Here is a 72,089-nt window from a genome sequence, read left to right on the forward strand (position 1 = left end):
ACACCGGGGTGTTCGGCTTGGCGGCACGGATTTTGATGCTAGGCAATAGGGGCCGTGCCGCAGCGATTCTTGTTGGTTCGCTGATGGCGCTTCTCCTTTGCACCTTAACGAACCCCTCATCGTTAGCCCGATTCGGTCTATTTACGGGCACGGGCTTCTTTGTAGCATCAATTTTGCTACCGGTGACGCTAGCGGAGTCCCGATGTAGGTACATCTTGATGTTTCGTCGACACTGCAGAAACAAGCAGCTGATCGAGCAGTCGAGCGGCGGCGAGCGGAGGACGCGGTCTCCTTTAGCAGCTTGATGACATCCTGAATGCTCATCTTTGTCCCATCACGCCTATGGGACACCATCTGGTCGTTCTTGTTGAGCAACCGGTACAGCATCTGCTTTGCAGCAGCGACGTCTTCCTCGCTGCAGTTCTTCGCGCAGGTCTGGACAGCGGACACCTCGTCCATCACGTCCAGCTTCTGCTGAAGAAACGACAGCAGTTCATTCACCACAAGTTGTTGGCGATTAAAAATTAATTAAGCATGTTAGCATGTCGTGGTATGCGGCCGGCACTCCGGCTGCACGACAGGCCGTGATGACCGAGTCTGTTGACAGCTTCTCCGCAGCGGCAGCGATGAGGAGAGCAGCAAACGGCGAGTCTGAAGGTGGTGTAGGTACTTTTGATTGACTGAACCGATTTCGATGAATGAAACAAAGACAAGTACCTACCTACTCAAAATACGTAGGTAGGTATTTTTTTACGTGATGCGCGCACAAACAAAACTCAAAAATTCTATGCAAGAAAAAAGTTCTGTTGGTTGTCCTTCAATTTTTTTTTAATACCTAGGTAGGTACTTAGGTATATTCAATGTACAAAAATGAACTCTCTATAGATTTATATGGATACTTACCTACCTAGTGGCGCACCTCTCGCTTAACATTAAACATTTTGGGTAGGGTCGTTTTCATTAGGTAACATCGATAAGTATTTCGATGCGAGAACATAAATAACATACATAATTTAATTCCGACCTATTTAATCAAATTAAATCATTTAAGCTACTTAGGTAGGTATGTAAGCTGCGTCAGAGCCGCATCGACCGATCGATTTATGAGGTAGAGCAATGCTTGGCGCGGTCGGTCCATGGATGGGTGACCATCTTGTCAATGACAAGACAAGTTCTTTCTTGTTTTGGAAGGCACGTGAAATTGTAGGGTTCCAGCTGGCATTTGAACAGCTTTGGCAGTTGTTACAGGTAGTCAGAAACCAGAAAGTCTTAAAGTCAAAGTCAAATCATTTAGGCCTTTAAAGCACTTATGAACGTCAAAAATATACTTAACTAAGTTTGATTCTAGTTGTCTGACAAACAGTCTCATCAAGGGGTTACTAGGTTGAGGAGGTCACAACACTGCTGCTTAAGCAGGCATTTGTCTACTTAACTGCATACAATAGGACTGGAAGACGACCCATAATACTTAGACAGTTGAGAAATGGATAAATAAGCAAGGGTATAATTTAGACGGTCAATTTAGCTGAGGCACCAAATAAAATAAACAACTCCAAAAAAAATTAATTGACTTTATTAAAAGGGCACTAAAGTATATAATATTATGATCCAAAAAAATAAAATAACATCAGAAAAATCGCAAATCTCGCACAAATATTATTTTTGGTTCCCAAAATGGATTAATGGTCACCAAATTCTATCCAACTCAAAGATTAATATTAATACCAAAAATCAAAGTTAGTGACGAAAACGAATCGCTGCAAAACCGACTCCACGTAATCTTGTCTGCCCTACCCCTAGAGTGCAATTTAAAACCGCGTAGGCGCGGAGGGGCGAGGCAGCCTGCGAGCTAAGGCGCAGGTAGTTTTAACGCTCGCCGACGAGGCTGAGGCTGGCCGGCTGAGCCGGCCAGCAAGCCGAAGCTGCGGTGGTGAGCGTGAAAACCATCTGCGAGGATAAGCTCGCATGGGACCGCCGGAGCCCCGCAGCGCCGGAGCCGTGACAGAAGCCATGTTGCTGCATGTTGCGTGCTTACATTTTAAACGTACTGAGTTACACCCAAATTCATATTACAATAAATAAGCGACGTACGTTTGGGAACCCCAGTATATTAATTGGTATTTGGGAAATATTCTAGCGATCGTTAGCTTTTTTAGTCTAACAAAAATGACCAAATTAGAAGTCATGGTATTACATAATTGGTAACATCTAAGTAGTGACGATATATAATATTTGGTCTAAAGTGTATCTTAAAGGCGTCCATATATTTTTTTAGTAGTGAATAATACGAAAAAATGGTTTTATTTAATAATATTTCTGGAAACGTTATTTGGTGACCATTTATCCATTTTGGTAACCGTTTAGAATTTTTTTGGTAGTAAAATAGGTACTTTTTTGGGTGGTGTTTAAACACGAGCCAATAAGCAATAAGTACATAGGTACATGAGTACTTACCTAGGTACCTACACATAGGCAAGAAAGAGGTAAGTACAGGGTACCCGCCAAAATTCAAATTCAAATTGACCAATCACGTGTGCACAGTGTCGAGAAAAAAATAAAAAAACATATATTTTTTTTAATTGCTTGTCCTATTTCTTTCTGGTTTGACTGTGGTTTAGTTAATAATCTGATGAGGTGTTGCTGTGATTTACGCCTAAACTAACCTATTATAAGGTTGCATTGTGTTTTCTCAAAACTGTTGGTCACTTTTTTTTTTATTTTTTTAGGCTCTGCAGGCAAGACGGGGTAACTAAGTATCCCATATTTTGGCGACGTATATTCCATTGCCTTTGAAGGATGGATAAATATCGTGCTTATTATGTGGAAGATGGGCTCATATAATTAGCTGCGCAGGAATAGATGATGATGATGATGACGAAGCTTCTTACTCATATATGTGCGAGTTCTGTTAGCCTAATTACTTAGGTACATCTTTCTCATTTATTTATCATCACCCTATCTCACCTCAGGGGGGTACTTACCCCATCTTACCATCACATGGGTAGGTAGGTAAGACGGGGCGAACTACACCTTTTCTGTTTTTATTGATTGTGTAACTAAAAGTTGATAATGACACCAAATACTACAATTATAATAAGTAATTAGTTGTTAATAAAAAATAAATATGATTTTTTACTTAGGGTTTTTCTATTGTTTTGACCTGCAAAGCTTAAGTATCCCATCTTGCCACCCTCTTTTTTATGACTTACTTATTCAAATAATAAATACGTATAAATGGGTAGGTAAAAAAATAATAAAAACTTAAGAGGCTGAATGTACCCAAAACACTTCGAAGCGCCGTTGACGCGACGTTCGTAACGTTCGTAACATACTTACTTACCTATAAATTAATAGCTTTAAAATGAGTTAACCGTGTAGCGACGGCTTAACCGTGTAGCGACGGCTTAACCGTGTAGCGACGGCTTAAGAATACAATGTCGCTACCCCTTCTTCCAGTGGGTGTCGTAGAAGTCGACTAATGGAGTCAAAAATGCACCGAACACCAGTGCGAGAGAAGGAAAACTCGAAAAAAAACCCTCTATCAACCCGTCTGGCCAGCGTGATAGCAGTAGGCTAAATACCTCTATGAGCAGCACAAAAAAGCCACGGCCCCTAGTTCCCGGCAGTCCCGCTATTCCCGGTCACTGTGGCGACCGTGGTTACGGCAGGACAGGGGGTGCGAAGAATCTCCGGGTTACGGGAGGCCACCAAACACAACTGACTCTTGCGACGTAACTCGAGGTGGAACTTGGGAAGATTAGGTGGCACATATTAGGGTTATGTGAAGTTCGAAGAGAGGGGGAGGACACCATAACCCTCGAATCAGGTCACCTAATGTCAAGGTGGCGTTGGGTTTCTGGTTAATAAGTCCCTAGCTGATAACGTTGTGGAGGTGTCTAGTGTGTCGAACAGGGTAGCATACCTTATCATAAAGCTCACCGACAGGTATAGTCTCAAGGTCGTGCAAGTGTACGCACCGTCCTCGACATATTCAGACGATGAAGTGGAGGATATGTTTGATGATATATCAAGAGCCCTCCACTTCACTACAAAGACCCATTACACCGTTGTCATGGGGGACTTTAACGCTAAAGTGGGAGTACAGATTTGCGGCAGTAGGATCCCATGGATTTGGAAGCAGGAATCATAGGGGGCAAATGCTCGTCAACTTCTTCGAACGCGAGGGGCTCTTTTTGATGAACTCCTTTTTCAAAAAGCAGCCCCAAAGGAAGTGGACGTGGCAAAGCCCCGACACTATGACTAAAAATAAGATTGACTTCATCATGACGAACAAGAAGCACATATTCAGAGACGTCTCCGTGATCAATAGGTTTAATACCGGGAGCGATCACCGACTTGTCCGAGGCTCTCTGAATATCAACTTCAAGGCCGAACGTTTCCGTCTGATGAAGACCAGGCTCCGACCAACACTGCTCCAAACCATGACAGGATCTGAAACGTTCCAGTCAAATCTGGAGAACCGATTTGCCGCCGTGGAAACCACAACAGATGTTAACCAGTACCATGAATATGTGGTTCGGATCCTCAGGGAGGAAGGTTTGAGATTCTGTAACATGCAGCGTAAGGGCAAGAAATCAAAGAAAGAAAGAAAGAAGAAAGAAAGAAAAGATATTTATTGACACAAGCCATACATACACAAAGAAATAAAAAAAATAGAATAATAATTAAAAAAAAAAAAAGTAATAAAAGGTTGTGCCAAATAGGTCCAGTTCAGCATTATGCCAGACAGCTAGTGTCTGACGCTGGTTTTCAACTGGACCTATGAGGAGTTGCGGGTGTCGATCGGTATGAAATCATTTATGCTCTAAAGACAAAAAATAATAAAACTACTAAACTACTCAAAATAACTAAAAAAAAATAAATAAAAAAAGGAACCATAATCATAATCAGAAGGATTAGTCACAAAAATAAAATAGAAAGTGGAGGTAAAACGTAAATAAATTCATACCGTGACTAATCGCAATCCTGACTAAGCATCACTCAGCGACGACTTTTTTCACACAGATGAAATGTGGTGTTAAACACATTCACAAAGCCGTAACTGGTTGCAACATCTGTTTTCATTGTGCCACCGATCATTGCCGACATATATTAGTGCAAAATAAGCAATTATAAGTTGTGCAAACTCGTAAAATACAATTTTTACATAGCTGTTAGTTGCCAGCAGTCCACATTGAGTGAGTATATTTTACAGTAATTTTTTTTTCCCGTATACGTGCATACAATATGTTTTATTATATATTAATTTTACATTTCAGTTACCTACCCTATGTTCTTGAGAAGAAAAAAAAAATGCATATTAAGTAATCATATCATTCAGGCGAAGGTACATAAGACGTTTGCAAGTGCAAAGTTCACTTCCCTGTACAAAAATGATCACCGTGCACCATGTACACGCCGTAGGGTGCACCTATTGCCAGAAGGCCATACCCACAAGGTAAGTACCGCTGCTATACGCATAAAGCACATGTGCTGCAATTTGCAATATTATGACGGGTATTTGTTACTTTCAGGCCTCCAGACATGGCGCACCCATAACGCATCATGGCCGGTGACCCAAGAGAGACCAGGAATACTCAATTTAAGCTGTGAGAATACACTACACACATTACATACACATTAGCCTCACGCATTGTCATAAAACTACAGTAGTATGCTAAGTGGGCGATATAAATAAGATTTATATCCGTTTCTTATTGATATAATTTAAAATTTAGATAATAGAAATATTTGCCTTCGTCATATCGAGCTTCCGTTGCGCATCTACCATGTACTGCCGTAAACGTCTCTTAAAACTATCGACTGTGTTCATAACTCTAATAGGTGGTGGAATATTGTTCCACACTTTCGCGGCTGCATATCGGAAACTCCCTCTAAACGCCGTGGTTCTATGTGGCTGGATGCAAAGTTGTTTCGAGCATTGTCTTCTAGCGCATGTGCGGCTGTCATTAATCCAATTCAGCTTGCCATATAAGTAAGCTGGCTGTTGGTATTTAATGACTCCAAAGAGAAGACATGCTAAATGCAGCTTACGTCTTGACTTCATTTTTAGCATGGCGTTTTTGTTGAGGAATGGCGTGACGTGACCTCGTCGGGGAATCGAGTAACAGAAACGCGCACAGGCATTTTGCACTCTCTGTATGAGTCGGTCGGTGCGAGCTAATAGACGTGGCCCGTAGACTGTGTCGACGTAGTTTAATTTAGACAGAACAAGTGATTCAACGAGTTGTTCACGAATTGTCTCTGATAGAAAAGGTCTGATTTTGTACAGTATTTTCAGACGATAGAAACAGTTCTGTACCGAAGAAGCCACGTGTTTTTCGAATCTTAAATTATTGTCCATATTTAAACCCAGATTACGCGCCTCGTCTACTCGCTCAATGGGTTCACCCATTAGTTGAAGATTGAGTGTTGGCGGAAGTCTTTTCAATTGCTGCTTAGTGCCAAACACCATATATTTTGTTTTGGCCGGATTAAGAGCCAAACAATTTTCTTTTGACCAGACGGCTATTCTGTGAAGGTCTTCATTAAGGTCAGTTATGGATGTTTTATAGTCATCTGGTTCAAAAGACAAGTACAACTGAACATCATCGGCATATATATGATATTTACATTTTCGGAGGCAATTTACAATATCGGCACAGTATAGAATGAAAAGAACAGGGCCCAATATTGATCCCTGAGGCACCCCTCTATCGACCGAAGTAAGGGCAGACGTCAAGATGGTTCCATCGCTTTGGCTAAGCCGTACTTGCTGCCTTCTGTTAGTGAGGTAGCTTTCGAACCATTTTGTGGCAGCGTCATCGAACCCATAGAATTTTAATTTTGAGAGAAGTAGCGAAATGTTTATTGAATCAAATGCCCGGGAGAAGTCCAATAGAACCAATACTGTACACATTCCTTTATCTTGAGCGGCTAGAATATTGTCTGTTACATCTAATAAAGCTGTAGCTGTACCGCGCTGTTTACGAAAACCGGACTGTAAATCAGGTAAAATGTGATTGGCTTCCAAAAAATTTGTTAGTTGCCGACAAACTACTTTTTCCAGGACTTTAGACAGACAGGGCAATATACTGATGGGCCGTAAATCTTTAACGTCAGCTGGGTTTGTATTCTTGGGTAGGGGCTTAACGAGGGCAATTTTCCATGCATCAGGGAAGGTGGAAGATGAGATAGAAGAATTTAAGATGTTAGTTATCGCTGATAAGGTTTCTGGAAGGGTTAAATTCAACATCGTTAAAGTTATATTATCATGACCTTGAGCGTTCGATTTTAATTTCCGTATTATATGTGAGATTTCCAGCTCTGAAACCGGACACAGGGTGAAAATTGCTTCGCTATACCTATTAGCCCTATAAAACGCAAGTTTTAGATTGCTAGCCACCGGATCTCCAGGAACATTCAAAAAATGACGATTAATACTATCCGGGTTATTGAAATGAGACGGAAGGTCTTGTCTCTCTTTAGCCGTTGTAACTGTAGATTTTAAATTCTTCCACAATAGAGTTGGATTTTTAATTTTATTATTAATATTATATTTAAAATATGCCACCTTTTCGCTCCACAAAGAACTTACTACCAAAGACTTAAGCTGTTTGTAGTAATCCTTTTTTGTTTGTGACTTAGTGGTTCTATAGTTGGCTAAAGCTTGGTCCCGCAGTCTCATCATTAATTTAATATTATCGGTGATCCAGGGGTATGTGACCTCCTTAATTGTACATGTCTTGACCGGTGCATGTTTATCAAATAGCGTAAGAATACGTTGATTAAAAGTATAAACCATTTCATTAACGCTGGCTAATGTGGATATACTATCGCTGTTCAAGTCTGTAATGTCAGCATTGAAAGTATCCATGCATATGCTCTGAAACGGTCGATATGTACAAACATACGGCTTAGGTTTGGTGCTCCTAATATTAAACTCGCTAACGATGATGGAGTGGCCGTTAAACGAACCGAATGCTTCCACAGATGTACGAGTGGCCTTTAAGTCAGTACACAACAAGTCTATGAGCGTTTCGCTGTTACCTGTAAAGTGAGTAGGGGAGGTGACCAACTGAGTGAGACCATGGCATTTTAGAAACTCGGCAATTTTTTTTGATCTGGTTTCACTTGGGACTAACATATTTACATTAAAATCGCCGAGCAAAATAAAATTATCACAACCCCCCAACGTACTTAAAGTATCTGTAACGGCATCTATAAAGAGGTCAAGGTCGAGCCAAGGTGGCCGGTATGCCGTACCTATGGCGATCTTCTTACCGTTAATAGACAGTGTCAGCCACATCTGTTCGACTGATTCGAACCTGGGATCGACAGCGCCAGTCCACGTTCGCGCGCTCAGTCCCTGGCGTAAATAAAAGCCAACACCCCCACCACGGCCCGAACGCACGCTCGCTGGTCGCGGCGCGTGACGCAGACGATAGCCCGGCACTCGCGGAGCGCGCCCTTCCTCGCCCGCACGCAACCACGTCTCATTAATGGCCATGATATCAAACTGGTAGTTCTCGAGAGCTGCAATTAAGTCATCATGACCGGTACCTAGCGAACCCGCGTTGAGGAATCCTAACTTTAGACATTTATTTTTCCTAGGCATCACAACAGATCATTTCAGTTTCCAAAAATAAAATAAAAACAAATACAATTCGAGGCGACATTGTTTCGACTTTGCAAGTCAAGCGCAGACGGAATATGGACATGAATTTGCGCACGTAAATTAAATAAATCGCATAAGAAACGGGTACAGAAGAATAAAATAACGATGTGGACAATATAATATAACAATAACAAAAAAAATGTATCTCAAAAACAGTGTGAACAAAAATTATATGAGTATACTCATAACAAATAACACTTTCCGAAACAACGTGTATAAGGTAATTCTTAAAACGAATTCTACAGTCTACTTTTATATTTGGGCAACGAAACATCTTGGTGACAGTACAATTAAACAAAAGTGGTAACAAACTTATTTTTGTGTAAAAAATCGGTCAACATCCGCCTCCACTTTCAGTTGCACCACAGGCTCACCCTCGTTTTTGCGTGCTAGTATCCGTCCATCCCTGGTCCACGCATATTTCCAACCATAACGTGCCGCTGCCTGACGCGTCAGAGAGAACAGTTGCCTGTTAGTTTTGGTCAGGCGCTCGTTTATGTAGATGCGTCGAGATTCCCCGGGCACTTGGATGTCTTGCGTGCACAGGTTACGGCGTACTCGCGCTGCGCTCAGAATACTGTCGCGTGTCACGCGCCTGGCGAATCGGGCAACAATAACCCGCGGGCGGGCAGCAGTGGCTCCCTCTTCTTCAGTGCGGTTTCGCAGCACATTACCCACGCGCCTGACGAACACCACGTCCCGCTCATCGAGTTGCACTCCCAGCTTAACTGCAAGGATGCTCAGCAACTGGCTTGGGTTTTCTCCCTTCGTCTCGGTAACACCAGACACCTGGACATCATTAAGCAGTGTTTCCTGGTCCCGCTCATTAAGCTGCAACTTTAGGTCCCCAACAGTAGTCTCCAGCTCCGTAAGCCGAGGGGAAACCGACTGCTCGTACTTGTTTTCTACTATGGCAACTCGATCTTCCAGGGCGTCAACTCTGCCCATCAGTTCAGCTCGAAACTCGCGCACTTCATGTCTCAGTGCGCTGACTTCGCCGCGGAGGCAGCGGATCTCCATAGCAAGGCTGACCTCTACTGTTTCCTCAACGCACGTAGCGCTTGAGGATGGTGTGCTAGCTGTTTCCAGAACACATACTTCTTTTTGCTCTGCCATAGACCGCTCGACCACCTGTATCCCTGCATCAGCCGGCGGCGAGGGGCAGATCTCTATGCCTTTAACAGGCGTTTGCGAGTTGTCCGCTCGTGGCTGTTTAGCTTTACAGCCTGGGCACATCCAGTTCGGAGAGATGTTCGCGGATGCAGGTAAATTAACGCAAATGCGGTGAAATGACGCAGGGCATTTGTTGCACTTAACAGTGTCACGCACTGCGGTAAATTTACCGCAAGCTCCACAGTTTGGCATTTTGTATAAGGAAAAACAAAAACAAACAAAAAACAAAAAAAAAAAGTTTGGGTGTCCGGACTCGAACTTGCGACTTATCGCTCACTTAGTATAAACAGTTTCCACTACGCCACTCGGCTACTGGCAAATTGTGTGAAATAGATGTTCTATCTGTACAGAGGAGTCTTATTTTTATTATAATGATGTGGGCAAAGCTTTCGGAAGAGACATTAGGGCTTATGAAGAAACGACGTGAAAACCCGCCTGTCACTTCGTCAGCTAAGCGGGCTCTAAACCAAGAGATCAACAAGCACGTACGACGCGACCTCCGGTGCTCCAATACTCTTGCCATTGAAAGAGCAATTGAGCTGAATCGGGGGTCAAAGGTGTTCGTACAATCTCTTGGAAGAAGCCACTTGACGAAGCTGACCACAACAAGTGGAGAAGTCGTTTCTTCGGTGCCGGCAGTCCTTTCGGAAGTGGAAAATTTCTATGGCCGGTTATACGCATCGCATGCATCTCGACCTGATCCCGGAAATGAGGATTCTAGAGCCACATTAACACGCCATTTCACCGAAGACCTGCCAGAAGTCAGCAGTGGCGAAATCGAGATCGCTCTGAGACAGCTTAAAAATGGAAAAGCCCCTGGCGAGGATGGCATTACAACAGAGCTATTAAAAGCAGGAGGAAACCCCTTACTGGGGGAGCTCCAGAAGCTTTTTAATGCCGTCCTGTTTGAAGGGAGAACTCCGGAGGCGTGGAGTAGGAGTGTTGTCGTCCTGTTCTTCAAAAAGGGAGACAAAACCCAGCTGAAGAACTATCGACCCATTTCCCTCCTAAGCCACGTCTATAAGCTGTTCTCAAGAGTGATCACGAACCGACTTGCGCGAAGACTCGACGAATTCCAACCACCGGAGCAGGCTGGGTTTCGGAGCGGATACGGTACCATAGACCACATCCACACAGTGCGGCAGATTATACAGAAGACCGAAGAGTATAATCAGCCCCTGTGTCTAGCATTTGTGGACTATGAGAAGGCCTTTGACTCGGTTGAAATCTGGTCTGTTTTGGAGTCCCTGCAGCGTTGACAAGTAGATTGGCGATACATCCAAGTGATGAGATGTCTCTACGAAGCCGCTACAATGTCGGTCCAAGTACAGAATCAGCAAACAAGGCCCATACCGTTGCATCGAGGAGTGAGACAAGGGGATGTTATTTCCCCGAAACTGTTCACTAATGCAATGGAGGATATGTTCAAGACGCTGAACTGGAAAGGACGCGGCATCAACATCAATGGCGAACACATCTCTCACTTGCGATTTGCTGACGATATCGTCATCATGGCGGAAACGCTGCAGGACCTACAACAGATGCTGAACGACCTGGCTGAATCTTCTCTACGCATCGGCCTACGGATGAACTTGGACAAAACCAAGGTCATGTTCAATGAACATGTTCTACCGGAACCGATTGCGATACACGGCGCCGTTCTCGAAGTTGTTCGGAAATATGTATACCTCGGGCAGACATTGCAGTTAGGTAGAAACAACTTTGAGGAAGAGGTGAATAGGAGAATTCAGTTGGGTTGGGCTGCATTCGGGAAGCTACGTCGAGTCCTAACCTCGTCGATCCCACAGTGCCTAAAGACAAAAGTCTTCAATCAGTGCGTCCTACCTGTCATGACTTACGGAGCCGAAACGTGGACACTGTCGGTACGGCTGGTTCACAAGTTTAAGGTCGCTCAGCGGGCTATGGAAAGGGCTATGCTCGGCATTTCTCTGAGGGATCGCATCAGAAATGAGGTAATCCGTCAGAGAACCAAGGTCATCGACATAGCCCACCGAATCAGCAAGCTGAAGTGGCAGTGGGCTGGCCATATAGCCGAAGAACCGATAACCGTTGGGGTAAACGAGTTCTAGAGTGGAGACCACGCCTCAGCAAACGTAGTGTAGGACGTCCTCAGGCACGGTGGAGTGATGACTTGCGCAAGACTGCTGGCAGGAGCTGGATGCGAGCAGCCGAAAATCGATCTCAGTGGCGTGCACTTGGAGAGGCCTATGTCCAACAGTGGACTGCTATAGGCTGATGATGATGATGAAAATGAGTTAGGTATGTTACTTTTATCAATGTACGTTGATAAGTAATAGGTAGGTACCTACCTACCTACCTACTTATACAGATATTTTTGTTGGAAGATCATTTTAAGAGGTAAGTACCTTTTTTTTTTTTTTTTTTTTTTTCGAAGAGGTAAGTACCTAAGTTTATATTTTTTTTTGTATCGAGAAAACTTTTCGAGAACGTGTTTTGAAATTAACAGGGTTCTCAGAAATATGTTCAAGATTAAATAATACTTAGGTAGGTAGGTACATATGTATTTTTTTCGCTGTCAAAAACTGTCCTATAGATTTGGCCAAAAAATGTTTTGAGACAATTCAATTTGGGCATTCAGCGCCTTAAGTACCAGAAGAAATCCCAAAGTGTCCCTAGGGATCTACCTTTGTATGTAGGCATCCCTACACTAAAATATTTTTACTAGATATTTATTCTGAAATGACGAAATAAAACGTGCCGAGTCCGGGGCGTTTGCCCCCTCTGCCCCCGGCACGCTACGTCACTGGTGACTACTGACTTGATACTCACTATATAATATAGTTGTCAACACAGTTGCCAAAACAAGTGGGAGTGTTCCGTGGGTAGCAAGGGAGGGGTAGGGGGAGGAGCGCGACACTAGCGCATCACTATTGCACTTGTACAGGTTATAAAATCTTATCGGGACACAGGTCACATAGATTCAGAGAATTGAATTCCTGATGGTGCCAGGCAAAAACACATGTGGGCGGAGCTCAAGTCGGAGGGCGGGCTCGGGGGTCGCGCGTGGGGAGGGGCGACAGGGCGGGCCAGCGCGCGCGCCGGCAGTGTCGCGCGCCGCGCTGTCCCGCTAGCACGCGTGTCGCGCCGCGAGTGCAGTGTGCTGTGTAGTGCCGCCGAGCAGAGCGCGAGTGACAGGATCCCGCCGCAAACATTGCTACACGGCATGTTACGAGTTCTGTGAACACTGTGTGCACCAAGTGGACAAGTGTCTGAGTGCGGATTGTGCTTGAGTGCTTTCTTCCATTGCTCTAGGTATGTTGGGATCTTGATAGTCTGCAAATAACGTTTAATATGAAATATCTATAGATGCATATACTTAAGTAAGTATTTGATAGCACAACTATTCAAGGAATCCCAGGGGCGGAACTAGCCCTTAAAAAGGTTGTGGACACGGCCATCCGATATGACTGAAAATGTCGAATCTGTTCGGGGCAACAATCCGAGTTTTTGAGTGAGATCTACTTACCAAGAGTGGTGTATTAAGGCTACCGACAGGTACCACTACGAGAGCTTTGTGCCCCCGGTGCCGGTGTCTGATCACCGGTGGTCACCGGCGGGTTGCTGTTTGTTCCGCCCGGGGCTCCTCGGTAAATAGTCGCCTGTTTCACAGCACCCATCATCTAGGTAAACTTCTTTTTTTGTTATTAGGTACAGAAATAAACCGGCCAAGTGCGAGTCGGACTCGCACACCGAGGGTTCCGTACAAATGCTGTATAAATAAAAAGTGAGTTTCGCGCCAACCGTTTAGTTTAGAACAATCATAGTTATGGTAATTTCGTGAGAGTCAAAATAGTTAATATTTTTTATTTTATAATATAACTAAAATAGTAGGCCAGTACCTTGTAAAAGTTATTTTATTGAAGTTATTTATATACAACATTTTATAGTCATCATTTCAAATGTCTGTCAAATCTGATTGAAAATAACTAATTATGTCTTAAAGGTCATGGGGCATATCTGACCCGCTTTGTAAAAAGTGGCGGACATGAATCAAAGTCGTTATAAATCGTGGAGAATGGTATGACGTTTCTTTGAATATAAATATTTTATTAAAATTCCATGGAGACGAATGTCCAGGATCGTTTGAAAAATATAAAAGACAAGCAGTTTCAGAGGATTGTACAGGTTGCAAATGCTAGTTTTTATTGTTAAAGACATTACATAAAGAAGGAAGGTGCCAATCCGGATGACCAGGATCTGATGAGGATCTGGAAACCCAGAGAAATCGAGGGCAACTCTTGAATATTGTAGGCACGCATCGAGTCATAACCAGACATGTGAGTGTATTTTTGAGGGTACTGGTAAACTGAAGGTTTGGAGCTGATTTGATTATGGAGACTACAGAGAGTCAAGGGAACTCCCAAACGGTATGTTGCAACTACCACGTGTTTGGGCTTATTTTATTCGTATTGGCGAAGACTTTCCACAAAGATAGGTTTGACTGCCATTGTGGGATCGACAGCTAAGATCAGATATAGTTATGGAACTCCTTTACAATTTATAACGTAACCTTGTGTTGGAGCTTTTTTTATTTTAGGTGATGAGAATTCACTACTAACTTGGGTTAAAGCAGCCATTGCAGGAATGGGGTCTTTTATTTTTGAGGGATTAATCACCTAAAGAGCCCCAGTTTCAGGTTTTTTTCGAAACCGCCTGACGACTTGTAGCTGTCGAATTGTAACAACGACTTCTAGAGAGTAGGATTAGGGGCTGCTGGCTTTACGTTTCTAGATCCTTGACAAAAGTGTAATTCTGTCCCTTTCTTTGTTTTATAAAGTCGGCATTATTTTATTTTGTAGCATTTTACAAACAAATCCAACTTCAAACATATAAAAAAGCAACAAGAAAACAAAGGCAAGAAAGAAATTAAAAAGATGTTAGGTGCATCGGTCTAGAAGTCGGTGTCTAGAGGATGCATCTATATTTATTTAACCACCGAGATCTAGACCGATGCATATAAACAGTTTTCTTGTTGTTTTAGAAGTTGTTTTTTTTTTGTAAAAAGTTTTTATTTTTATAACTTTTGTGAAAAGTTCTCGTCAATACGAATAATATAAGCCCAAACACGACGTAACTAAAACATACTGTTGAGGAGTTCTCACGACTTTCTCACGTCTCCATCATCAGGTAAGCTCTAAACCTTCACTGTTTGACAGTATCACCAGACATACATCTGAGAATCAAGTTTTAATCCTATGCATGCCTACAATTTCTGATAGTTGCCCTCGATTTCTCAGGATTTCCATCATCAGATCCTGACCTGATGACAATGGAAATAAACGGCGAGTATACTCTTTCACTACAAAGAAATGATTTCTCAATTCCGTCAAACTTGGTCGTTTAAATTCCCATTGAAATGAGGAAAATATTTAGGGCCTTACTACAAAAACTTTAAACCCTGTTTTACACTTGTCTAATAAAATTTTGGCTGCAAAATGAACCATATGTCAACGTCATAAATTGACATTTTTTTAGACAAGGCATAAACTGACGTTTAAAAAGTTTTTGTGGTAAGACGGTTAATGTTTACACCTGATTTTCTCTAGATTCCCATGGTTCACATTGATGCGACTAATGCCATAGTAAATCAGAGCCTTTATCATTATACTGTGCTATATTTCGTTCCGCCGTGGGTATGGTTTTCATACTAAGGTGCCCAATGACCATTGAATGATTTAAAATTTTTCACAGTTTAGAGGCCATTATATTTAAGAAGTGTTTGATATGAATTTGACTTTTTATTCAAAACGTTAATATCTCTACGCGTTCATGTGAAAAAGGGTAGGTAGTAAGTTTATAATTATTAAAAAAATATTTTATGTCATGTAAGCAAAAATAATATTTTATGTAACTTCAAATTTATCATTTTCGCAATTTTTCCTTTATCTGTACTATATAACGTTGCTTCGTGCCGAATTTTCAGATTCTGAGTTCACGGAAAGTACCTTGTAGGTTTTGATTCCCTAGCGTGTGACGGAAATTCGTCTAAGGTGTCGGTAAAACTGCTGTATCTTTTGATCGCGTTAACTTAGAAGTTTGATTTTTTCATTGCTTAAAGGGACAATAGACTTAGGTATTTGGTATAAATTTCAATTTGGTACCTTTATTCGTTCGTGAGAAATAAGGTAGTAAGTTTCATTTTATTAAAATATTTTTTTTTATATTATATAACAAAAAAAATGAGATTTTCGCAATTTTTCCTTTATTTGCATTATATAACAATGCTTCATGCAAATTTCAAGATTCTGAGTTTACGGGAAGTACCCTGTAGGTTTTGATTCCTTTGTGAGTGTCGAGAATTTGTTGAAAATATCGACATAATCGGTTGTATCTTTTGATTGGCTTGGCTTAGAAGCTTGATATTTTCACAGCCTAAAGGGACAATAGACCCGAGTATTTCATGTGAATTTCAGCTTGATACGTCCACGCGTTCTTAAGATAAAGGGTCTTGACAGACAGACAGACAGACAGACAGACAGACGGACTACAAAGTGATCCTATAAGGGTTCCGTTTTTTCCTTTCGAGGTACGGAACCCTAAAAATAATTAGGTTGCCTCTTTTTTGAAACTAAAGAAAGAAATATGAAAGTGGAAATTGATTATTTTATCGAGCGTTCTCTTAGTTTGAGGTTCGAACTCGAGAGCAAAAACCCCGAATTGTTTTGCAATATCAAACTATTACGTGTTACGTCAGTTTTTTTGTGATTAAGTAGTTACTTATGCAGCTGGAAATAGGCTGATCTGGGCGATGTGTGACAGTAGTAATGTGACCTCACAGATATATAAGTGTAGGTAGTGGTTGGGTATGCCCAGAGTGGCCACGAGCGCAGTTCCGCCGCTGAGGAATCCATCCAGCGTAATACTGGTAATCATTCATAAGTACAGTAATGAATCATCAAATACATGAATCGAACTTGCAGCGCAATCACAAAAATAGAAAACAGAGCGCAAATGTTATATACGATTAGTGATATTAATTCAGCCGCAGTAACTTCGACTTTAATTCTTAACGATTTACACCGAATTCAAGACATGCTGATGAATGCCTTAGCCAATATCTACCGAGGCCATTTAGACACGCACCTTTTTTCAGCCTCTCAGCTGATTGAGCAGCTCAACATCATATCAGGAAAACTACCGCAAGGAGTTTCACTCCCCATTAAGGATATCCAAAAGGATTTTCAATACATCTATGAACTTATTCACGTTAAAGCCAGAATTACACGTAACTTTTTATTATTCGAGTTGCATATTCCACTACTAAGTGATGATGACTACAAAATATATCGTGTTATCCCAATTCCATTCATGAGACAGACACACTTAAAACTTGTGCAACCTTTATCAGCCTTCATCGCAATCAATCTGATTAAAAACTCGTATATTACATTGGAAGAAGAGGACATGCGTCATTGCACCGCCTACAGAGAAGAAGAATACACCTGCATCTCCAATCAACCAGTATACAGTTTCCATGATAAAGATGCACCATGTGAGGCTAAAGTGTTCAGTCAACAAACATCGCTGGCGTGCGTCATTAACGACATAACTTGCAAGGAAACTTGGATAAAATAAAACTACATAAACCCAACGTTTGGTTGTTTACGTTGTGCAATAAACAGCTGATGCGCGTAATATGTAGCGATCAGGTGACACCAGCGGTCAGTGACGGGACAGGAGTTATCGCCTTGGCGCCAAAGTGCCTATTACAGAAAAAAGATGCCACGATATTTACTTTCAATCACATGGGAAGTAAAGTAAACATGGAATCGGATATCGAAGTACCGACCATAAATTCAACTATAAACAACATGTTCGATCTAGGTTGGAGGAACGCACAATTGAACATTACTGAATTGCGTGGAGTAGAAGACGTGGCCCAAATTGAGCGTCAAATCGCCTACCAAAAACGACAGGAAGTACTGCCTCAGCTTTCAAATGTTTCGCCACACGATGTGTATTTTTACTCCACAACTTCCTTGTTGTTGGGAGGATTTGCTGTGGTTGGCATCTGCCTTATTATCAAGAAGCGAAGAAAAATTAATTCTTCGAATACTACACCAAGCACTAAACTGGAACAACAGAAAGGAGCTGACAACGAAGAAGTAAACATCGAGATGCGAGAGATCCGGTCCCCGACTACACAGGAATCGAGAAAAGGATTTGTTTTGATGACATATCTTCAAATTAATGTTTACATAGTTTTACTTTACATTTGCTTAATTTTATTATTCGTTCTACATTATTTCATTTATGCATGTTTACACTTTAATTAATATTTTTATTTGCTTTGTGATGGTTGCCCAACTCGCCTTTCGGGTTTCTTATCTCACTTTTTTCCCTTGGGAGCATGTACGGTTTCCGTACAATGACTCGGTTGCTGACTATGCGACCTCAATTTACTTTAATATAATTCTTCAATTTAAACTTAGTTGACATTTTTCACTCATCGCGATTGGCACGGTGGGCAGCCAACTTATAACTATTTGTGACTTTAAGAAATAAACTATTTCAAGTGATCTGCCGTGTTTTACCGTCAACTCAACTTAACTACAATCAACATACCAGCTCTGAGCCATACAGTAGTAATAGTTAGTCTCGATGTAAATATGAAATGATAGAGTTGTGTGTCAGCATCCTCTCCACTAAGTACCTACTTGAGAACTTCCTCCAATCGATGATGAAGCAATAGCTAAATAGCGAGGCAAAGCTAGCCTTAGCACAGTAAGGGCAGTCGGTTCTGTGTGACGAGTGAGCCGCAGTGCCCCTGCGCGCTCGCGTTTCGCCTCATCTCGGCCTAGGCAGGTACTAGTTTGGAGGACGCTTGATAGCCCGAGGTAGGTAGATCTCTTTTGAAACCTACGAATAATGACATGTAGCTAACCTAACCTATCCTGGAAGAAACCCATTGCAAAGGATTCCTTTCAAAGGAACGAGAATACTGAGAATAGGTAACTACGACAAAGAATATTACCTATTAGCTAAAGAATTTACGATCGGCGATCCGAGGTCGGGAAGTGGAGAAGATTACCTTATTTTTTTATTATTATTTTTCTGAAAATATTTATCATATAACTTACATTCCTAATATGTACATATTTTTTACATCCTCACAAAGTAGAGATTTCAACGAATAAAATGTCTATGATTGTTCGGTAGCGGCACGCCGCCGGCGGGCGGCTCGGTACACGTTGTTCGTCAGCCGGTACATCTGCAATAAATAACATATCACAATAGCATTTTGTGTAAAATTACTGGTCTACCTGGATCAATCAATGCCAACGAAGATGTTATTATTAGAAACCATAGCCAAATGCCTGGCTGAGCACAGTAGGTTAGACTTGCTATGGCCTAAGCGCAAATCTGAGCCCTTGTAAATATATGTAGTCTGTTGTATGTTTGTATATATGTAGTCCTTGGTATCGGTTACCTACTTGCACTTTACTTTCAAGAAGAATCCTCTACAAGTTGTTGTTATTGGTGATACTGTTAAAAAGTGTACTGGGAACTGCACAGGTCGTATGACTGATCAGGAACACTGAATGGCGATTTCTTTGTTGGAGGTAGTCATTCTAAAGATAAAGATAAAGATATATTTATTTTGCAAATATGGGTACAAAGTAAATGGTGTTATAAAATAAACAAGTTCTGCCATATTTTGCCATGCGGCGTGCAAACATTTACAAATTGTTGTTATTACAATCTAAATTATACACATTAAATTATACATCAAAACTAAGCAATTAAATTATACAAATAAGTAGCATTAACTAAAACTAGATAAAACTCTAAACATAATATAAATAAATTTAAATAATGCTTAACAGTATACAATTAAATAGGTACCTACTTAGACTACTTAGCGACTAGTGTAATGTCTTTGTCAGATAGAAATTCTCTTATATTATAGTATGCTTTAGTAACTAAATATTGCTTTAACTTATTTTTAAACATTTTAGTAGGTAATTCTTTCCATGACTTAGGAATATTATTGTAAATGATCGGAGCCATGCAGAAGACACTTTTGCGCATTAAAGTAGTCTTAGCGGTCTGGAGACATAGTCGGCTATTGTCGCGTCTGTTTCGTGGAACAGTATCGGCAAGTCGTTTAAAACGGCTCGGGTTCGACTTTACAATGCCATATAAATATGCGTTTGCACAATCTCTTCTACGTCCTATACCCTTGTGTAATCAGAGGTCCTATACTTCGCTTTTGCCGACGAGAGCTATCATGTGTCACAGAGGAACATTGACTTTAATAAAATTGAGACTTCAGCAAACTTAAAATTGAGACATAAGTTTTTCTATTGTGGAAGTGATGGCAAAAGATATGGTGTGGGTTAGATAACAGGCGGAAAGATGTGTAGGTAGGTAGGTACAAAGACATTAAAAGAATGAATAATAGACTGATAGCGGTTAGATTGATTGTAGATGTTATAGTTCCGAGGCAAGGACACGTGGTAGGTCAGCGCTGTTGTTTCGTGCCTGCGTGCGCAAGACAGTATTTATGCTGAGCGCTGCCCCTTTCACGCATGCGTGACTACAGCGTTTTTCTTTTTATGTTCATAGTTTGTTTTGTCCCTAGATTTATTTGTTTGTTGTTTCTTACGTTATTTTTGTGATGAATAAATGGTTTTTCTTTCTCCTTTCTTTCTTTCCTAAGGGGAATGTGTGTTGTTAAGAGAATGGATCGAGTGAGGAATGAGTATATATGGATGGTTTGTGTGAAAGTCGATATGGTTAGAAAGAACGTTACTTGTGAGATGACCTCAGACAAGGGTGGTTATGGAAGGAAAAGACCTAAAAAAATTGGTAGGCATAAGGGCAGGATCATGACAAGTACATTGAAGATCGCTGAATAGGTAGGTAGGGCCAGATTTAGAAGTTAAGTAGAATAGAAAATCATTTATCTACATATTTCGTCGTGGCCTAAGCGGCGTGGACGTCGTGGCGGTCGTCGTAGGCAAGTACCAATGCAACTTTTCTAAGTTTGTATGTACTTTCTAAGTATATCTTAGACACCATTGGCTGTGTTTCGGATGGCACGTTAAACTGTAGGTCCCGGCTGTCATAGCACATCCTTGGCAGTCGTTAGGGGTAGTCAGAAGCCAGTAAGTCTGACGCCAGTCTAACCAAGGGGTATCGGGTTGCCCGGGTAACCAGGTTGAGGAGGTCAGATAGGCAGTCGCTCCTTGTAAAGCACTGGTACTCAGCTGAATAACTTTAATGGGCCCTTATGCAACTGACGGTATGCCAATTATCGAATTTATATACCTACATAATAATAGTGTAATGTCAGTCATCATTATTATTATCCATTCTTGTAATGGCCACACATTGTTGTCTTTTATTTAGATAAGACGATATCCATTGAAGTGAAATGCCTCTAATGCTAATTGATTCCAATTTATGCAGCAATAAATCATGAGAAAAGGCCTTAAATAAATCGAAGAACAGTCATGTTGTGTAATGATTATGATTAATATTCATCAATATTCATAGTTTTATGTCTCTATTTATTTTAGTTTAGTTTTAAAATTCTCTTTTGTTCTTTTGGTATGCGGTGTTTACCTTTAAGTAATGTTTGCATTGTACCTTATAGATTAATTGTAATTACTGTTATTGCATGCTTTCATGTATAACATTGTTGGTAGACCTAATAAATAAATAAAATAAATTCATTAATATTATTTTTCTTGTATGTCTCTAACCGACCACGGGACTACAGAGTCCCGGATTTTTGGAAGGCGAACGTGGGGCCGAAGCCAACACGCTGAAGCCCTTTTGAGACAACTTTAATGAAATGGCGACACAAAACCGACGATTATCCCTGTATACACTATAGAAACGTACCCAAGGACAATCCCCGATTCTGTGTTAAACTATTGCTAAATATGGAATAAAACTACAAGGGCTATTGGGATGGGATGCTAATGGACTGGGAATGGAGATAACTATGGGAAATATGGCACCTGCCGATAACAATGTTTGCTCACGTAAAAATGGCAGGTGGAGACTCGCCAACTCACTTACTGGGCCCCCGGGAATCAGTCACTGAATAGCAACAAGAGGGCAACAGGGACATGAGCGGCTGAAGGGTGACGATACCCCGGCGAACTTTAAACGCAGATCACGCGCTCCCTGTGGGTCCAACATCACCGGCCCACTCGCCACTTACCACGAGGCACCTACCTACCCTCCTAGCGGGCTGCTAACCCTGCTCTAGCGACTCCACTCTGACCGGCCGATGAAGGCAAGCCAAGAGCACTCGGATGTATAGCCCCGCGGGGTCGCTATTTCCCGTCATCCGCCTCAGATGCTCTGCGGGGATATTATTTTTATTACTATCGCTTACGTTCATCATCCTCCGAGCCTTTTCCCAATCATGTTGGGGTCGGCTTCCAGTCTAACCGGATTCAGCTGAGTACCAGTGCTTTACAAGAAGCGACTGCCTATCTGACCTCCTCAACCCAGTTACCCGGGCAACCCGATACCCCTTGGTTAGACTGGTGTCAGACTTACTGGCTTCTGACTACCCGTTACGACTGCCAAGGATGTTCAATGACAGCCAGGACCTACAGTTTAACGTGCCATCCGAAACACAGTCCATGGTGTCTAAGATATACTTAGAAAGTACATACAAACTTAGAAAAGTTGCATTGGTACTTGCCTGACCTGGGATCGAACCCGCGCCCTCTTACTTGAGAGGTTGGTCCTTTACCCACTAGGCCACCACGACTTATTTACTATCGCTTACGTTGTGGATTTTTAACCGACTTCCCAAAAAGGAGGAGGTTATCAATTCGGCCGGTATGTTTTTTTTTTTTTTTTTTTTTCTATGTATGTACATCGATTACTCCGAGGTTTATAGACCGATTTACGTGATTCTTTTTTTGTTCGACGCGGAATAGCTGCCAGTTGGTCCCATAGTCATCAGGTCAGGATCTGATCATGGAAACCCTAAGAAATCAAGGGCAACCTTCGAAAGTTCAAACTCAAACTCAAACTCAAAATTTTTTATTTCAAATAGGCCTATGAAAGCTCTTTCGAAACGTCAAAGTTAGGTGCACGGTTCCAAAGAGTTGGTCTCATGGAGAAGAACCGGCAAGAAACTCCATGGACACTCTTTTTAAAAGAAAATAAAAATAATTACAAACATACAGTTTTCTATCTAGTCCTGAGAATGTTATACAATCCAAATTAAGCTAAAAATGTATTAATAAATTATACAAAATAATTTTAGTGCAATCGTTACTGGAAAAATAATTTATACAATTCAAAGTAAAAATATATTGGGTAACCAAGTTATTATATAATGCAATTTGGGGTCTTGCTGGCTTGGGCTTGGCTGGTCTGGGCGGAGGCACTCCCGTGTCCCGGTCGCCGGGGAAGCCACATGTGCAGAGAAAAAGAAAAAACAATATTAATTTAACGCCAGGCATCACTGTCATTAATGTAATCCTGAATTTTTTAATACGCCTTTTTAATCAAAACGTTTTTAACTACATTCTTAAACTTTTTATCAGTGAGATCAAGGATACACTTAGGTAGCTTGTTATAAAAACGCACACAATTCCCTAAGAACGACTTATTTGTTTTGTTAGCCTAAACTTGGGAACCACTAATTTATGTTTGTTACGTGTATTTATCTGGTGAATGTCACTTTTAACTGTGAATTTATGGATGTTTTTGCGAACAAACATAATATTTTCAAAAATATACAAGGAAGGTAAAGTAAGTATATTAATTTCCTTAAAGAATTCTCTAAGAGATTCGCGAGAGCCCATGCCATAGATCGCTCGGATCGCCCTTTTTTGCAAAACAAAAATTGATTGGACATCAGCCGCTGCCCCCCATAGCAAAATGCCATATGACATCACGCAATGGAAATAGGCGAAGTATACAAGCCTGGCCGTAGCTACATCGGTCAGTTGTCTGATTTTTCTGACTGCAAAAGCAGCAGAACCAAGTCGCCCTGATAGGGAATATATGGGGACCCCATTGCAATTTACTGTCAATGGTAATGCCCAGAAATACTGTACTGTTAATTAACTCTAATTTGCTCTTATCGAGCATTATATTTGTTTCAACCGCAGTGACGTTAGGCAAACAGAACTTAAGACATTTAGTCTTGGAAGCATTTAATAATAAATTGTTGGCTGCGAACCATTTGGAGAGAATTTCTAGGCTTTCGTTAATGTGACTAACATTGGGGTTCTTACGCTTAACTTTAAAGACAAGGGAAGTGTCATCCGCAAACAAAATAACATCCGAAATATCAGACAACACAAATGGAAGGTCATTTATATAAGCTAGGAACAGAAATGGACCCAGTATAGAGCCTTGAGGCACGCCCATTTTTACAACTGTCCCCGAAGATGTTGAGCCGCAGACATCCACTTTTTGCTGTCTGTTGGATAAATAAGACCGGACAAGTTCAAGAGATTTTCCACGAATGCCGTAGTGTCTCAGCTTAGAAATGAGTGTATCGTGGTCCACACAATCAAATCACATCAGTTGTAGGCATACATAGGGTAAAAACTTGACACTCAGGTGTATGCCTAAAAACACTATACAACAGTGAAGGTTTGGAGTTGACCTGATGATGGAGACCAGAGAGGGTCGAGGGAACTCGACAACTGAATATGTAAACTACCTCGTGTTTGGGCTTATATTATTTGTATTGACGAGACCTTTGCAAAACTGAAGGCTTGGAGCTGACCTGATGATGGAGACCAGAAAAGGTCGAGGAAAATCGACAAGTGAATATGTAAAATACCTCGTATTTGGGCTTATATTCTTTGTATTGATGAGAACTTCCCACTTATATGGATAGGGACAACTATTCATATCACTGAAAAGCTGTAAATAAAAAACTTTTTTACAAAAAAAATTTAACCGACTTCCAAAAACACTAAAAAGCAAAAAAAAACTAATTTTAGGTGCATCGGCCTAGAAGGCGGTGGCAAAATTAACTTAGTAACACTCATAAGGCACCGACTTCTAGGCCGATGCACCTAAAATTAGTTTTTTTTTTGCTTTTTAGTGTTTTTGGAAGTCGGTTTAATTATTTTTCTGAAAGCAAAACTGTTACATCTATCTCATCATCCTCCGAGCCTTTTTCCCAATCATGTTGGGGTCGGCTTCCAGTCTAACCGGATTCAGCTGTTACATCTATCTATTATATAAAAATGAATCGCAAAATGTGTTGGTAAGCGCATAACTCAACAACGCCTGGACCAATTTGGCTAATTCTTTTTTTGTTGTGTTTGTTATTGTCAGGAGAAGGTTCTTATGAAAAAAAAACATTGGGTAAAGTAGAGAAATCAGTTGACGGGAGCGAAGCCGCGGGCAAAAGCTAGTTTTTTATAATATTAAAATTACAGTAACGGCTCAGAGTTCCAATTTTTAAATCCGATTAAGTACTGGATTCCTTTCCGTCCTCCGTTCCTTCTTAACGCCATTGGATTATCTAGTACCTACCTTCTAGCGACCATTCTTGCGACCTGCTTCGCACGGGATAACAGTATTTCCCCACTTTACATTTATGTTATTATATCTAGGTAGCTACATATACATACCTTTCTCTTTAAACACTCTATCTACCTATTTAAAAAAAATAAACGCTCGAACAGTTGCGTAGTTTTGAAGATTTAACAAAGGGTCTAAGGGTCAATTCCCACTGAAAGAGCAGCGGCCGGCAGCGGCCGTAATTGCAAGGGATTGAGCGCGAGCGCGGCGGGCCGCGCGGGGCGCCGCGCGGCGCCGCACCGCGCCGCGCTCTTACATTTTCCGTGCTCTTTCAGTGGGAATTGACCCTAAGGGACAGAAAAAACGACTTTGTTTTCTACTATGTAGTGATACCTAGGCCGTAAATATTGATACGGACACGGTTGGATAAACAAGTATCACCAGCATGGCCTAGTCGCCTTGTCTAAACATTATAGTATATTAAGAAAGTAAAATAAATAAGTAGATAAACTGAATGCATTACCTATTCGCAAGTTCCTCCATAGGTAAGTATTTCCCAAAGTGATCCAGGACTGAAATCTATATAAATAAAAATGAATTGTTGTTCGTTAGTCTGATTAAAACTCTGGAACGGCTGGGCCGATTGAGCTGATTTTGATTTTAAAATGTTTGTAGAGGTCCAGGGAAGGTTTGAGTTTGAACGATACGAAGTTCGCGGGATCAGCTAGTATTAAATAAGAATAGGTAATAAAGCGTTTCCCAATCTCCTCCAAGAGTTTAAAAATGTACTAGAATTATGTATTTTCGAAAATAAAAATGCAATACGTCAATTTCCGAATTCCTCCACACATTTTATATTTACAAAGAAATAAAATATATTTGTGTTGCATTTTGTTGGCAAGTGATAACAAAAGTCAGATCAGTCAAATAGTGAAAGGAAAAGCAGTACAAGAACATGTATGTGAGGAAAAATTTCATTAAAACGTTTAGCGATTTTCAATACCAAAAACAGTCAAACATTAGAATCATTCCCTTTTGGATCCCATTTTAATATTTGTGGCGTTCGATCTCACAAATAATTATTTTATATTCAAGAATCCGAAAATCGATCTCAGTGGCGTGCACTTGGAGAGGCCTATGTCCAGCAGTGGACTGCGATAGGCTGAAGATGATGATGATGATGACAAGTTGGCTTCAAAATACCTAATAAAAAAAAAACTTTTTACAAAACTTTTTTATTTTTGGCTTTTCAGTGACAAGCATAGTTGTCACTATCCGCATAAGTAGAAATTAGTCATCAATACGAATAATAGAAACCCAAACACGAGGTAGTTTACATACTTATTCAGTTGTCGAGTTCCCTCGACCTTCTCTCGTCTTCATCATCAGGTCAGCTCCAAACCTTCACTGTTACATAGTGTTATCGGACGTACGTAACGTACACCTCATTGTTAAGTTTTAATAGTATTAATAGTTTTAATAGTAATTTTCGAAAGTTGCCCTCGATTTCTCGGGGTATCCATCATCAGATCCTGACCTGATGATTATGGGACCACTTGGGAAGTTTAGTCTCTCAAACAAAAAAAAAAATAGCAAATCGGTCCAGGCGTCTTCGAGTACCTAACGTACCTACGAAGCCTAGGTTCCTAGGCCTACCATATTCAAATGTTAAACAAAACTACAACAGCACACGCGCGAGATGTCACCCCTCAGTGCCAGTCCGACTGTCACCCCTCTCTTGTATTTTTGCTTTTACTTGATTACCTAAATTAATACCTCAAAGCTAGAACATTTATTCTGCTTAATTTTTGAGTCCTCAAAAAGTTAAAGAGGAGGTGGAGGACTTTTGTGTTCCAAAGGTTAAACCCAGCAAATAGCACCATGAATTATTTCTACATGATTGCTTTACTACGTTGTTTCGTCGTTTTTTATTTGGGGGGTGCTCAATACGTAGTCCGCCCCGGGTGCCACCCGATGCTACGCCGCCATAGCCTAAACATACAAAGCAGAAGTGAACTCATTAAAGAAGCAAACACTATAACTTGGCGTACTTATATCGGGTGTGTCGTACCTTATCACATTAAATTAAAAACGTTAATATACTGGTTAATATATATCGATTAGCACGAAGAAAGAAATAAAATACGTAAAAATAAAAAAGAATTTTTCAAACAAAGTAAATAGAATAAAAATATACGAGAATTGGTACACCTTTATAATGAGTCATTTATTATAAACAACTGAAATTCTCCCTTCAAAACTGAAAGCTGTCAACTGGTCAAAACATTCAGTACTTCAACTTTATCTCTGCTTTACACACATGATTTTGTAAATTATGAAATTATGAAAACGAAAACTGACTCCTGTGGCCAACTAAACCACTGAATGGATTAGGTTATTTTTTTTACAATTCGCCATAGCATATCATAAAGTGTATGTGATAGGATTGAATGTGATTAGGTACGACACACCCGATATATTGACTTGGATTTCACATAATATATAAATATGTCGCCGTCTTCTGGTTGAAGTTTCTATTTAATTAAACGACTTGCGCCTTTATAGAATGACTCCATATATTCAGTAAAGGACAACTCGCCAAGTACATAGTTGTGTGGTTGCCAGTTTCGCCTCTTTTTTTTCTAGAGAAGTTGTCGGCTTCCGCGCCGGTGTAATAAGTAGATATTTTTGGTTACAAAACTAAAGGTAGAATTCCGTGGGTCCAGGCCCGCCGTAAGCGGGCGTGCAAGGCGTGCACCGCACGCGGGCGGCACGTCCTAGGGGGCGGCAAATCGAGCGACCTATCACGTAATATTAAAAAAAAACAATATATTTTTACCAATTATTTGATTTCAATATTTCTGAACACAGCAATAGCGCTAAGAATATTACTTACACTGCCGGTTTCAGTTACATCTGTTGATCATTTTCAAAATTAAAAATTATTAAAAACGATTTAAGATCAACCATTAGCGTAGCGTGGGGGGAGAGAGCAGGGGGGGCAAATGCCCTGGGCGGCACTATTTAGGGGGCGGCAAAATTAACCCATACGGCAAAATTAAACCATAATTACGTAATAAAAATATTTTTACTAAAAATAGATGAGTAGATTAGCAATTAAATTTCAGAAAAAGCCGCCCTCGCTTTGGTCGTCCCCTATCAATTTTGACGGGTTCATCCTTTGCATCCCCAAAAAAATTCGCGCTCGCTGCGCTCGCGCCTCCATTCATGTCAGTTATCGCAGTCGCAATTTATCTTTGTTTAATTGTTGAAGCATTCAATTCCGAAAAATCATTTTTCGCGCACGTCCGTTATAGCTTTTTGTTTACTTTGGCTTTTTATGATATGTTTACTTCATGAAAACTCTAAGGAAAAAATCGCGCTCGCTTCGCTCGCGGCTTCATGTACATTTGCACTTCATTTCTGAGCATATCTTTCTTTTTGACTTTGCTTTGTTAATTTACAGTGGTTTTAATTTGTTTTGTGTCCTTAGACTAAAAAAATTTCGCGCTCGCTTCGCTCGCGCTTCCTTACATATGAAATATGTCTCATGCGTTGACTTTTTCAACGGGAAACCCACCAAAAACCATTAATAACATATTTTACTGAAATTAAACATTGCTATAGATATTTAAGTTCGTTAGTTTAAGTTACCCATAATCTGTTCTAAGCACTTTGATATACATTATGTTGGTAAGTACCTACCTATTAATCACAATCTTTCAATACATAGGGGCCACTTGGGTAATGATTGCACTGCATTGATGCCCCAATGAGAGCGGTGCATGTACATATTTTTTTCTGTTGGACAAGTAAAATGGATATGAATGGGCAGGGGGGTCCGGACCCCCTGTACTCCCCCCCCCCCTTATATATTTAAAAAAAAAACCCAGTATAATATGTAGTCGTAGGGCGGCATAATCGGTTTTGCACGCGGGCGAACAAACAGCTAGCGGCGGGCCTGCGTGGGTCGCGGCTTACGCAGCCGCGCGCGGCGTACGACAGTCGTCGGCCGCGCGCGACAATAGTCAACCTATGAAAATGTATGGCGCCGCTGCCGAGGCTCGCGACAGTCGCGCGCGGCCGACGAATTTCGTAAGCCGCGCGCGGCATTGTGTTGAAATTAGTAGATTTTGTTCGTCCGTTCCCTCTAGTCGAAGTGCTAATTGATATCCTTGAAGAAGAAGAGGATGACGTATTGCTGTGGCTGTATTATGAAAATAGATTACCAATCGACCCTATTTTTAAAAAGTAGAAATGATGAAGGATACTACCCAATACTGATTCAAAAGCATTTGTATTGTAATGAAAACAAAAGGAAGTTTTGCCGACTAAATAAAAACAATTCAATTCTGGTTTTACTAAAATTATATAGATTTTACTAAGCGCTAGACCATGTTGAGATGCATACGGCCGCGCGCGGCTTTCGAATTTCGTCGGCCGCGCGCGACTGTAGCGGACCACGGCAACGGTGCCATACATCTTCATAGGTTGACTATTGTCGCGCGCGGCCGACGACTGTCGTAAGCCGCGCGCGGCTGTCGTAGCCGCTATCCACGGAATTCTACCTTAAGAGTATCAAAGCATTTTATGGTGGTCAAAATATTTATTCCCTTATTTTATTATAATGAACGCGGTGTAAAGTGAATTTAATCGAAAAAAAAAAATAGCTTAAAAAACGAAAAAACACTCCTTTAAAAAATTACAAAATGATTCGGACATTTAGTTTTGATGAAAGAGAGCGTGGAGCGTTTATGTAATCTTTACTCTTTTTGTACAACACGCTCCACGCTCTAGCTAGGCAGTCGCTGCTTGTCAAACACTGGTACTCAGGCGCATCCGGTTAGACTGGAAGCAGAAAGAAAAGGCAAGGCAGGCTATGTTGAAATAATATGACGTTCTGTTCGCTGCCTGACTTACAAAGTTCAGCGGCATCTTGCCACCATTTACGAAAATAACGAAAAAGACCCGAATTGTCTATCCCGTTTTACCCTTTGGGTATGGACCTCAAAAAAAAAGTCAATTTTATTATATAGAAACACATGAAACAAGTTGAATAATCGCCTTCGTTTCTCATACTCAGATACAACGCAGATAGGCAAGTAGTTCGCCAGTTTATTTATTTATTGGCACAAAAACACAAACGAAAATATATTGTCCAATAAGTTAGCCTTTGTGTCCGTCTAATTCTAATGAGTAGTTAGTTCGTATCTATATACCTACATGTATGTACGTAGGTACCTATACTTATTTAATACAAAAACCTAAAACCATGTTGAAGATGGTTTGTTAGTTGCGAATATACCGGCGAACCGATTACATGTTGTTTTTTTTTTTTTTAATCTCTTAAAGAAAAACATTAGTAGATAATAATAGGTCTTTACCTATGAAATTGCCGTTTTGTATGAACAAATTTAAAAGATTTTTTTTTTCATGTATTTTTTATTTCTATTAATCAAAGTATGTATCAAAGTAACCCATGCAATCAATGCATCTTTGCCAACGCAGTGGCAGTGAATTGATGATTTCTGAAAGAAATTAGCTGGACGGGAGGCAACCATTTGTTCAAAGGCATTTTGTACTGCCTCTTGGGTATTGAAATTTTTTCCCGACAAAAAGTTATCCAAATTCTGGAAATAGTTGTTGTGTGTGGGCACAAGATCTGGTGACTGGTGGATGACGGAAAAATTCATTCATTTGTGTGTCTGTTGAGCAGTGCAAGGCTCGTCTCGACGCCTAGGTGCTAGCGTTCATTGAGTTCGTGGGACACCCATCTGTTAAGCATTTTTACCTTGCCAATTTGACGCAAATGGATCAATATTGTTTTGACGCTAACGTCGAAAGCTTTAGCCGTAGATTGTGTATCATCAGCTTCCACAATCGCACTTAATTCAAGTTTCGTCGATCGAAATTTCCAAAACGGAAGCGAGCACACCAATAACAGGTGGTGCGTTGGTTAGCAGTGTTAGCTCCGTAAACGTCGTTGATGTTACGTGCCGCTTGTGCCGCGATGCTGCACCACGGTACTCATATTCCGCAATTACTTGATTTTTGTACGTATCCACGATGAAGAAGAAGATTGAAATGCGATGACAATTTAGCACTAATCAATAAACTAATGACTACTTTTGGAAGAAGAATTCCATGTTTTTAAATAAAATTAATTTGAAATTAAAATTCTTAGCCAAACAAAACATATTATGATTTGAAATAGCCATAACCGCAAAACGGCAATTTCATAGGTAACCTAATATTTGCGACTATCTTCTGTTGTTTTACATATTTTACCCTAGTACTGGTTACAAATAATGATTTAATTTCAATACCATTATGTTTTTTGTAGAAAGTTTGTTAAACGGACGTTCAGTTCGGTGGCCGATAAATGTTTGTGACAGCCACACTCACTGTACTTTGTTGAAAGGTTCTTTTAACCTACAGACAGACGTGTGTTGCTGGGCAGTTTGTTGCGCCATTTCTTCTTCCCGGCAAAAACACAGGAAGTGGTGAAGGGTGGGCGTTTTGGGGGCTGTCTTATGTAATTTTTTCTGACGTTCGAAAAGTGCTGTTTTGCAGCCAAGTTTGAATAAATGAGTTTTGATTTTGATTTTGACACACTTATAATTGAGAGGTTGATTCTTCATCCATCAGGCAATTTTATTAGAAGGTGAATGCTCTATGTTATGCTCTATGTACTTATTAGCTCGAATGTAAATGTGTTGTGCAGAATGGGTTCTAAACTACACTTGCATATTCTAGCTGTAGCCGAGAATTGGTTGTTGAACTTGTTTTTACCCACGACGGAACGGAGCAGGTATAATATGCACTTAGGGTGAGAGATGTGCGTTTGTGTGTGTTTGTTTGTGCAAAGTAATGTTCCCACATATTTTCTAAACTGATGATCTGATTTTGATGCGGTTTTCAATAACGGGTTTGTGTTCGATGAGTTCATGTTCTTCGACACTCGACAGGTGTCGTGGCTGTAACTCACTAGAGGGCGCCACAATATTAGTGCAAAAGTAACTATTTAGTAATCTGTGGTAATGTTACCACCTACCTTCTAAACTAATGATCCGATTTTGATGCGGTTTTCAATAACGGGTTCGTGTTTAATGATTTCATGTTCTTAGATAGGTGTCATGGCTGTAACTCACTAGGGGGCGCCACAATATAAGTGCAAAACAGCAAAGTAATGTTCCCACCTGCCTTCTAAACTAATGATCCGATTTTGATGCGGTTTTCAATAACGGGTTTGTGTTCGATGAGTTCATGTTCTTAGATAGGTGTCATGGCTATAACTCACTAGGGGGCGCCACAATATTAGTACAAAACAATGTTGCAACATAATCAAAACGTCCGATTACAATTCTGTTTTCATCAGCAATGTGTACGGGATAATGCATGTTCCCAAAGAATAAAAATTACGTCTGTTACTCACTAGAGGGCGCAACAATATTAGTGCAAAATAATATTGCAATAATATTATAACGAATTGTCCGATTTCAATGTGGTTTTCAGCGATGGGTTTGTAGTTGATTGGTGCATGGTTTAAGATAAGTCTTACGATATTAACTCACTAGGGATCGCTGCTATATTAGTGTGAAACGATTACATTGCAATATTATTAAAACTATAACGTATTGTCTGATTTAATTTCAATGCGGATTTCAGGAACAAGTTCATGGGTGATTGGTGCATGTTCTGAGATAATTCGTATATGCTCTCTAAAAATTTTTGAAATAAAATAAAGCAAAATTTAAAAATTTTGAAAAAACCCGTGACGGTAAAAATCTTATTGAAAAATAATAAAATAACTCAAAACCCCCGACTTAACCCAATTATTATGTAACGAAATATTATTACCATAATACATAACCGAGGAATAACCGTCGGGGGCTGCCTTTTCTATATGAAATTTTAACAATTAATCATACCTACCCATGAGTGTAAAAAGTCGTGGTGGCCTAGTGGGTAAAGAACCATCCTCTCGAGTAAGAGGGCGCGGGTTCGATTCCAGGTCAGGCAAGTACCAATGCAACTTTTCTAAGTTTGTATGTACTTTCTAAGTATATCTTGGACACCAATGGCTGATAAAAAGGTGAAGGAAAACATCTTGAGGAAACCTGGACTGTAAAGTCTGAAATCACCAACCCGCATTGAGCAAGCGTGGTGATTAATGCTCAATCCTTCTCCGTGTGAGAGGAGGCCTGTGCCCAGCAGTGGGACGATAAAAAAAAAGGCTGTAACATAACCCATGAGTGTATTTTATGTCATCGTTAAACATCTACAATTCTTCAATAATGGTAATCACGACACTAGAAATCCTTTTCCGACGGATATTCCTCGGTTATGTATTATGGTAATAATATTTAGTTTCATAATAATTGGATTAAGTCGGGTGTTTTGAGTTATTTAGTTATTTTTCAATAAGATTTTACCGTCGTGACTTATTTCAAAATTTTTAATTTTGCTTATATTGGAATGAAGTGAATCGATGAAGATGTATGGAAGTTAGTAGTGAGTATAGTATGTATGTGGTGTGCAGGTCTGGGTCGCAGACGGGCGGGGCTCGGGCGCGGCGCGGCGGCATGGCGCGCGCGCGCGGCGCCGCGGCGGCATGGCGGTGAGCTGCTCCGAGGTGATGTACGGCGCCTACTACCCGTACCTGTACGGGCGCGGGGCGGCGCGCTCCTTCCACCACGCGCCGCACTTCCAGTACGACCGGGTCAGTACAAACATCTCTTATACCTCATTCCTATAAAGCCTACGTGCCTAGTTGAAAGCCAAATTGTGATCTCCTCCCTCCGTGTGGCTCTAATCACGGTGGCAGATTTTACTATATTCCCGTTTTCTTTCTTTTGGATACTTCACAAAAAAAAAGGCGATTGAATTAAGTAATCTGTTTCGTCCTGTTTAATATTGCGGCAATCAATCAATAAAAAATAATGATGTTCAGACTATTTCAGTCCTCCGTGGTCACAAGTATACGCGCAGCCTAAAGTGAACTCTGTATTACTCAGCAACCTCTTCAGGCCGGTGGCGTGAGCCGACTTGTACTCACTGAGGCCTCTTCGAACCCTCGAGCACAACATTTGTCATTCGTATTGCGCAAACATGTTGTGGACAAGGTCGGATCCCATGATCCACCCTATGACTTGCCTTTTAAACTAAAATCATTATTATTAAAATATAATATACTCAAATCAAATGTCTGTATGATTTGTGGTCGCATCATGTGTGAAGTGAAGCGGTCACACGCAAGTGACCAGCAGTGGTTCACAGAGTGGGTTTAGTTTTTGCGCGAGTCGGCGCGGCCGGTCCGACCGGCCATAGAGCACGCGCGCAAAAACTGCCGCCTTCGTCTCCCGCGCCGCCACTACATATGTGCTCAGCTGCCAGAGCAGTCGCTTACCACCGGCGGCTCTCACGAACTCACTTCTTAACCACAGATATATAATGTGTATAACAACAATAATGCACTACACCGAATAAATCAATATTTCTCAAATTGTGAAAACCTCTGGACTTAGCTTACTATAATCAGCTCGATTGTACTGAACATATTCACATGCACCTAAGTAATTGTACTTACTGGCCGTGTCTCTCCTCTGTCGTAATTGTACTTACTGGCCGTGTCTCTCCTCTGTCGTAACTCGTCCTGGTCCTGTAGGTATATAAACTAAACAAATCATCAGCAAATATGATGAGATCGAATGCCACATAATTGATGTAGGTACCTACTCATTGGTTTACAGAAGTGCTAAGTGCCAAGTATTATTCCTTACATTTCCTTACTTCTGCAGCAAATAAAAGACCATTTCGAAAATAAAAAATTAAATGAATCGTTCGACACTGCAATGATAATAAATATTTTAGAGAAGTGGATGTAGTACATCGAGTTTACATAGCGATAGGTCGTATGTTGGTAGAGCTCGTGGTGGCAGTAGAGGGTAACGCTCGACGTGTTGCAGCTGAACGTGCAGAGCGGCGCGGCCAATGCCGGCAGCGAGGCGTACGGCGCCGCCGCGCTCAGCTCGGGCTCGGCGTCCTCGGGCGCGCAGTCGCCGGGCAGCCCGCCGCACGCGCACCTGCCGCACCACGCGCGCCTGCGCGCCAAGGAGGAGGACCTGTCCGCGCACGGCCGCGCCAGCGCTGACGGTATCTATTCCAACACTATACTAACCGTTTCATACTCTGATAATAACTATCACAACAGTTAGTATGGATCAGTTTTACCCTAACAAAGTTTATGTGTAGAGATGTAAACTAGTAAATACTTGTAGTAATGTTAGTGACACAAGGTCGTGCCGCAGGGGGCGGGTCGTCGGAGTCGGAGACGGAGTGCGGCGCGGGCGCGGCGCGGGCGCGCGCGCAGTACGTCAGCGCCAACTGCGTCGTGTTCACGCACTACTCGGGCGATGTGGCCGCTGTCGTCGACGAGCACTTCGCTAGGGCTCTCTCGCTCGATAAGCCCAAAGGTAAGCCTAACATCCTACCTACATCCTTCAATGATTGCTTTGCACTGAATGCCTTCGCTTTCTGGTCTTACAACTTACAAATTCAAAACAGCGGGTATTTCACATTTAGAGAATCTCCTCTTTAAGGCGATTCAGAAGGGTCTATTCCGCCATCAGTTGGCTCGGGAAAGGATAGATACCTTATATCGGAACACATTGTCAGACGCGAAGCATCTAGCTAGGGCTATCCGTCCAAAGCTTGATGTAATCGGCATCGCAGAACAAACACCTGCTTATTGCCCACTAAGACTGCATTAGGCACTAAAAACCAGAAAGTTATAGCAGACGTCGGTTTATGCAGGTTAGTTAGAGTATGTAGGAGTGGAGGCGAGTGTCGCCATCACGCGCGGCCAGGGTGCGGCGCCCTGCGCACTACACAGTACTGGACAACTGTCTTACTCTGATCTCATTAACATCAGGTGAACAATTTACCTCAACATTCTCAAATTCAAAAATCCCCGGTTGAAATCTAGTCTTCATAATACATATGTAGTTTCTTTCTAAAATTTAACCAAGAAAAATAACAATTTTGTTTATTTGGGAAGTAATTCGACATTTGGTATCCAGCTATGTACCTAGTATTTTGAAGTGAGCTGGAAGAGCGAGTCCGCGGCAGTGAGTCCGGGCCGATACCGGGAACTTTCAGTAAAAAGGGTCGGCGAGCCGTTCGAGGAAGCGCGGGAACGATGCGGCGGCCGCGGCCTGCTCCCGGCGCAGCTCACTAGATAAATCACTGAAGTGCGTCTCAGACTCGCCTTAATTAAACCTGACTTTCATTGCAAAGTAGAGACCCTCTCGCGCCCCTCATTACGTTATTTCATTATTGTGCTTCTAGTTAATCGCGCTCCTATTATTCTTACCTATGTCTGCTGGCAACGATGGACTCAAGGTCAAAGTAAAAATAAAAAATTATAATGGGCCTATGAAAGCTCTTTCGAAACGTTAAACTAGTTGCACGGTTCTAAAGAGTTGGTCTCATGGAGAAGAACCGGCAAGAAGCTCCATGAACACTCTTAAAAGAAAAATAATTCGGTATTTACAATAGTTTTCTAGCTATTCTTGAGAAAGCTATAGGTACAATGCCATTTGCATTGTATTTATTATACAAAATAGTTTTAGTGCAACTGTGGTGGAGTTCCCACAGTGCCTAAAGACAAAAGTCTTCAATCAGTGCGTCCTACCTGTCATGACTTACGGAGCCGAAACGTGGACACTGTCGGTACGGCTGGTCCACAAGTTTAAAGTCGCTCAGCGGGCTATGGAAAGAGCTATGCTTGGCATTTCTCTGAGGGATCGCATCAGAAATGAGATAATCCGTCAGAGAACCAAAGTCATAGCCCACCGAATCAGCAAGCTGAAGTGGCAGTGGGCTGGCCATATTAGCCGAAGAACCGATAACCGTTGGGGTAAACGAGTTCTAGAGTGGAGACCACGCCTCGGCAAACGTAGTGTAGGACGTCCTCAGGCACGGTGGAGTGATGACTTGCGCAAGACGGCTGGCAGGAGCTGGATGCGAGCAGCCGAAAATCGATCTCAGTGGCGTGCACTTGGAGAGGCCTATGTCCAACAGTGGACTGCTATAGGCTGATGATGATGATGATGTGGTGGAGTTTGTGTCCAAGGGGCATGGGTTCGATTGTGAATGGTCTCTGTATCTACAAGCTAGGCGTTTGTCATTGTGGCACGAGCTATACATCTACGTGTTTGGTATTTGGATATCTACAGTTAAAATGCGTCGTGTTCAGACATCGGTGTATGTATGCTAGCTAGGGCTGCAGAGCGATTATGACACCAATGTCGATCGCATTGGTGACGCAACTTAAAACCGGTTGGTGCGGTCCAACTAAAAAATACAGCGAATCGTCGATTCGTTGCGAGACGAAGCGACGAGAGTCTGGACATAGTTACGCGGCTGTGATTAGATCGGAAAAACTGAGGCCATTACTTAAAAGATGGCCGAAAGGAGCCGCGCGACAAAAACGTATAAGTTGGCATAGTCGTGGCCGAGGTCGGGGCAGCTTTGTGCCGCGGCCGCCGCGCATTCCTCGCGCGCGCAAAAACTCGCTCCCAGCGGCACGCTCCGCCAGCACCGCGCGACCTTTGTACGCCCAGCGGATCATTCGGCTGCGTGACGTTCTGTCACTAAGAGAAGCCACAGACAATCTTTTTCTATATCACAATTTTGTGGACTGCAGCTATGCCCACATGTATAGGATTCCTAAATTAAAATAGTTTTACATACTAGATATATACTGCCTAGGGGAGGCCCGAGTAATGTTGTCCCCGAGATCACTTCGTGGACGGGATCCGGGGCCTGGTCGAGCTGCTGACAGAACTTGTTTGACGAATAGCTCCTTGTGAAGAGCTGTACAATGCGTAGACACAAGGTCAGCGACATGCGCATGGCGGCTCACGCTACATGCAGCCGGGAGCGTCACTCGCGTCCGCACAGACCGGGGCGTCACGGGCCTCTATTAAATAATAGCATCGGCACGTGTAGGCCCTAAGCGATCAGTATTTACAGTTTTGTGAAGTAACTTCACAGCCTACATGTTGTCTCCCAGCTGCACAGAGCCCTCGTCATCATTAGACATCGCGTTATTTAGCATTTACATGGTTATTGTTTGTACCCATATACTAAAGCACAAATGTTCCCTCACCAGCGTCAATACATATTTAGATATAGGTATTTTCATTTGTCGTGTATACTTTAGGGGTTATGTAAGTCAAGCTTGTTGTATTTTGCGGCAAACGTCAAACTGTGGACAGCAAGATGCTGTGCGTGGTCCCCCGACACGATAAAATTTTGTTTAGTCTGACATGCTTTAGTTGGTACTTACGTAGTGTTTAAAGTTATTTTTTGCTTTTTATAGGGTTTAATTGCGTACTTTTTTTGGGTTGGGGGTTTTTTTTAATTTATAATTTAATTTTTTACTATTTTTTCTGACAGAAAAACAAGTAAATTCAGTTTATAATGAAAGTCAATGAAAATTGATGTACTTACTCAAAAATGTCTACCTATCATTTTGCCTTGATGTATCACAAAAAAAATGATAGTGCCAAATAGGTACTACGACGAAAACAATAGGTCCTACGTAGAGGTCAAACTGAGAAACTTTTTTTTTAAGTCGGTTAAATATGTAATACATATTACCACCTTGATAGCAAGTCCACCGCGCAGAATATGTAATACATATTACCACCTTGATAGCAAGTCCACCGCGCAGAATATGTAATACATATTACCACCTTGATAGCAAGTCCACCGCGCAGAATCTTTGGCATTCGTTATTTTTCTGCGAAGCTAACGTTTGCATTTTTAACCGATTTCCCAAAAGGAGGAGGTTCTCAATTCGACCGTATTTTTTTGTATGTTTGTTACGCGATTACTCCGCCATTTATGAATCTTTTTTTGTTTGATGGGGTATACTTCCGAGGTGGTCCCATTGTTTTCAGGTCAGGATCTGATGATGAGAACCCCGAGAAATCGAGGGCAACTTTCGAAAGTTGTAGGCACACATAAGGTAAAAATGTATGCCTGATAGCACTATTTGACAGTGAAAATTTGGAGCTGACCTGATGGTGGAGACCAGAGAAGGTCGAGGGAACTCGACAACTGAATATGTAAACGACCTCGTGTTTGAGCTTATATTATTCTTATTGACGAGACCTTTGCACTAACGCGAATAGTGACAACTATGCTTATCACTGAAAAGCCAAAAAAAAAAAAAAAAAAACACTAAAAAGATAAAAATAAACTAATTTTAGGTGCATCGGCCTAGAAGTCGGTGTCAAAATAAACAAATCATCATCCATTAGACACCGACTTCTAGGCCGATGCACCTAAAATTAGTTTATTTTTTTAGTGTTTTTGCAAGTCGGTTTTATGAATTTGTGTGATCTTGATGTGTTTATCTAAACCTACCTCACTCTCTAAGGTGGTCATCTTATATATAAAAATGAATTGCTGTTCGTTAGTCTCCCTAAAACTCCGGAATGGCTGGACCGATTTGGCTTATTTTGGTTTTAAAATGTTTGTAGAGGTCCAGGGAAGGTTTAAACGATACGAAGTTCGCGGGATCATCTAGTCTTATATATAAAAATGAATTGCTGTTCGTTAGTCTCACTAAAACTCGAGAATGGCTGGACCGATTTGGCTTATTTTGGTTTTAAAATGTTTGTAGAGGTCCAGGGAAGGTTTAAACGAAACGAAGTTCGCGGGATCAGCTAGTTTATATATGTATACATTCGTTTTAGGCGGCTATTACTAGACCCACAGTAACATTGTGCAGTATTAAGTGTATTACAGTTGTACAAATATTAAGGAATGAAATTAAATTTTAGTCCTTAAAAATCACTGCGCAATCTACAATATAATTAATAAATGAGCAAATAATTAGTAATTGAAAACGAATCAAATTAAATTAAGAATTACCTATGTATGAATTTTAAAAGTACTTAAAAGGTAAACAAATAATCTTTCGCATGATGACAGTCGTTGCTTCCTCCGACCTGCCTATATAGGTACCTATTTATTTTGCTGACCCTTCGCACACCTTTGCAGTCTTTCAATACTATACTTAATGTTACGCCTCACCACAATTATTCACTACAGTTAAATATATGAAGACCTCACTTTTAGTTTGAACCGTTCGCTCGCTCTGACTTCTTCTTCGTCCTGCCCTGTTCCCAATTTTATTTGGGGTCGGCGCAATATGTCATTTTCTCTTCCATTTTCCCTCGTCACTCGTCATACTGACACTCCCTTCCTATTCATGTCTTCTTTCAGGCAATCCATCCATCTTTTCTTAGGTCTTCCTCTTCCTCTCCATCCATTCCATTCATAAGTACTCACCACACACTCTGTTGCATGCGCATGCGTATCATCCCTCCTCATTACATGCCCACACTATGACAACCTTCTACTTTTCATTTTTTCTGTAACTGGCACTAATTTCAGACTTCCTCTAATGTTGTCATTCCTCACTAATTTATTCTTGTCACACCCCACATCCATCTCGGCATTCTCATTTCTGCTACATGCACTCTTTTCTCATCCCTCTTTGTCAGTGCCCAACATTCAGATCCATACAGGACTAAAGGTCTAATCACAGATTAGATGCTCTGACTGATTAAAAAATGTATGACCGTCTGATTGCTCTAGATTAGCAATAACCGGCATGGTTTTTTTCCTTTTAAATATTTGTGATGTGAAGAAATAAGTAAATACACGATATTCAGATATATTATAGAGAGTTCGCAAGCCATCCGATTAGAATGGTTGATTCAGTATATAGGTTAACAAAGAGCATTGTGATCGTGCAGAGAGCGTGCCGATGGTGTCGCGCAACCTGCCCGCGTCTTTCTTCAACGCGGCGGCGGCGGCGGGCGTGGGCGCGGGCGGCGCGTGCGGCGGCGTGGACATCTACGAGTACGACCCGTGGCACCAGCACTACGGCGGCTACGGGCACGCGGCGCACCGGCACGCGGCCGAGTACCACGCGGCCGCCGCGCACCACAACATGGCGGCCGCGGCTGGCTACGGCGGCCTGCTGCTGGGCCGCGGCCCGCTGCACGCGCAGTACAAGCCCGTCGAGTGGGGCGCGCAGCACGCGCCGCACCACCTCGACCCCGCCGCCTGCTCGCCCTACTCCTACCCCGCCGTGCCCGGTACGTACCCACCCAGCTGCTGCATCCGGCACCACTGCACGCATGCCCACCATATCAAAGGCATTTCTATGATTCGGTCGCAGACTAAACGATCAAACGCTGCGATAAATAACCGCGCATACTTCACTGAAAAATGTGTAACGCGGGTGTATGCGGGCCGCGCCCCGCGCTCGCTTGTATTTATTTCAATTTTCAAAGAGATTCCGCTCGCTTCGCGCTCAAATATTTTAATTGCGATGATTTAAGCGCTTTATCCGAATGACATAACAAAGCTTGCCCACTCTGTGGCTGCTCACGCCGCCGGCACCGTCCTGTTCGTTGTAAGCTTGTAGATGTTGACATACCTATAGTAATACCAACATCCAATACCAACTACATACGTAGTACCTACCTAATTACACTCTTGTAAAAAAAAACGGGCACCTATGATAATCCTGGTTTAAAGGAATTTATGTAGACAAAGTTTAAGGAAAAATTAAACGTTTTCAGGAAATTGTTCTCGTATTACATACCTATTATAAAAATTCAAGAAAATAAAAAAAAATAAACAGATAATTAAAAAGTAATCAATTAATCTATTACATCAATTAAAATAATTATTCAAAATTATTATATGTATAGTTTTCATTATCTTGTATGTCTCTACCAGACCTCGGGACTAGGGCATGCAATTTCGGTAAAATAAAAATTACCGGTAAAAATTCGGTAATTAAAATATTTTTACCGGTAAACCGGTAAAACGGTAATTTTTGTATTTTTTTTTAAATGTGATATTATATCAATAAGATTGGGTAGTAAAGCAGCAAAAAATAATTAAAAATACAAGGTGTAAGGTGGTAAACATTTTTTGTGACGTGGGCCGTAATAAACAGACATGTCAGTACCATCCGTACGCGATGTCGTCGACAAAATGCAAGAGAAACGGCTGCGATGGTTCGGCCATGTGAAAAGGAAACCACCTGAATACATCGCCAATGTTGTGTACTCAATCTCAATATACCCGGTCAAAGGCGCAGAGGCAGGCCGAAACGGTAGTGGTCGAGTGTCGTAATGAATGACTTGAAAATCTACGAACTCGAAGAGGAAGATGTCCTGGATAGATTGAAGTGGAAGAAGAAGATACGGAAAGCGGACTCCGTCTCAAGACTGGATAAACGCTAAGAATTACCGTGAAGTAAAAGCCCTCTTTTATGGTAAATCGTAGGCATTTTATGGACCAGGGTCGCGGTAACTCTTTCGCACAAACCCGCAGCCCCGGCAGGCCTTGGCCCTGCGCGTGGAACAACTCGGGCCGCCGTCACGGGTCTGTTGTCTATGCAGACGGAGGAACGACGAGCCACCCGAACTCGCCGTCCACAGACCGACGCCTGCAGTGGCCGGGAGTCGTCTCTCGACACTCGGCGCCCGTGGTGTCTTCCTGGTCCACTACAGCGGCTGGGATGAGAGGTGCGAACTCGCAGGCGCTCCACCGTCTCCTTCTCGAGCATGACTGCTTCGCAGAAGGAGGCGACGGCTTCCCATTCCCTCTCGCTCCGGACCATGGCTTGAACCAGGGCCGGACGCGAGAGGTCGCCGCTGCCTATTGGCTCGACGACGACACGGCGGTACCCTTCCCAGGCAGTGCACACCTAGACTGTGTGCTCCACCGTGTCCTCAGTGCTATCCGCATGGTAGTGAAGTAAAAGCACTTGCTCAATAAGGTCATAGAGTAAGTAAAATAAGCATAATCTATATTTTAGCTTATATGAGCTGACAGCTATGAGAAAAATCAGAATAACCGAATGAATAAAATTTGTTTAGATATTATAAATTAAGATGAGAATGAAGATTTGTATCTAACCTATAGTTAAGGAGCCACATAAGTTTACTTTCCTAAAAAACAGCAACTTTAACACTCTTACAATAATGTACCTAATGTATTCAAAATGTTCAGGCTACATAATGAAGATTTGACGTTAAATGAACAATTGCTATATATTATCACAAAAACGTAAAAACCGGTAATTTACCGGTTACACATTATTTTTACCGGTAAATTAAAGATCGCGAAAATGGGCGGTTTTACCGGTAAAACCGAAACCGGTAAACCGGTATTGCATGCCCTACTCGGGACTATAGAGTCCCGGATTTTTGGGAGGCGAACGTGGGGCCGAAGCCAACACGCTGAAGCCCTTTTGAGACAACTTTAATGAAATGGTGACACAAAACCGACAATTATCCCTGTATACACTATAGAAATGTACCCAAGGACAATCCCCGGTTCTGTGCTAAACTATTGCTAACTATGGATGAAAACTACTTGGGCTATTGTGATGGGATGCTAGTGGACTAGGAATGGGGAAACTACGGGAACTATGGCACCTGCCGATAACAATGTAATAAATACACGTAAAAATGGCAGGTGGAGACTCGCCAACTCACTTACTGGGCCCCCGGGAATCAGTCGCTAAATCGCAACAAGGGGGCAACAGGTACATGAGCGGCTGAAGGGTGAGGATACCTCGGCGGACTTTAAACGCAGATCACGCGCTCCCTGTGGGTCCAGCATCACCGGCCCACTCGCCACTTACTAACGAGGCACCTACCCTCCGAGCGGGCTGCTAACCCTACTCTAGCGACTCCACTCTGACCGGCCGGTGAAGGCAAGCCAAGAGGCGGGAGACCTATCCCCCGTCATGCTTCACTCCGGCAGGCCGGAGATGGGGGACAGTATACTCTCCCTGGAGCACTCGGATATATAGCTCCGCGGGGTCGCTATTCCCCGTCATCCGCCTCAGATGCCCTGCGGGGCTAGTTTTCATTATTATTATTTTTTTTAATTAGCCTTTGATGTCCCACTGCTGGGCAAAGGCCTCCCCCAAAGCCTTCCACTTTTCTCTATCCATCGCTGCTTGAGGCCAGTCCGAGAGGAAGCTGTCCAAGTCTTCCCTCCAGCGTTTCCTTGGTCTCCCTCTCGGTCGCCTTCCATCCTCCGGGATCCACTTTGTGGTTATATAGTTTTCATTACATAATAAAAATAATAATTAAATAACATAGAGGCCGTGCAAATATTATGTAGGTACTTAAGCAGATTTATTACAATTATTTACTACATATGTTAGAATATGGTCGTCGATCTCATCCGGCGCAGCTGCTGGAGCCGCGGAAAAAACCTAACACGGTGAAAATGTCACCTTGTTGATAATTTTGTTACTAAGTACTTATTCACCCGTGATCAGTAGGCTGGTCTGGTTTTTGCATAAAGAAAGTTCCTTGTTGGTCTTTGCTTGTAATTTAAAATTTCGACACACTTCGTTAACTAACTTCTGTAGGTACCTACTTACATTTTGTGCTTTCGCACTTGTATCATATTTTTTAAAACTTTCAAGCAATGTTTGGTATGACTTGGATTGGTCTATTTGAAACGACATCTTATTTAAACGTGAATCAACGGTAACATAAATGTTAACTTGCTTGGCTATGCTTACTATACGTCTACTCACTAAGTATAAACAACTCAACGAAACAAGACACCGACAGAGGAAAAGACTAGTGAATACTATTAGCTACTACTAGCCTACAATGTCCCACTGCTGGGTAAAGGCCTCCCCATCTCGCTTCCACACTTCCCGATCTTTCGACTGGTGAAGGCCACCAGTCTCGGCGGCAGGCATCTAGTTCGTCAGGGAATACTTAGTGCGCGGTAATTCCCCTAATCGGTTCTAAAGCGAGTGGCACAACGTACGCATTATTTGCGGGAATCCCCGAAAATGCGTTTCGTGTACAAGCTTAGACAATGTCTATCTATGTAAATCTAGACTCCCCTACCCCCACATGTCATTCAAAATAAGCAAAGACTCCCACAAAGACCCGCCTACCTAGGTATAGGTATGTATATTTACAAGTGATGCACTGGCATGCAGTGCAACCACCTCTCTGAGAGCACCGACTCCCATCGCTCTGATTTTTCAGATTGTTCGTCGTAATCATGTTGCTTTATGACAAAGGGGTATTTTAAACCACCCTCTTATTATAAAAACTGCCGCAAGTAGTGGTTTAAACCAGACTGAAGACGTCTTGGTTTGTTACGGTACTTACGATAGTCTTTACATCCTTATTACAAAACGTAGACTAATGGCTGATTTACATTGAGTCAGTAACTGACGTCAGTCCACTGACAAGTCAGTGCTGACCCAGCACTGCCATCGTGTAAATTGATTTGAAGTCAGTACAGTACTACTGACGAAACACTGACACTACACTGACTTCGTGTAAATAGCACGCGTCAGTTTTCGGCGTCTACACTGACGTCAGTTACTGACTCAATGTAAATCAGCCTTAAGAGAAGACTGTTTGGTACTTCGATTTGTCTGTGGTTCAAATAATATCCACAGATTATAAGCAACAAATATTGAAATCATTCGTTCAATCGTTCCGAATTCAATGCGCCGTTCCTTTTTACATTATTTTATTAAGTGCATTTTGATGAAAAATATATAACTATGATAATAAAACAAATATCTATGCGGTTGAAAATATTACGTTTTATTGTTTAAAGGTAATTTTATATTTCTTGTATTTTTTAACGATATACACGATCCAATTATTCTCTTTTAAACAACTATCGAGTGTGCGCGTATAACGGAACGTCAGCACGCGTATCCGAGTTGTTTTGTTTTTAGGTTAGGAATAACTTGGATTATTTTCAGCCCGATTTAAATGATTAAATAAGACGTTGTGCATCTAATTAGAACCTCTTCAAAATGAACTGCACAATAACTTATAAGTACACAGTATATCGTGTGCATTAAATTACCAAAAAAAAGGAAACAACATAAAAGTAGAAAACTATCTTTTATTCCGATGTCTATTTATACAGTCAAACGCACTGATACATGTTGGAAACACAATCACACAATCTTGTTCCGAATCTTGTTCGTATTATTTCGAAAAACGTAAATCGATATTTATATTGACGTATAAATATCGATATCGATATTTATATTTATATTGACGACCTCGATGGCGCAATGGTCACCATGCCGGACTGCCGAACCTGAGGTCCCGGGTTCGATTCCCGGCTCGGTCGACATTTGTGTGATGAGCATGCTTGTTGACCGTGGTCTGGGTGTTACAATATGTATTTATAAATATGTATATATGTAGCTATATGTAGTTTATCAGTTGTGTTAGCACCCATAACACAAGTTAATTAATAACTTACCATGGGGCTAACCGACCGTGTGTGAAAAGATGTCCCGACATTAGATATATTATATTATATGTCCCGACATTATATATCGAAAATTGTCGTCAGGTAATTTGAAGAGATTTTCTCGATGACGCACTCTGTTGGGTCCCCGGACACTCTCAATAGTATTCTAACACATCCAAGTATTCCAAATCACACATATTTATATCCACTTTCGTTTTTTTCATCACAAAACAAATAACCTCAAAAGTAAATAATGTTGGAATTTGACGTTTGACGACTAAGTACTGCAGTTAAACTAGGGGGCTCGATGGTTTATCTTTTGTACTACAGATAGTAATAGGACTTGCGATAAACTGCGTTTTGTAATAACGTTTTTTCAAGGTCGTACTTAAAGCTGGATTAAAGGTAGTACAAAAGCCGATACTTATTTGATACCGCGTTTTATAATAAGAGGGATGCCCTCTGTATGGGTGTAATAAGTAATCTATTTAGTCAGCTATTAGTGGCAGTAGGGCCATGGAGCTATTCGTCAGCAGCTGGTGGTCAGTGGCAGAGTGCGCGAGTGGAGTGCGAGCGCTGCTAATGTGCCCCTCGCGTGATTCGTAATCACAAGCACCCGCCACACGGAATTTGGATTCGCTTCTAAGGATAGGAATAATTGCGCCGTCGGATAACAAACGATTATAAAGAACGGTTGATGCGGTAAAAACGGCAGCCTGAGTCGGCGAGTTGAAAGGGTCTGTAGTGTCCGGAGCGGGGCGGCGGGGGCGGGGTAACGCTCCCTAATGACGACGATTAAAATTAATTTGCACGACGCGCGGGGCCCGAGCCCCTCTACGCGACCAAATTAAATTCTTGAGTCGCGATCGGGCCGCCCCCGCACCCCGCACCCCGGGGCCCTGGGCCTCTCGCTGGTATGCATCGCTCCCTTTTGTGTTGACGATGGCAGCCGTCCACTTGACTGATACCTAATGTTTTGCTGGTAGGTTAGGGAGAGACAATCTAAATACAAACGTAACTCGCCTCTTTTGTTGTAAAATGACGTAGCATAGGTACGCATTCCACGTTATCAATTTGTAGCCACGACGAATAATCACGTAATTAAAGAATATTCTTGGGTGCCTACTTATTTTATAATGCTTATAACTATATTTGTTGTCAATTCGTTAAAGCTTTCAAATGCGGATTGAATGATGATGATGAGCTCCTAGCTACCGACGTGTCAGTCGGTGGCAGTAAGCTCGTCCCCTATGTTTACGCATAGGTATAATATCTACATACTTTAAATAGAATTATGTATCTATCTACATATTATATTTATTTCAAAGGGACTTAATAGAGGAAAACACTATCTAAGCTAGAGGTGACTGTGCCTGAGGTCACATTAGTTATATATAAGTAGTGTAGGTACAGATGCGTTAAGTTTAGCTGATCTTAAATAAGCTCAGTATTTCCGAGTGCTCAGCGTCGCGTCGCGCCGGCAGCTCGGCAGCTGTGTGTGTGTGCGTGCGAGGGTCGGCTATCCCCCCCTTGGTGAGGGCGTACGAGGGCCCGGGGGTGGGGGTGGGTGGGAGAGTCCACTTATTGACAAATGCCACAGCGGGGCACTCGAGCAGTGTCCACAGCTTGTGTTATACCTACTCTAGCTAGTTTCGTGAGATGTGCCCTATTCCCGTCCACTCGCACACTGAGTAAACTCACAACAGGGGGTTTAGTAAATATTTTATGTGAAATATACCTACCTATATTTTTTTTATACTTTGAGGACTAAAACATAGATCAAAGAGTTAATGAAAGGCAAGTTTGCTACAACTTTCTGTACCTCCTGGGTACAGTTGGAGAGCATTGGCAATTACTTATTAGGTAAAGAATAAGTAGGTAGGTACTTAAGTATCATAGGTAGATATGACAAAAGTATTATCTTCAACAATTTTAATTAAGTAGTGTTCCACCCAGGTCTTGGAGCCAGCCCGAGGCCCGCCTAGTACCTACCTACGTGCTCGTGTTACCTACTTGTATAGTTAGGATTCATTCCAAATGCCTATCAATGTAAGCTCAGTTTTAAATAAGTACAAATGAACACGGAGCTAGCAGCTAATTGCCACAAGTCGTCGGAGCGGCAAGATCACTCACTCTCATTAGTGGTTACTACATCTACCCGTAATCTATTTCAATGGACACTTCATAGCCTGTACTAGAGCAGGGTCGAGCGGGGCGCGGGGCGGGGCGGGGCGCGGCAGGGCGGGGCGCGCCAATGGCGGCGCGCTGACCGGTGGGCGCGCCCCACCCCCTCGGCCGCCGCCCCCGCCGCCCGCGCCGCACTAAATCACAAGTCCGTGTCAATTATCGTTGTCGGTGTGTGTAGGCAGAGTGACCGCGCACTCACACACGCGCGCCGCCCACTGCGATGTGTACTGAGCTGGAGTGACGGCTCGTCATCAGTGCTGGCTAGTGCAGTCAAAGTCAACAATAATTATTTCAAATAGGCCTATAAAAGCTCTGTCGAAATGTCACGGCAAGAAACTCCATGGGCATTCTTTTTAAAAGAAAATAAAATTAATTACAATAGTTTTCCATCTATTCCTGAGAAAGTAAAAATAAGTAAATAATAAGTTCCACAAAATTTGTAACGAGAAGAGGGAGGATATATGGGCTCCCATTGCAATTTACTGTCAATGGTAGGTAATGCCCAAAAATATTGTACTGTCAATAAATTCTATTTACTTAGCTCTCATCGAGCATTACTTATACTACTTCCGACCGCGAAAAAAACCTGGAAACTGAAACCGGTCTGGACTGAATATGGGATACAATTAATGGATAACAGCTAGCATGACTAATATCGACATAAGTACTGGAAAGATTGCAATGTAAAGCACTAAGAACCATGTCCAGTGTACCCCGATCCGATTTATTTATGTAGGTATTTTGACGTAGGCATAGACACTGATCTTGAGGAAATAGACCGCTCGCCTGCAGTAGGTATAAGGAGAAACTCGCACACGTGGAGAGGGAGAGGTGACCTACAATACAAGCGACTGACCACACAATCCCAGTGTCGCACTAAGGGTGCTTACATAAAGAAACAGGTTGCCGGTACAGACAAACCTGTACGGGTAGGTACCGATCAGTGCAGGCCAATGATCACTGATATCAACCGCGGAAGGACAGAAGAGGTTCTTATTATATTTGCGCCGCTTGGTGGTCTCTGCAGAAGCTGCAGCCACCCCAGCACAGCCTGCCGTGCTAGAAAGATGTGATGGCGCCAGGGTGTCGACGCATGTTGCGTCCCACACCAAGGGCCTACCCATCTTCCATGGCAACAACGTCATACCATCTGGCCTCTTTCCATCGTCACGTACCAGCCCATTAGGCTCTAACACGGCTGGTACGCCGGCGGTGGAAAGAGCACGACGGATAATGTCGTTAATGCTGGCATGCCGTGCAATACGACCAGCACTTCTGCAGCACGACAGACCATGGTGCCCGAGGCTGTCGACAGCTTCACCGCAATGGCAGCGATGCGGAGCAACACAGGGAGCGCCTAATCGAAGGCATGTAGCGATCCGGAAGGTGTTGTCATCCAGCATAGTGCCTATGCTGGTTGACGGAAAACATAAAATAAAAACATTATTTATTCTTCTATACGCATATAATAAACCATTATTAATTCGTTTGTTGTTTTTACTGATTTGTAGTGTTCAATGTTTCACAAATGCATGTTTACCTAATGTAATTGAACACACTGTCAACATGCTCGTTAGAACAGTGTGGTGTGGGGCAGACAGTGACCGCGTATTGTGTGTGCAGGTCTGGAGGCGCAGGTGCAGGACACTTCCAAGGACCTGTACTGGTTCTGAGAGAGCCGGCGCCCCCCGCGCGCCGCCACCGCCCTGCTGACCGCGCGCTGCGCCTCGCCACTGGAACGAACATTGGATCGCGTTCAGTGCGCTCACTCGTACGTGTGCGACAGGGAATGATCGGTGTCGGTGTCGTGTGATGCTTCCTACTGGACGTTAGTTAGCACACTGTGTGAGGTCGAGCGGCTCTCTCGCCACTAGCAAACATTCCGCGCGATGTGTCGGCGGCGCGCTAGGCGTAGTGCTGCGAGCGACCATAATGTTATTGTACGTACTAGGAGTATCTAGCTGTAATCACATATTGTACATAATTAGGTAGGTCTAGAGTAAATAGCGAATAGTTACATTGCAGCAGACATTGTAGATAATGTACCGTAGTGCACGCTGTACAGACGCGGGACGAGTGCCGCCTCCGCATACATACAATATATACACAAAACTACTTCAACAATAAATTCCATTATCTACTGTGATTGTTTCACTCATTTGTTTTATTGCTCTACCTCTTGCCCTGCTCCTGCCCAGCTAATGCCCTGCTCCTGTCCTGCCTAGATTTTGATCCTCTAATGTTTTGTTGAACACTTAAAATTCATTTTTAGGGTTCCGTACCCAAAGGGTAAAACGGGACCCTATTGTTTTCGCACCAAGCTGTGTCCCATGAACCGTGATAGTCAGAGAGTTGCCGCTATAACAACAAATACTGAAAACTAAAATAAAATAAATACTTTGGGTCCCATACAAAAAACTGTGTTTTTTTGCTCATTTTAAATAATGGTACGGAACCCTTCGTGCGCGATTCCGACTCGCACTTGGCCGGTTTTTTTTAATGTTTTTCAGCTCAGATATGTTTGCTTTCCAAGTTTCAAAGTAGTACCTATACAGAATAGTTACATGAAACTACATGGTGTTGTGTGCTGGTCCGGTTGGTATGTGAAAGACTTTGAAACTCAGGACTAGTGTAGCTTTCCAACAGTGGAACAGTTTTTCAAATCGGTTCAGTAATTACGGAGCCTTTAAGGTCGGTTTTGTAAAAAGTTATCAAGTTATACTTATCACGTAATGAGATTACTACGTAGGCGTTACTACGCGAGTGCTACGCCGTAGACGTAGCGCGCGTAGCATGACCTCACGAGTGAACTTCATCTTCGTAAATATGGCGTAGCAGCGGCGTAGTAGAGAACAGAGTGAGAGAACATTTATTGTAGACGTATGCTTGGTAACATGTAGTAACGTTTCGACGGCGCCTACTGTCTCCACGCTATCTCAGAGAGCACGCTCAGGTGTCGGCGCCAACTCAGTAATGAAGTATGTCTTGCGCAGCAGAGCACTGACACCCTCGCTGCACCTAAAAACAATTCTTACTACCACTTCCAGTCACTGTGTAGGTACTAGATATTCATCTTTAACTTTTTTCAACCGTTATATCTCCGACACAGTTTGCTCGTAGGAAAAAAAGTATTATATTAATTCATAGATCATTTTATAATCTACAATTTTACCGAAGATATTATTTATTATTATATTCTAAACGATCTCACCAATTTTCAGCTTGTTGTGAATTAATGTATTAATGTGTTCACACTAATATTTTTGATCTAATTTGACCGAACTATGTGTTCTCAATTGTACATTCTGTTAGTTTAGTTCACTAAACATGATGGTAGAACGGAGCCACTTTGAAATCTCCAGTTTCAAATCTCCTGGGGCTCAATACTTCTAATTTAAGGTACTTAAGCGACACACGATTGATTCGACGACCTAGATTCAATTACGACATAATTACGATTGAAGCATATTTGGCATTCGGCAATGTGTGTTTTAAATAAACGTTTTAAATTAAAACAAAACAATTTTTCTGTGATGCAATAATGATTCATTTTGTCTGCAATTGATTTACGATTGTAAGGCACACTACCCTGTAGACATATCACATAGGTACAGGCCAATGGAGTGCCATTGGAAAACGAATGGTGTAATACAGCAGAATTCCCGATAAAACTATAATTAAGATTCAATTGATACCCAATTGACACTTATTAAATTAGCAGAATTGAGTCGCAGTTATAAATGAAGACACGGTGGTGTTTGTTGATGCAAGGCTACTCAACGAGTTGCTGTCTGATGTAAATTATACAGCAGAATCACAAACGCCTCCCTGCATACGGCGTGGTCTCCCTGTAAGCACATGATGTACGCCGTCTAGGAAAGTATTTAGTGGCTTCTCTTGAGATAGTATCCAATTAAGATGATTCTACTAGCTAGAGCAGCGACCTACTCCTGTCCGCGGATATTTTTTCAAAGGTAAGGGTGGTGGTTTCAAATAACTGAGAGTTTAGTGGCCACCTTGCTCCATGTAGTGTTCACGAATCAGCGACACACATTACGTTATACGTGATACTTAATAGAACGGTAACATGCAGTAAGTGTACACATGTCGTACCTACACGAGTGTGTTAGCTGTTCTCTACATTGAAGCTTGTACAAGTTGGCCGGTACCTACTCTTCCTGAAGCCACACAATGATATGCTAACACAATGTTTTAATTAATTATCTTTTAACGTAAACGTCGCGTCGGACACTTTAAACGTAAATAAATAGTGATGTCTGCGTGTGGAGTGTTTTGATCTCATGTCGCTTAATGTGTTTCTAAATCGGATCCATTGTGTTGAAGCATTCTGTTAGTGTTATTTTGGAGCGCGCTCGTAAAACGTCTGTTAATCAATCCGGGATTTGAGTGCGACGTCGCGAGCGCTCGGCGCGGCTCGGGACGGCACGACGCTGCGCGGTGCGGTGCGGTGCGGCGACACACGGAAATAGCACCATTAGGTGCGGGCGATGTTTGTAAACACGCGACACATTACGCCGCTGAAATAGACGAGCATTGTCACCTCGAGACAATAAGCGCTGCCGATCACAAATAACGCGCTGTCGTACTAATAGTACGCCGCGGACGCTTTTGGACACATTATGCGCATTCCTTGGTTTCACGGCGAATGCTCACCTAACTAAACATCGTGCACTAAAATAAAACTCCGGCGCGTCTCGCGACACCGTGAAATTTGTCGCGACACTTAATTTATGCTAATGGATCGTTAATGGCGTCATAAATATTATAATTAGTGTCGTTCGCGCGCTCCTCGGTGAGGAGTTTATCTCGAGCAGTGCGCTTGCCATCAGTCATAGCTTGCAGCGCGACCCGATGCGGCCTGGCGGGCCCCGGCCGCGGAGCCCCCGGCAAGGGCGGATCCACCGTTGTGGGCACGATGGGCATGCCCACACCCTTATTAGACTTGTGACCTCACACTTTTACGGTCTTTTGAAATCGATAGGCTGATCATAACACAAGGGAACAAAATAAGACTTTTTTTGTTGCATTTAATTTTCTGACTGCTGTTTACTAATTCGAGGTCACCATATTTTTTTTCTAACAGCTTTAGTTTTTGAGGTACTTTTGTGTCCCAAAACTCAAAAAATTCGCGGCTTCTTCACTTTGCGGTGATTTGAGTCCAATGTAGAAAACGTTCGTTTAAGTTAAAATTTAAAAGTAGAAGAGGATAGCACCCCCATAACGCCCTCTTTCAGCACTTTCTGGTTAAGAAGAAGCGGTGAAGAACAAACTTCCCAGCAACACAGCTGTCTATTACCATACAATTATTATTATTTACAATAGGCACAATTTTAAATTTTTTAGTTGTTTTGGTACTGTTTTGTTCCAAAACTCAAAAAAAATTTCGCGCTCGCTACGCTCGCGGTTTTTTCCCTCGGAAGTTACTTTTTTCAATTGTTTGAGTGATTTCGTGTTCCAAGATTCCAAAATTTTGCGCTCGCTACGCTCACAGCTTCTTAATTACACAGTATTTTTTTATAATTTCTTTAGGTAATTTGTGGCACAGAACTCAAAAACTTTATACGCTTATATTCTGCGTCTTCGCTTTTGGTTTTATAACTTGGTACCTACAACAAAATCTACAAATTTTCCGGCTTGCTACGCTCGCGCAAAAAAAATACTACTCACAATCTTTCCATACATAGGGATGCTTTAGCAATAATTGCTCCCGGTATATTTTTTAAATCGGGACCGACTTCCTCCTAAGTTTATTTTCATTCCTAATGCCAAAGTCCTGATGCTCAGAAAAAAGAAAATAGTTGAATTCAAAAGTTCATAAACGACTTGCATGATTGTTAATGAGCATGTTCATGCTCCGATTTGTAGGTACTTAGCCGATTTTCTAGTAGCTGTGACCACAACCTTTTTTGAGGGCTGGATCCGCGCTTGGCCCCCGGCAGCCGGGCCGCTCCCTCGCTGCTCTTAGTATGCACGACACATTTTGCGGCGAATCCGCTAAGTATTGAGCGATAAACGAGTGCTCGCCAGGGAATACTGATTGTGCTCCAAACAATTATGTGTCCCGACGAGCCACTGCCATTAACTGAAGACATTTTTACAAGCGCCCCCACGTTTGGTCGATCAAGCGATACAAATAAATTAAACGAATTACCATTAGACAGTGGTAACGAGGCCCGGAATCTGCCTATTGAATTACAGATGAGACAATTCGCTGTTAGCTCAGTTATAAACGAGGAGTTATGACAATGTATCACTAACTAATGAGCCTCGAAATAATCTGCCTCGTTGGTCTAGCTGTCGCAAGTGCGGCTGCTAAGCACGAGGTCTCGGGTTCGATTCCCGAGTCGGGCCGAAATCGCTTTGTGGGTTTTAGAAGACTTTCACAAAGCAGCCCGGAGCCTGGAAGCTGGTGATTGATACACCCGTGCATCGGAGAGCACGTAAATGTCGGTCCTGCGCCTGATCTCTCTCCGGTCGTGTCGGATTACCGTCCCATCGGGCTATGAGAGTTAAGGAATAGTGAGTGCACCTGTGTCTGCGCAAATGCTCGTGCACTATAATATGTCCTGCGTAGTTGGCTAATCTCCTTACATGAGAACAGCCGCCGTAGCCGATAATCGGCTAGGAGGACATCATCATCATCAACTAATGAGCAGCCGGCACCGAACAAAGCGTGGCGCCTCACTGCTGCAGACAAGTCTCACGCCGCCAACTCCTCACTTCTATTGTGTCTAGATATTATTTACTCACAGGTAGCTATTTTTACCGCAAGTGCACTATAGTGACTCGTTTGTATATTCGGTGTAATGCCCGCATTGCACCGAAAGAAGATTTGTTATCTTAATTAATTGTTCGCTTAAATTTCTTCGCTCTTTTATATATTTGTTCACTTCAACCCCTATGCTTGCGTTAAAATGAGCGAATTGTTTAGGAAATAGCGTAAGGTGTGCGACGATTGTACCGGGAATGCGGCGTACAGTCTGCCAGCAGCATCATGCTCCTGTTGGCAAACAGACGGCATCGGCGGCGGCGCGGAGTGACGCGCCACCTGCCGCACGAGCTCACTGCCGGATGTGTTCACTTCACTGTGCGGACTCTAAGCATGATCCTGTCCTCGAATGTGCTGGGGCTTCATTCTGCTTATTTAATGAAAAAAAGTTAATTTGTCTCAAAACATTCAGAACAATTTTATAAATGAGACAACCCCAGTACCTAAGTAATTAATAATAGGTACTTGTGTTGGGGCTATCTCGCTCTTTCCCTTATGTAGCAAAATTGAGACTAGGTTTTACAATGGAAGATTTAAAAATAAATGTAGACAAAATAAAAGTAAAAATATTAGGCAAAAAAAACTAAAATCTTAGTCTTAGTTTTTGAGTAGCAGCTTTGTGTTTAAAGTGATCGTGTGTGTGTGTGTGTATGTGTGTACATGCGTAAGTGTGTTTGCCTATTATGGTATGTATAGTGTGTGTGCGTGTCTTCATTAAATGTATGTATAATAAAAATAGCTGACTGAAGTCTATTCAAAATAAGCTCAGTCTCAGTCTACGAGGGTAGGTTGGTGTTTTTAGCCACTCAGTTAATAAGTTTTTAATCACGAATGAAGGCACATTGTGGAACCGTAACTTAGTGTTAATTTTATTGTAGATGTAGGCCGATTGGGTTGCATACTGGCGCTGGGCGAAGGTGGTTCTGACCCTTGGGGAGTAAGCCGCTGCATCCCTTCTTCTTTTGTCCGGTCCATCTCGACTCTCGAATAGGTGGAATAGATATTTACAAGCTTTTATTTAACTTGCAATGTATGTATGTATGTAACTATGTGTGTTCGTGTGGAATTTTACAACTCAATTTTAAGGCACTTGCCCTCAACCGATTGAGCTGCAATTTTGCATACATGTTTAGTTTGGATGACAATGCATGTTAAGCTATGTGACGTCATCCTAAATCCAACATGGCTAAATATACAAGATGGCGGACTAGTTATTTTCAAAGTACCTATACAATATGGGTATCAAATGAAAGGGATTGACTAGTAGAACACATTGCACTTTACGAAATAAAAATCCAAGATAGCCGCCGCTACAAAATGGTGAATAAGCTATTTTTTTCAATCCCATCCATACCTATGGGTATCCCATGACAGGCAAGTAGAATAAAGTGCACTTTACCAAATCAAAACTAAAAACTATAAAATAAATTGAGGTAAAAAAATCTTTAAAAACAAGCTTTTATTTAAATGCGCTAAAAATAAAAAAATAAACTTTTACTGTAACTTTACTGATTTATGTTTTAAAAGCTTGTCGCGATTTTACTAAGAAAGTAAATACGAGTACTTAAATGTCGCGACAAGCTTTTAAAACATAAATCAGTAAAGTTACAGTAAAAGTTTATTTTTTTATTTTTAGCGCATTTAAATAAAAGCTTGTTTTTAAAGATTTTTTTACCTCAATTTATTTTTTCAAATATAAGGTACCTAATTCTAATCTAATTGACAGGTAGTGTGACGGTGAAGCTCGATTGTGGGATGTCTATATGGTTTTTTATTTATTTATTTAGTACACTATGGAGAACTTACAGCTAAACAAAAACTAGACAATAGAAGGAAGTCATAGTCGACAGAGAGCCAATTAGAAGTCCTCGCTTATAATATCAGCCTAGAAATAACGCGATCACACATCAGTGGTCACATCTATATGGATTACAGAGTATTACTTTCAGAAGTGACCTTTGGGCTGTTTCTAACTCAAGGAGTTTAGTTTTAGTGGCCCCTCCCCACACTGGCAAACAGTATGCAATAACTGATTGAGTGAGCGCAACATAGACCCTTTTGAGTGTTTCCTGTGGCATCACATATCTGATATTTTAAAATATCCGTATGAATTTACGGATATTGATAATAATGTGACAATTGAATAACAATTCAATCTCAATAGCTGTTTTAACCTTAGCGGGCATTCTGCTACTAATAGGCATAAGCCACTCGTATTCTAATGACATTTCATTGGCTTGCCATTGTTGCCATCGCATGTATCGTAAGTATATATAATAAATAATAGATAATCGTAAACCATTTGCACACAATGTGATTCATAATTGAATCACAGAAACGGATAATAATAACGTTTATATACATTTTTGATTGAATCTAAGTTGGATATCAATCGTATGTCGCTTGAGTAAATTAACAGAATTAAGCCCTTGAATGGTTGTACTCGAGTCACTAAGCAACCTTTAATTACAACTAATCATTTAAGACGCCAAAAACTAGAAGATTCGTAGTTTGCGGTTTTTGTGTTGTAGATCTACTATAAAAAAAGCGTCAAGCCCTTCCTTTTTTCAGTTTTCCTTGTGTTCAAGAGCCGATTTAATATAAATGTAAATTGTGATTAGGTTATGACCAACTGCCAATTTTCAACGGACTATAAAAAGGTGGAGATTTTTAATTCGTACTGCAATTCTCGAAGTCCCGTCGACCGATTTGGCAATTTCTTCTCCCCATATATGCTATTGTTGACAGGTCAGGGTTTGATCTGATTCCTACAAAAATCGAGGGCAACACTGGAACATTGATTTCGTTTAATATAAATACTGACATGAGACGTGTAGGTGTGGCAGTGCGTAGTCGTAGTTGAGACACATTAGTAGGCGGAAGATGATAGTGCTCGCGGCGATGAGGCGGCACGGCGCGGCGCGGCTGCGGCGCACATGCGCGGCGACGCTAACGGTTTGTTTGTGCCGCCGCGCTTTTTGTGCCGCTCTCGTGTTACACTCGCGCCGACACCTCCGCACACAACAGCTTCACGTTAATTAGATGACATGTTCGCTTAATGAATTTTATAGTCCGACACCCATTAGCTAATTACTAGTGTGCCTCGCAGCTGTGACCGACTGGTGACGCTCGTTTTCTATTTCGAATGCATTATGTAGGTAATGAGTCCTCACCGGCAGGAATCAATAACAAAATGCTTGCGGCAGGAGCGCGGCCGGACGCCGACAAGCACGCCTGGTATTTGCGCGTCCATCGCGTCACGCGTCACAGGCACGTCACGTCACTGTGGCGCGCGCTACTCGCAGCGAACACTGTCCCACTGCCAAATTCACAAGTCTTATGACATTACTTCAAGTGGAGTGCTGCACTTATGTGGGGTATTTATATGTGCAGTGTACACGTAAGTACTCACAGCTGCATCGTAGGTATTACCAAATGTCACGATGGGATGGCTGGCGCATTCGATACATACTATACAATAGCTACTAGGTATATACAATAATAAGCGATTAAATCAATCAAATTCTAGAAGGTGAGTGCTTGCGGTGACCTGATGCCTGGCGCTCGGCTGTAGCGCGATATGGCGCGGCGCGTGTTTGAAACAATTCTGCTGTAGGTACTTAAACTCAGTAGGTGCCTAAGTATTAGACTTGAATGTTTATCACCTGTGTGTAATTGGTAGGCGTATGCTAAGACCCAGGAGCGTTGGGCTTCGGAGGCGCGAGGGGGGGGGAGGTGCGTTATCGGAATAATTGTCACAGCGATAATATATCTGTGTCGCCGCCGCGCGATGGTATCGCCGCCGCGCGGAATTAACACGTCGCGCACCAACGCGACCAAAACGAGGCGCGCTTTGTTCGCTATCGGGCCATCGGCTTTGTCTCACTTGGCCACTATCGTTTATTTATGCGGGCGCGGCACGCCGCACATTTCACGCGTTTAGCCGGTAATTGCGGCCGCGCCGAGCCCGCTCACGCCCACCTCGCTCTCCGCACTCACTTGCTGATAAACATAATCAATCGCAGAGTTCACATATCTAGCACTACGTAGGTCAATTATAACAAATTCCTCGAGCATTAGCATCTAACCTTAGGCCCCAGTCTTCGGTTTTGATAACGACGGAAGAAAATTATTAAAAAAAGCAGTCTGTCAAGGATTGCTTAGGCTTGGCTATACCTAATATGTACATTTAGGTATTTGTGCTCAGATCCATCATTATGCAAAATTGAATAGGTAGGGTAAAGATGCCTATTATGAGATAGGCGCTTAATATGAGATAGCAAGGTATTAGCATAGACATAATATTAGTAAACAGGACTGCGCATATAAACCCAAAAAACGAGCCGAGTGAAACAGTTAGTACGGAGGCTGTCTGTCCCTTTCTAATAGGGTGACTATGAGATTAGGCTATGTGAGACAAATCCGAATTTGCTAAGATTATTAAACACAGATTAGTATTGAAGTTTTAACTTACGCAGTTTGTGACCTTAAGATACTAATAAAGGCTTTTAATAATTAGCGGAAATTAGCAGTATAAAAGCAGGAATATTCGAAGTGAAGACTGTTTTTTTGTATTTCTACTTCATATATAGACTGCTGAGCCATTTATGTCGCCTTTCTTCATTTTTTGGGAAGCTATAACAATAGTACAACAGTTTTAAAATCCATCACCCATATTTTGACTCGTTACAAGAATTCATGGGCACCCTAGTTGTTTGGTTTACGAAAATGTTATTATTAGCTAACCTGTGGAACGATATATTGCAACCACCATAGGATTCACTTTTGCAAGTAGAAACGCAACACTTTTTCACCATTTTAATAGTTTAAATTGATTTAATACAAAAAAAATATAAACAACATTTTAAATGCTGATTACGCGCCAAGAATGTTCAGGGTTACCGCTAGAAAATAAAAAAAAGCAAAATAAAAATTTATGTTGTTTATGTTTTAATAATAAATACGAATAAATTAATGCGATTTTTATTAATTTGTTGACTTACAATTGTTAAAATAAGATAAAAATATAAGTGATTCAATTGTTTTTGGGAAGACAAAACTTTTGATCACAACATTTTTTTATGCTGGCAAGGTGTTAGAAAGAGACAAACAGCCTCCGTTCGAACTATCCCTCTCGGCTCGGATTTGCCTCTGTGTATTATGCAACCAATTTGGTACCTTATTGCGTTAGAATAGAGTTCATTTTCGTAAATATATATTTTGAGCGTGCGCAATCTTGTTTAGTAATATTATATCTATGGGTATTAGTCAAACTATTCACGTCAGTCATTTGGCGCTAGTGTCACGCGATCATCACAGCAACACCGCTAAACGTCTGCCAGTGCGTGCCGGCCACCGGCGATAGAAGTACGTGTGCGTGTAGTTATTACATTTTCGTAAAACAAAATATTTTTCGTCAAATGTTTACAAGGTATGTAACAACTTTACTATTACGTTAAAAGCTCTTAATATATATTTGGTTTGTAACTTATATGATCCATTTTAAGATGTAAATGCAATTTCATTGTGTTTTCTTTTTGAAACAAAAAAAAGGCATCCACTTTGTAAAATTGTTACATTCCTAATATGAGATATGCTGGGGTTCCTAAAATGAGATATCTCATATTGTGGTACTCAAAAAGAGCAATTATTATAAGTATTGTTTTAGATGCCTCCCATCAAAAGGAAGACATGGGACCATAATGCCATGATACAAACTGTGAATGCAGTTCGAAGAAACGAAATGGGTTACTTAAGAGCTAAAAAAGCTTTGAAAAAGAAAAGAGTTGCAGAAGTTAGTTTCAGTTCCGAAGACGATGACATGTCTGAGCTCGCGGATAGCAGTGGGGATGAGTATCATGTTGAATGTCCCTACTGCAGCGGAAACTTCACAAGATACAAGAGGAGAAAAATGGGCTAAGTGTCAAGGTTGTTTTAAATGGGCTCATGAGGAATGTGGAGAAGTAGCATCGGATAATTTTTTGTGTTCTTTATGCTCAGATATGTAAGACATGATAATATTTACAACATTTTAGAAGATTTTGATTTTTGTTATTACTTTTATAACTTTTCTTTTGATATTTGTATTAAAAATGATTATGATTAGTGAGTAAAGCTCGAATTGTTTGTTTGTTTTAAAGACTGATACTTGTCTATAGTTTCATGATTAAAGTACCAAAATATTAAGACTGATGTTTGTCTATAATATTTAATTAATAAGTAACAATAAAAATGTGACTATTACATTAATATTGTTCATTTTGTTTGTTTACCCCCTAAAATTTTAAGGAACCTAATATAAGATACTATCTTATATTAGAAACCCCTAATATCTCATAATAGGAGACCAGTTGCCTTGGGTTTGTTTTCTGATATTTTTCACTTTTTACAGTATAGTCAGAAAAATATTGTATTTAGCCCTAAATAGCTATGACACATTTAAAGTACATTAAATTTGCTACCTAAAATTATATCTCAGAATGCTTCAAATGTAACAGTTTTGTTTTTATAGTCAAAAATAGAAATGGTATCTCATAATTGGCATCCTTACCCTACCTATTGAAGAATTATCGAGGAGAACTAAGTACCTAAGTCTAATCTAAGTTGATGTACTTACCTACAAAGATATCTTGACATTCATTGTAACTAATAAATATCTTGACATTCATTGTAACTAATAAATATCTTGACATTCATTGTAACTAATAAACTGCATGTATGCTTACATAAGTTACGTAGACATATAGGCTTGCCGATGACCGAAAAAAAAACAGGTCAAGTGCGAGTCGGACTCGCGCACGAAGAGTTCCGTACCATCTATACTAATATTATAAAGCTGAAGAGTTTGTTTGTTTGTTTGAACGCGCTAATCTCAGGAACTACTGGTCCGATTTGAAAATTTATTTCAGTGTTAGATAACCCATTTATCGAGGAAGGCTATAGGCTACTTTTTATCCCGGTACGGGAAGTAGTTCCCACGGCATGCGGGTGAAACCGCTGGCAGAAGCTAGTTATTTATAAAATGAGCAAAAAAATCTATTTTGTTGTATGGGAGCCCCCCAAAATGTTTATTTTATTCTAGATTTTATATTTTTTTGTTATAGCGGCAACATAAATAGTTCATCTGTGAAAATTTCAACTCTTTAACTATCACGGTTATGGGATACAATACAGCCTGGTGACAGACGGACGGACGGACGGACGGACGGACAGAGGAGCGAAAACAATAGGGTCCCATTTTACTCTTTGGGTACGGAACCCTAAAAAGGTTGTCTGTATGAAAGGACTCGGTGTAAACTTTATGAGCTATTTGTTACAGTCCGACAAAACGAAATGAGCTAGGTATTTGGCACTCCATTCCATTTTGGATACTTTTTACCCGGATGCGGGAAATAAGAAGTTCTCTCTGAATGTGGGTGAAAGATAAAATAACTGTAATTTTATTTTTAGTTATTTATTATCTGAATGTTTCATGTTTAATCTCCATAATATTCCTATAGGTACCAACTTGCCAACTTATATTACTAAACAAAGAAATAAAAATAATTGTATCAAGAGACTCATCCGCATCGCTGTCAGCGTTAATCATGTCCATGTCTGGCTGCATTGTCACACTGTGTGGCAATGCTAATTCTCTGCCCGAAGCATGAGCCCGTCCATTGGGCACGAGTGGACTCCTCTAAGATTCAGGAGGCTCACATATTCGGGCTGCATGTTCCCTGACAGGGAGCAGCTCGTAGTGAGTAGTGCCGGAGACGAGGCGCGGGGCGCGGCGGCCGGGGCGGGGCCGGAGGCTGCGCCGATGCTATCTGCGCGATATAATTGCGTTTCTTACGATGCGCGTATAAGGCATGATGGCGTATTGATGCAGCGCGCAAGAAATATCATACTCTAATGATATCGACACGATTCCTTGAACCGATCGTGCGCCCTCCACCTTATTTATATCTAACGGACAAAAACTCCTAGCTAATATTAATGAGCGATGAAATCGTTTCTATTTATGTTACATAAGTACTTGTACCGACAGGTAATCAGAATGTCTTAGATACGAATGCTCGATAAGCCAACTTTTACTTTTAGTTACTAATGTATCTCGTCACTCTACTTCGACTTAGTCTACTTAAGTAAGCATTGCTAACTGAGGTGAACGTAAGTACTTGTTTGGGGATCAAAAGTTGCCAGTTTGAGACGTTCTTCCGACGTTGAGCGTAACGCCGACTACAATAGCACCCCCGACTTGTGACCCCTCTGGAATTAGGAGAACATTAATCGCTTCACAACGGAATTGCGCGTGCAATTTGATGAAAGCAGGTCGCCAGTGATACGGGAAATTACATTTTCACGGTTAATGAAACTGTAAAGGCAGCAATGGCGCCCCCCCCCCGACCCGAGCCCCCTCCCCTCCTGCCCCCTCACCCACCGGCAGGTCGCGCGGCGCACCGCGGTGCCCTCTCACTTCATTTCGCGAATAAATTCATCACGCGCGACACGCTCACATTTCACGACTACCCTACACGCACACAGGCGCGACAACGTAGGGGACAGTCGGATATATGGATTAGACCAGTTTTCAGTATCAGCATAATATCTCGTTTTTACTTTCTTCCCAATACGACATAGTTTAGAATCTTGTTTATTTATTATAGGTAGCTAAAAACGAGCTAAGCGTGTTCCAGACATAGAACACCCGTACTTGGATAGGTTAGTTAGGTTATCACTTATTAGTTTAAGAGTTCGAGTAAACTCTCATACTAGGTACTGTAATTTTCAGATGTAAATATTTTTTTTGGTTTCAGAATTAAGGATATCAAAACATTTTATGGTGCTCATATTATTTATTCCCTTTCTAAATTACCATTTCACTGAGCAATGTCCTTCGGTACTCGATTCAAAATTAGGTATCAAAAACGTTTGTTATTTTTCTTGCCAGACGCCATTGCACAAAGGATAGTTGTAGAGGGCGCTGCTAGTGCATCGTTTATTAATTTCAGAAAAGAAAAATAATAAAGCGCGAAAGAGGTGATACAACTTATCAGTCAGTACAATATATCCAACTCTACTCTACGTACAAACACACGCGCCTTGTGCACAGACACAGCACGCACACACATTCCCTCGGTGATTTCTATTAACATTTCAGAGTTCCAGGTTTCACGGGTGTGTTCGGTATCGTATGATATAATATTAAAACATAGATTTGACTTTGACATGAAGTCTTTTCGGGAAGTGGGTTGAAAATACTACCCATTCCGTACTGGGGCCCGATTCTGCTATGTTAATAATGTCAAAATTGAATAACAATTGAATCGCAATAGCAGTTTTAACATTTTTTTTAACGACGTCAAAAATTAGGTATCAAATGACCCCTCCCGCTGTGGGTTAGCAGCGGTGAGGGAGTCAGACTCTTACTGACTAAAAACCGTCGTGTTCCGTTATAGGCCTTTTATGTACCAGGGCCGCGGTATCTCTTTCGAACAACCCGCAAAGCAGTTTTAACCTTAGCGAGCATTCTGCTACTAATATAAGAACAATCGTATTCCAATGACATTCGATTGGTTTGTCATTGGTCTGCCATTTGGTCTATGCCTCTATGGGGTAGTCTGCTGTACAATCATATTGGAATCGTAAATCATTTGCAGACAATATGATTCATTATTGAATCACAGAAACGGATAAAACGTTTATTTAAAATAAAAAATAGCGGAATGCCACATATGCTTCAGTCGTAATTGAGTCGTGATTGGATCTCAGTCGGATGTGAATCGTATTTCGCTTAAGTAAAATTAGTAGAATCGCGCCCCTGGTATCTACGGAAGTGTATGAAAGTATGGTACTACAGTCACTATGGTCGTATGTATGGTCACTAGTACCTAGTTTGGAAACTGAGGGCAGCTTTACCTGAAATGTTTATAACGGATCGGTCTTCATCTTTGGCAGCCGACTTCAGGTAATATATATATATAGTAGGTACTAAATTCGTTAATAATCTAAATTTATTTTATCGTGTATAAATTGAGTATCGAGTGGAGGGGTGTCCACATACACTAAACTTCGTACAGTCACAGCGTCTGCACATACTGACGACAAACGGATGGACAATCGAACAACGAAGTCTAAGTAATCATCATCATCAGCCTATCGCAGTCCACTGCTGGACATAGGCCTCTCCAAGTGCACGCCACTGAGATCGATTTTCGGCTTCTCGCATCCAGCTCCTGCCAGTACCTACATCTAAGTAATAGGGATCCGTTTTTGTCTTTGAGAACTTAAACCTAAAAGCACATAAATCGAATATTGCTAATCCCGTACCTGTAGCAGATGACAGCGACACGACTCGCCCTGCGACCGCTCCGTGATCTCGGAGCAGCTCAGTAAGCCGGGATTAGTACTCGTAAGCCGAGCGCGAGTGGCAACGTAAACACTCGTCAAGTGTGGTGTTTGTGCAGCGAGCAGCTGGCGGCGCGGCTTAGCGCCCACATGCGCCACCCTCGCAGGTTTACGAGCCCGCTGACAGCGCGACGTGCCCGCGCCGCTGCCGGAGCCGGACAGCCGCCCTCGGAGCTGCCGCTGACATCAATCACGGCGCATAGGCGGTACAGCGGTTATTTACAGCTTCCTAGCAGCGGAACATTGTCACACCCGAACGAGATACCCTAAATAGAATAATACAAGTAGTTCCTAAGCACGTTTATAGCACATATTTAAGTCAACATCCGCGGAGGAGGAGGTAGCTCATAAATTCTTAACTGTTCTAAAGCTGATTTAAGTCGTAAGTGGTTACAATGGCTTACCTGTTTAATTATTTTATTACATAAAATCTTCATAACTTTTACGTATGTTAGCTTCCTGGGGTAGCCGTTTTTTCTTTCATAGATGGCAAGAATCATCAAATGACCACTCCCGCTGTGGGTTAGCAGCGGTCAGGGAGTCAGACTCACTGAATGAAAATCCATCGTGTTCCTTCGCAGGCCCTTTATGTACCAGGGCCGCGGTAACTCTTTCGAATAATCCCGCAGCCTGGGTCCTGGAGTAGGCTATTACAGATATAGTCAAAGTCAAAAGTCAAGTCAATTTTTTTTTTTTTTTTTCAAATAGGCCTATGATAGCTCTTTGAAAACGTCAAAGTAGTTAGTTCCACGGTTCTAAAGAGTTGGTGTCATGGAGAAGAATGGGCAAGAAACACCATGGACACTCTTTTTAAAAGAAAATAAAATTACTTAATTAAGTACAACAGTTTTCTATCTATCTACATATTCTACTTATCTATCAAATGGGATATTGAGAGCATCTATAACTATCCTATCTTGTAATAATGTATTTAATATGGATGATCGGCGAGTATATTAGAGCCAAGAGCGAGATGCCGCACATGTCAGACAAGAAGTGATGCCTCACCCGCATCATGTAAATGGCCACCTCGGTGTCTCCACGTTATACAACTATTCTAAATTTCTAATGTTCGCACTGCATTATGTATCGCAGTGCGTACGTAGTTTTTGCTTGTCCCTCTCCGCGCACAGCGGCTTCGACGCGCATAATCATTACGCGTTACCATTTAAGACACAATCGATCTCATTTCCATGATGATCAGAGCAGTGGTGATGCACTGCTAAAAATACGACAGTCAACATTTACCTTTGTGTTTTAATCCGGGACTAAATCGAGCGGTCCGCAGCGCCCGCCTACAAATAACGCACAATAAATCCCCGAAGAATGCGCGTTTTGTTGCGGCGCGCGTTGTCGCCTTAATCTCACGAGACCGTTCTACAGATTTGGCTATCCGCTGCACGTATTGAGATATGCGCCGATCGTTAAACGCCCACTCGCACACATTATTCACTATGCACCTAATTCCGTCCGCGTCGGCTTTGTCGCTTGCCGTGTTCCTGCGTGTAATGGAATCCGATCACTCGTTTATCTTGATGTCAGGGCAGCTCGCCGGGCACTCAGTCGGTACGCGAGCGTACGTACCGGTGATGGTGCGTCGCCATTCATACCTGCTAACGAGCTGGGGCGGGCGCTGCAGCGCTGCAGCGAGGCCGCCGCCGATACATCTCGCCGCTGACATGTTTACGAGCTGCCCCCGCCCGCGCGCCGCACACCCGCGCCCTCGCCCCGCGGCTTCTTATTGCATTGCGCGGGCGCCGCTCGTGAACAAATAAATTAATTTAAATGGAGGAAACGTCGCAGTGCGACACAAAGTGAGCGCGGCGGCCGGCCGACGCACCCGACGCGCCCGACGCGGCCGACGCGACCGACGCACCCAGCGCGGACTGCTCTGCTGATGTATTTATTGTATTATAACTGCTGGACAGACACTTCAAACTCAAAGCTGCCCGCTATGGATTTATGGTAGCTAATAATCACGGTTGTAAATCTGTTGTCCGGTGCTGTGGCGGGCTGCGGCTGCGCATGCGCACCGCCGCTGACGTCAATCGCTACATCTACGTTTAGCTTATAATATAATATATCGCGGTTAATGTTTCTTGGTTTATATTAGCAGCTGTTTTCCAAGGGTCCACCCGTGTCCCGAGGAAACCATTCCCCATACCCAGATAAAATATGTATAGCCTAGGTCACACGGGGATGAGATAGCTTGCAAGAGTGAAATATTTTTTTAACGGGTTCTGTAGTTTCGGAGTCTTCTTTTTTAATGAGCCTATGCACTGTCGCACTGCTGGGCAAAAGCCTCCCCCAAAGCCTTCCACTTTACTCTATCCATCGCTGCTTGAGGCCAGTCCGAGAGGAAGCTGTTAAAGTCTTCTCTCCAGCGTTTCCTTGATCTCCCTCTCGGTCGCCTTCCATCCTCCGGGATCCACTTTGTGGTGATATTGGCCCACTTGTCCGGGTGCATTCGACAGATGTGACCCGCCCAATCCCACTTCGGAGTCTTAAGGGTACAAAAAAATATTCTTTATAATATTACAATAGACTAGAAATAGAGAAATAGAGTTATAGATTATAGATATAGAGTGCAAGTCAAATTGTATACCGTGCAGAATGACCTGTACCTACCTACGTATCTATACCTAATAAGTATTTCATAATGGTATTTTCTATCTTTCTTTACTATCTATTTATCCTTAAAGTGGTTTACACTAGCGGATTTTCTGCTCGGTTTTTCCGAGTAATACCGTCTGTTCGTAAGGACGGCGTCAATTCAATGTCCTTCAGACTGTATAAACCGTGGTACGCTGGTACGCACATACTGTAGTGTAGCATTGGGAGGAGCTACTTGTGTGTACCTAGCTAAGTGTGAGCCACTAACACACTAATAAAGGATATGCCGTTACCGGGTAGGTACTGACTGCAGGAAGACGGCTCCATAATATGCTATTCAGATCGTAGGTTTCGGAAGTGATTAATATTATTCCAATTGATTTGAGTCGTACTTCCAGGATGAACAAGACAGATGGTTCGGGACGCATACTGAATACGTCAAATATAAAAAACGCTTCAGCAGAGTGGCTGCCGTGTACGACGACCGCATCTACTAGTTTAGCTGAAGTAATCTGTGCTACTATACTTAAAGACATTCAACATATACTAGTTAAGAGTAAATAATAGTCAGTTCAGTCGCAGTCCGAGGCTGACGATCAGCTGAGAGAGCGCGGGACACATGTGTGCAGGGAGCGACACGTGCGCACGCGCCGCGTGATAAATCTCGCGCGACTCATAAATCCGTCCCGCGAGTAAATATAACCGATGTGCGGTATTGTGCACATTGTTGCCGCCGGCTCGGCTCACTGCACCATACGAACCAATTCGACAATCTTCAATAGCCATACGATACACAATAAAATAATGTTTATTATCAAACAAGAAACAAACATCTGTGCGTATGTCTGTTATGTTCACTTTCAGGCGAACGACGAGTCTAATTTATTAGATAAATAGTGTAGAGAGACTTGCATCTATTTAATGTTTAAAGTGATATTGATTCTTTAAACATCAGAAATTAGTGTACTAAGCAGGAGTTTCTTACCGGTTCTTCTCCATTGAATCCACTTTTTGGATCATCGTTGCATTGTCTGCACCTGTACCTGCAAATACCTATCTATACTACTTAGTAATAATAAAGAGGGAAAGTTTTTTTGGTTATTTTGTAATTTGGTGACGAGTTCAGGGGCTCGTACGTTACCGTTAGTTGAGTTGAGTTGAATGTTGAGTGTGCTGATAAATCAAGGGCGGATCCACCGTTGTGGGCACGATGGGCATGCCCACAACCTTATTACCTAGACTTGTGACATCACACTGTTACGGTTTTTTCAAATCGATAGGCTGATGATAACACTAGGGAACAAAATAATACTTTTTTTTGTTGCATTTAATTTTATGACTTTCTAAGTTTGTATGTACTTTCTAAGTATGTCTTAGACACCATTGACTGTGTTTCGGATGGTACGTTAAACTGTAGGTCCCGGCTGTCATTGAACATCCTTGGCAGTCGTTACGGGTAGTCAGAAGCCAGTAAGTCTGACACCAGTCAAACCAAGGAGTATCGGGTTGCCCGGGTAACTGGGTTGAGGAGGTCAGATAGGCAGTCGCTTCTTGTAAAGCACTGGTACTCAGCTGAATCCGGTTAGACTGGAAGCCGACCCCAACATGATTGGGAAAAAGGCTCGGAGGATGATAATTTTATGACTGTTGTTTACTAATTCGAGATCACCATATTTTTTTTCTTACAGCTTTAGTTTTTGAGGTACTTTTGTGTCCCAAAACTCAAAAAAATTCGCGCTCGCTACGCTCGCGGCTTTTTCACTTTGCGGTGGTTTAAGTCCAATGTCGAAAACGTTAGATTAGTTTTAGTTAAAATTGAAAGTAGAAAAGGATAGCACCCCCATAACGCCCTCTTTCAGGACTTTCTGGTTAACAAGAAGCGGTGAAGAACAAAACAAACTTCCCAGCAACACAGCTGTCTATTACAATAAAATTATTATTATTTACAATAGTCACTATTTTACATTTTTTGTACAAAACAGTACCAAAACTCAAAAAATCTCGCGCTCGCTACGCTCGCGGTTTTTTCACTTAGCAGTGGCTTTTTTTTTACTTGTTTCTGTGAGTTCGTGTCCCAAGACTCCAAAATTTTGCGCTCGCTACGCTCGCGCAAATTTATACGGTTTTATACCACGTCTTCGCTTTTGGTTTTATAACTTGGTAACTACGACGAAATCTAATAAATGTTCCGGCTTGCTACGCTCGCGCAAAAATCAAAACTACTCACAATCTTTCCATACATAGGGGTGCTTTAGTAATGATTGCACCCGGTACATAAGCTAGAGACGGAACTGATAGTGAGCATAATATGAGTTTAGATATACTAAAAAAAAAAAAAAACGTTTTTTTTAGCATTATTAGATTGGTTCGTAGTTTTTTTTTTTTTTGGGTGCCCAATAGGTAGCAGCCCGGGGTGCCACCCGATGCTATGCCGCCACTGGTAGTTGAGAAGTGCACCAAATGCGTCAAACCCTCCCTATATTGGCTTACTGGCTACTAGAAGTTATTGATTGAAATAGGTTTGGATCGAAACTATTTTTTTTTTATCGGGTCCAACTTCCTCCTAAGTTTATTTTCATTCCTAATGCCAAAGTCCTGATGCTCAGAAAAAAGGAAATAATTTCATTCGAAAGTTCATAAACACGACTTGCATAATTTTTAATGAGCATGTTCATGCTCCGACTTTTACTTTTCTAGTAGCTGCTTTTAGTTCCGATTTTCTAGTAGCTGTGACCACAACCTTTTTTGAGGGCTGGATCCGCGCTTGTGATAAATGAATTAAAACCCTTCACTAGTTATTAAAGGTTTATTGTCCACCAGTTACAGTTTACGACCGTTTCACTGGAGCAAGTTTTTATAATTGTTACAAATTAAGTGAATCGAAACTACTGAACCTATTTGAAAAAATCTTTCACTTTTGGGAAGCTAGACTATCCCCGATTCCTCAAGAATCATAGTCAAGGATAATAAGGGAAACTAAACTCGAAACTATGAGAAACCAGCTATTTTGAAATAAATAAGTAGGAACTTTTGACTTTGACATTACTAGCAATATTGAGATCAGGCTGTCACTGCGTTGACTACCTACTACATAGTAGTTTTGCCTCGTTGGTCTAGCTGTCGCAGGTGCGGCTGCTGAGCACAAGGTCTCGGGTTCGATTCCCGAGTCGGGCCGAAATCGCTTTGTGGGTTTTAGAAGACTTTCACAAAGCAGCCCGGAGCCTGGAAGCTGGTGATTGATACACCCGTGCAACGGAGAGCACGTAAATGTCGGTCCTGCGCCTGATCTCTCTCCGGTCGTGTCGGATTACCGTCCCATCGGGCTATGAGAGTTAAGGAATAGTGAGTGCACCTGTGTCTGCGCAAATG

The 72,089-nt window shown here is 41.9% G+C and overlaps 2 protein-coding genes and 1 long non-coding RNA gene across 3 annotated transcripts; 2 read left to right on the top strand and 1 right to left on the bottom strand.

Annotated features, from left to right (window-relative positions):
* The first annotated feature begins 5,064 nt into the window (after window positions 1–5,064).
* On the top strand, window positions 5,065–5,763 carry LOC124630477. Its single transcript, XR_006984432.1, has 2 exons — window positions 5,065–5,458; window positions 5,535–5,763. It is a non-coding gene; the product is annotated as an uncharacterized LOC124630477 (long non-coding RNA).
* A 3,226-nt stretch (window positions 5,764–8,989) lies between these two features.
* On the bottom strand, window positions 8,990–9,913 carry LOC124630606. The gene has a single exon (XM_047164569.1). It carries the CDS (start codon window positions 9,911–9,913, stop codon window positions 8,990–8,992), a length of 924 nt encoding a protein of 307 aa, XP_047020525.1.
* Window positions 9,914–12,942: 3,029 nt separating this feature from the next.
* On the top strand, window positions 12,943–51,082 carry LOC124630604 (protein vestigial). The gene is made up of 6 exons (XM_047164567.1): window positions 12,943–13,144; window positions 33,906–34,085; window positions 35,332–35,518; window positions 35,674–35,838; window positions 41,203–41,547; window positions 50,552–51,082. Exons 2-6 carry the CDS (start codon window positions 33,978–33,980, stop codon window positions 50,599–50,601), a joined length of 855 nt encoding a protein of 284 aa, XP_047020523.1. The 5' UTR covers window positions 12,943–13,144; window positions 33,906–33,977; the 3' UTR covers window positions 50,602–51,082.
* Window positions 51,083–72,089: the final 21,007 nt, after the last annotated feature.

This window comes from Helicoverpa zea, chromosome 5 (genome assembly GCF_022581195.2).
Source record: "Helicoverpa zea isolate HzStark_Cry1AcR chromosome 5, ilHelZeax1.1, whole genome shotgun sequence".
Classification (NCBI taxonomy): domain Eukaryota; kingdom Metazoa; phylum Arthropoda; class Insecta; order Lepidoptera; family Noctuidae; genus Helicoverpa; species Helicoverpa zea.

Excerpts from the sequence above, each read along its gene's own strand:
- LOC124630606 (XM_047164569.1), bottom strand. The coding sequence starts at position 9,913 with ATGTGCCCAGGCTGTAAAGCTAAACAGCCACGAGCGGACAACTCGCAA.
- LOC124630604 (XM_047164567.1), top strand. The coding sequence starts at position 33,978 with ATGGCGGTGAGCTGCTCCGAGGTGATGTACGGCGCCTACTACCCGTAC. Across the intron at positions 34,086-35,331 it reads CGCACTTCCAGTACGACCGG|CTGAACGTGCAGAGCGGCGC; the intron begins GTCAGTACAAAC and ends GACGTGTTGCAG. Across the intron at positions 35,519-35,673 it reads CGGCCGCGCCAGCGCTGACG|GGGGCGGGTCGTCGGAGTCG; the intron begins GTATCTATTCCA and ends GTCGTGCCGCAG.